A 72089-nucleotide genomic window follows, 5' to 3' on the forward strand; every position below is an offset into this window, starting at 1 on the left:
CAATTATCAAATCAGGTGTTTGTGATTTAGTCCACTTCCTTGCAGATGGAAGGTTTTATCTAGAACTGGATGCTCCCCCACAATCCATGTTATCTTCATTTTCATTTTCTGATGTTCCCCCTGAAACTATGCTCTCTGAGTTGGATTCTTCAGAATTTAGATTGTCAGAACTATCAGAACTTGGCTTATCAGAACTTGACGGATCAGAACTTGAAGAGCCAAATGTATGTTCTGATGCTTCTTGAGATGTGATATGTTCTTAAGTATGCTCCCCCTGCATAGGTGCATCTTCCTTTGGCGTAGTCGCCACAGTTTCAATAACATCAGAGTTTAATCCATCAGAGTTTACAGTATCAGGACTTAGACTGTCAGGATTTTCAGTATCAGAATTTGAGTCTTCATTTTCAAATCTCAGCTGATCATGATCAATAAAATCTTCAAGACCAGTAATCTTCTTGTCATCAAAAGAGACATTGATAGATTCCATGACCACTCTTGTTCTCAAATTATAGACTCTGAAGGCTTTTATGGAAAGTGGATATCCAACAAAGATTCCTTCATCAGCTTTTAGATCAAACTTGGATAGCTGTTCAGGATAAGTCTTGAGAACAAAACACTTGAATCCAAATACATGAAAGTACTTCAGATTTGGCTTCTTTTTCTTCACCATATCATATGGTATTTTTCCTTGCTTGTTAATGAGTGTTGCATTTTGAGTAAAACAAGCAGTCTGCACAGCTTCAGCCCAGAAATAGGTTGGAAGCTTTGCTTCTTCAAGCATTGTACGTGCAGCTTCAATGAGAGTTCTATTCTTCCTTTCAACAACTCCATTTTGCTGTGGAGTTCCAGGAGCAGAAAATTCCTTCTTAATTTCATGGTTTTTGCAGAACTCTTCCATTATCAAATTCTTGAACTCAGTGCCATTATCACTCCTTATGGTTTTCACAGAATCTTTGATCAATTTATCCAGATGTTTGACATGATCAATCAAGATAGATGCAGTTTCAATTTTTGTGTGCAAGAAATACACCCATGTATATCTGGTGAACTCATCCACTATGACCAACGCATATTTCTTCTTTGCAATAGACATGACATTCACTGGACCAAATAGATCAACATGTAGTAGATGATAAGGCTCAAGAATTGATGATTCAGTCTTGCTCTTAAATGAAGATTTTCTTTGTTTGGCCTTCTGACAAGAATCACAAAGGCCATCAGGAGCAAATACTGACTTTGGCAGTCCTCTCACAAGATCTTTCTTAACTAGTTCATTTATATTGTTGAAATTTAAATGAGAGAGTTTCTTGTGTCAATTCCAGCTTTCTTCAATTGATGCTCTACTCATTAAACAGATTGCAGAACCATCAGTACTTGTTGAAAGCTTAGCTTCATAAATGTTACCACGCATGTATCCTTTCAGAACAATTTTGCCTTTAGATTTACTCACAACTTCACAGTGTTCTTCAAAGAAATCAACATGATAACCTCTGTCACAGATTTGACTAATACTCAGCAGATTGTGTTTAAGTCCTGAGACCAGAGCTACTTCTTTAATGATGATATTTCCAAGATTGATATTGCCATATCCCAATATTTTTCCAATGTTACCATATCCATAAGAAACACTTGGGCCAGCTTTCTCCATAAAGTCTGATAGCAGGGCCTTATTTCCAGTCATATGTCCTGAACATCCACTGTCCAGAACTAGAATATTTTTCCTGTTGCCCTGCAATCATAAAGACCACTAATGATTAGTTTTAAGGACCAAGACTTGCTTGGATCCTTTGGCCTTATCAAGTTTGTTAACATTTGCAGCGGATTTAGCATCAGAGTTTATGTTAACATTTTTCTTATCAGAACTTACACTATCAGACTTTGAATCAGAATTTACACTAGAAGGAACAATGAAAACTTTCTTCAAAGAAGGTTTTATTTGATAATAATCATAGTACAAACTATGATATTCCTTACAAGTATAAATGGAATGCCATAAACTACCACAATGAAAACAAGGATTTTGTGGTTTATATCTAACAGACTGACTCTTAACTCCTGATTTTGAAGGTAAGGAGTTTATGTTCTTATTCTTCCTGCAAAAAGAAGCCAGATGGTTAGAACTTCCACAGTTATGACACGTTTTCCTAGGAGCATCAGGAACAGGCTTATAATCATTGCTTTTATTCACACCTTCCTTTCCATTCCTATTTTTCCTAGGTGATTTTACCTTGTTTGCATTCTTAACATATTTCAACTTATGCTTAAGCTGCTTCTTAGTCATTAAGCCTATGTTTACTTTAGCTATCTTTTCCTGTTTTAGTTTGTCAGAAGTTAGTTCCTCTTTAACTTTTGATTTCTCATTATCAGACTTTATAGTTACAAACTTAACAGGTTTTAACTTTGGCTTTTGCTTAACAACAGGCTTAATTTCTACAGTTCTTTTATCATTCTTATCCTCTCCATAACCTAAGCCCTCTTTCCATTTTTCACTACTTAGCAAATTTTGAGTTGTTCTGCCAGAGTTAGTCCAAGTCCTGATAATCTCTCTTTCCTTTTCTAACTCAGTTTTTAGAGATTCATTCATTTTTAGCACTTCATCCCTAACATAAAAAGCATCATCTCTATCCTTTTGAGTTTGATGGAACATAACTAACTCTTTTTCTAAGAAATCATTTATTTTCTTAAAAGCAAGATTTTCAGAAGTTAATCTTTCACATGTTAAAGTTTGATCTCTATAACTAACAAACATGGTTTTAAGATATCTTCTCAACTCATTAATATCATCAGTATGAAAAGTATAAGTAGTCTGAGGTACCTTTGTTTTAGCAGCTTCAGAACTGCTCTCAGCACTTTCTTTATCAGCATTTGCCATTAAAGCATAGTTCTCCTCACTTTCAGAGTCTGAGGTGTCTGTCCAGCTTTTCTTCTTTGTGACAAGAGCCTTGCCTTTGTCACCCTTCACTTTCTTGCAATCAGGAGATATGTGGCCTTTCTCACCACAGTTATAGCATTTGACATTGGTATAATCTCCTCTATCAGACTTTCCTCCTCTGCCCTTAGATCTTCTGAAATTCTTCTTATCAGAACTTGTGCCTTTCCTGGAAAACTTCTTTCCCTTCTTGAACTTCCTGTGTGCAATCTTTGTGATCCCTTTCACCATAAGAGCACACAGCTTCATCATCTCCTCATCAACATCAGTCTCAGGCAAGCTTTCAGAATCTGAGTCATCATCACATTCAGAACTTGATGACTCAGTATCAGACTTTGTGAAAAGAGCTTTACCCTTGTCTTTCCTTGAGGTAGCTGCCTTGGGGGATTCTTCTTCAGCCTTAAGAGCAATTGTCCTTGACTTTCCTCCTTTCCTCTTGCTTCTTTGTTCCATCTCAAGTTCATGAGTCTTGAGCATTCCATAAATTTCATCAAGAGTTATTTCATCAAGATTGTAATTGTCTCTTATTGTTGTTGCCTTCAAATCCCAACATTCAGGAAGAGCTAACAGGAATTTAAGGTTTGAATCTTCCATAAACTTTTAGTGTTTGCTAAGAAGATAACTAACTAAAAATGAATTGCATTCATTCAGCTTCTTGTAGACTTTCAAATTCAATGGACAGGTGGCATGTTTGTGTCCACACATTCCATTAATCTTTGCTGCAAATAGATCAATGAATATAACTCTTCTATGGCGACTAGGGAAACCTTCTATGGCGACTGCATATCCCCTATGGCGACCAGGGGATCTTCTATGGCGACCAAAGAAATCTTTTGTGGCGACCAGTAGATTTACTTGTTCTGATATAACATGAAATCCTATGGCAACCAGGTAGACAGGCTTCTGTGGCGACTAGAGCCTATGGCGACCGCTGGTATCATAGAGAATCTTTATGGCGACCTGAGTGGTGCCGTAAAGATTTTCTCTATGGCGACCAGTTATGTGGTGACCAAGACTATGTACACTTATGTGGCGACCAAGTAGAAGATTGTTATGACTTGAAGTATTCTTGCTTTTGCCAAAACATTCTTCATTGTATCAACATTTTCTTCTATAATTGAATCAAAATCCCTTCTCGAATACTGATGTTTGGTGCACTGGTCTGGTTCACAAACAACTAGCATTGAGAGAATCTCAATTCAATTTAACTTGAGTTTCTGAGCTGTTACAGATTGATGTTTATCCATTGCTTCTTTCACTGAACCCTTGATCTGTAACACTTGGAATCAATTCATGTAACTGATGTTTAAAGTCCCTTGTTATCTTATTCTTTATGGCTGCTTAAACATTATAATGAGCTTCTTCTCATGATCTGTTAGAGGACTTAAAGTGTCAATTGCATCATTTGGTTCTTTGTGTTTATCCTGCCTTCATCTGTAGGGTTCCTATGCTTCACAGTTTAATATTGTTTATCTGTTTATGTTTTCATGTTGAGTTATAAATCCTCGATTATATGTTACATTACATTATGCTTTACAATCTCCCCCTATTTGATTGTTAGAGTTCGACAAGTAAATCCCTAAGGATAACTCAACTGATAATAAGAAAAAGTACAATCTCAAAACAGATAAAGATATTAAATACATTCTGGATTACATATTCAATTCCATATTTCTTAAGATACAATTTACAAAGAAGTGTTCCTCTAGCCTGAACATATATTCAATGTCTTCTTTGTTCTTGTTCTCTTCTGCTTCCTACTTCCTTCTCCTTCTTGAGGCTGATCAGATTTTCTCTTAGAGGCTTTCTTCTTGGGGTCTGAAGGTTTTGGAGGAGACTCTTTCAGCTTATTCAATCTAGCTTGCACATAATCACGAGCTTCTATCTCAAGTGTATTCACTGGAGGTGGATTATTCAGTTCATGAAGCATTATCTCAAGATATTTTGACTTTGGTGCACTTACGAACAAGATCAAACAATAGTGATGATTTTTTGGACATTACGAAGACTGTTATCCTTTTAGGATGTCCTCGTACTCTCTTGGTTCATTGATTGACTCTTCTTCCAATACCTCATCAAGTATCCTTATGATTGGGATCAATACAATTTTATCATCCTTACATGTGGAGAGCTTGACGTCCATTAAGGCTTGATAAATTGATTCTGATGAGCTTGTTCTGAAATCATTGATCTTGATCTTTGCTTGATTAATCTGAAAGACTAGTTCCCCTTCACTGTTAGTGCTGATGATAGGTTTACTATCTTTTAGAAGATTCATTTATTGTTCTCCATTGATTAACACTATCTCATGATAAGCTCTTCCAACTTTCTTCATATCCTTCTCCGTATCCCTGATCATTTTATCATTGATTCTGTAAGCATATAGAACTTCAGCAGCTTTAAGGTCTGCTTCTGATCTTTTAACTCCTGGTGCCTCCAGTTTTTCTCTTTTACTCCTGAGTTGAATTTCAAGAAAGGTGAGTTATAGATATCGAATGGATCTCAGATGTTGGTCAGACATAATGATATTTTGCATCCTGCCATCCGCAATTACTTTGATCACGAATGGATACAAAAAGGCTTAAGGGGATACATTCATCATCATTCTCCAAAGTTTATCTCTGAAATATTCATTCTCATTCGATTTCAACCATGGGATTTTTTAGGCTAGGACGAACAGTTCAACAATGTTCAACTTCTTCAACACACTGGTAGACACCTTCATCTGTAGACCATCTCTGTGATTGATAGTGATCTTCCATCCATTCTTCAGAATGTTCACAGTAGTTCCAGTGATTATTTTACTGAATTGATCATAGAACTCATGGATGTTTTCATACTCCTTTCTGTAATGTTCCACAGTTCTCAGCAGATTAGAGTTACCAGGGTCTGAATAGTGATATGTTTCTGTTTTGTCCATTTTCTTCTTTATATCTTCCCATTTGCTTCCTTTCTTGTTAGCTCGAAGATATGCTTCTCTCTCTTCTCTGTTCCTCCTTCTTTGAATAGCTTTTTGAATTCTTTCTTTTGATCTTTCCATTTCTTCTTGAATCTCTATATAAGAGCAATTTATTTTCTCTGGAAGTCCATAGAACAGACAGTCATCTGAGAAAGCATCTTCATCTTCAAACTCTTCATCCTCGGAGATGATCTTTCTTTCTTCTGTAGCCACTTCCTCGAATCTTGGCTCACACCCCATCGGAACATCACTTTCATCTATTTCACCTTTTTCTAGATCGTCTTCAGAGAATAAGGGTTTTGGAGCATATATCTGAGATGGCAGATTTCTCTGAGTTGTGATGATTTGGCTCAGATGTCCTGATTGCTCCCCCTGAGATGTTGCACTCTCCTTAGAAAATCTTTCCTTGAGGAGCACCCTTTCATCAATTCTCTCTTCTAGTTCTACCTCCATCTCATCTCCAAATTCATCATAAGTACCAGTAGTCTGAAAGGCATCTTGAAGTAGATTAATAGCATCGTCTACTTTTTCTTGTTCTACTACCCTTTTCTCCCCCTCAGTTGGGTTATCCTTCAGAGCTGGTTTTGATTGAGCATGTAAGGTTGAAACAGGGATCTCAAGAGAAACAGGCAGTTGCTTGCTGACTGAGTTCATTGGCCCAGTATTGGCAAGAGCGGCTTCAGATGAGACCGGGATAGGCGCTTGCTTGCTAACTGAGAGCTTTGGCTCAGTGTTCGCAATTGCTTTTCCTTTTCCTGTATGAGAGAGAGATCGATCAATGAATTTCCATAAGCTAGTGAATGCTGCTTGTTGATATTCAAGTTGATCGAAAAGACTGGCGATCTGATGATCCCTGAGAGATAGTTCTGTCTGAAAATGTTGATCTTTAAGAGCCAGCTGTTCTTTGAGATAGTTGTCTTTGGAAGCCAGCTGCTCTTCAAAATAGGATTTAGTGATATAGTTTGAGAGATCTATAGGTGTAGTTTGGATGGTAGGTGTCTCACAGGCTTCTCGCAGTGTATCACTCAGCACTCTATCACTCGATTTAGGGTCATGTGTGTCACTCGTTCTCACATGTTCACTCCGCTCAAAGCTCCGAGTTCCAAGTGTACCTGTAGAAGACACTGGAGCCATCCTTAAGGAGGTCAGCAGTGGTGCAATGGGAGTTCGTAATTCCCGATCCTTATCTGAGACAAGTTGTCTGTCATCATGAGATGACTCATTCAGAGTTAGAATCTCTGGGAGGAGCACTGGGGCCGTCATATTTGGCATATAATCCATAGCTTCCCCTTGTATCTGTGAAGATACATTCCCCTTAGGCTCACTAGTTAAATCTAGTTCATCGCCAATGGGTTGCTGATCCGCGCCTATATCGGATCCACAATCCGCAGATGCATCTAGGTTTATTAGTCCTGGGGAGGTAAGTGTTGTGCTAGGTTTGGCAGCAATTACAACACTCTCTCCTAACACCTGTGAAGGCAGTTGATCCATTGAAGGACCTTTAACAGGATATTCTAACCGTAAAATGGTTGAATTCCCTATTTCCATCAATAATTCCTCACTAAAGAGATCTCTTCTAATCGACTTATTTAATACTTCAAGAGCTTGGATATCGGATAGTGTGTTTGACTCATAATAGGATGCCTTGGCCGAGAGGCAAATGTCAATAGACCTACCCTGTTGAGAAGATAGATCTAGTAACTGTTTAGTTGCCTTTTTAGCCAGAGAATCCTTTTGAGAAGATACCTGGAGGTTTACAGTTGTCTCAGGAAATTTGCTTCTTTGCTTCAAAGGAGACAAAGTTATGGGTTCTCTCAAAGTACCTTCCTTATTTGCTGCATCTGGTGCAGTTTCTCCCTCTATATGCATGGGGTCCTTATACTCCAGGGTTTGGGCTAGGAGAGTTGAAGGTGTTTGATTGGGCTCTAGTGGGTGGTTATGAATTTGTGGTATGCCAAATTCACTCGCTCTCCTATCTACTTGTTCAATAAGTAGCTGTGTGTGATGTGGATCAAGATGTAATTGATCTATACTAATGAAATCAGAGCATGCTTCATATGTATTACTCATAGCAGATGTACCCATACTTGAGAAAGATGGTCTATAAACAGATGTATTGGAGTGAGTAGACTCAACAGCTTGAGGAGGTTGTCTAGCAGCTTCAGGTTGAGGTTGTGGAGAATTTTCAGGTTCAGCTTCTTGTTATGATTCAACTTCATCCTCTGTTTGATCACCATGTTCAGGATCAGGTTGATCTGCTTCTTCATTCACATTCTCTTCAGGTGCATGTGCAATGTTTTCCTGTTGTGCATTATCAGCTTGAGGTTCACCTTCATCTTCTTCATCTTCATATTGAGCATTGATAGTAGCAAAGACATCTGTCATATGCTCTATTAGGAAAGCAGCGTGTGCATTTGGATAGTTTCCTTTCTTGTGCAATTTAGTCACTATCAACGGGGACAAGATAGGAGAATCTTTCAAGATGTCACTGTGAGTTTATGCCTTTTGTGCTTCTGACAGTTTTCCATTAAGCACAATCTGAAGAAACCTTGTGTATAAGATAAAGTTTTGATATTGAGTTTGATTCTCCAAAATGTGCTTCATGAATAAACGCCCAAAGTTGATACGAAGATTATTTGCAACAGCAACCCCAACAACTTGATTGAAATTAGTCAGTCCATGGAATCCACCAGTCTTGGGAGCCAAGCAGTGAGATAATATGTTGATAAACAGATTCCATTCTTTTGGAAGATGACTCTTGTTGAAGTGTTTAGGAAAATCATCATTCCATGTCAATGTGCTTCCTATTCCTCTGAAGAAGCTGAGTAATTCCCAGTCTTCTAGTATGGCATCAAAATTATTACGAGGTAACTGAAGATGTTCATTTAAATCGTCTTCTGTGATTCTGATGGTATCATCACCAATAACAAAGGAAAAGGCCAGTTGTTCACCATCAGATGAGTTTTTTGATGTTCTATGCACATGCCTGAGAAGCTCAACATTCAATTTCACATTAGTAGATAATGTGAAGCACACAATGGAGTGTTCATTTAGAAAACGGATCCATGTCTCAAAATGTACCATTTTAACTGGATCACGTTCAATAATAGAAATAAAATTTGTTTTTGGAATCTGTATTATTCGCCATTTAATTAAAAATGAGAATAAAATTTGGATTTAAAACAAATAAATATGCCCTTCGAATTATAAGATAAATTAAATTGACCAAAATATTTGAACACACTAATTATAGAAGTATTAATTAAACAAGGCCTTAAGAAGAAATTAGATTAAAATCAATCCAATTAACAATTAGCCAAACAAAGCCTTAAACACAAAAACAAGGGCAATTCGATCTCTACAAACACTCGGTGGAATTTGTTGAAACTGGACTGAAAATGATCCTTGTTCTTTGGGCTTTCAAAATCTACAAAAATTAAAAAATTTGGCAGAGTTTTGTTACTGATTTGATCAAAAAGAAATTTCTTCCTCTCCTGCAATTCGTGTTGTGTGTATATAACTGAAAAAAATGATATGTGTGTATATATACTCGCAACACAATAAACAAAATTCACAAAGTGTTGTGTGGCGACATACTCTTGTGGTGACCACGGAGCACTGTAACCTCTCTGTGGCGACCACAGAGCACTGTAATCTCTCTGTGGCGACCACGGGAGGGACTTAAAGGTCTGAGGAGACTCTCTGTGGCGACACAGTTGAGTTATAATTAGAAAAAATCTAAGTCTGAATTCTCTGTGGCAACACAGTGGAGTTCTACTTAGAAAAATTCTAAGCAAGAATTCTCTGTGGCGACACAGTGATACTAGTTGAGTTGATTAACTTAGAAAGATTTTAAGGCTGAAACCTCTGTATTGCAACCAACATCCTTTATGCTTCTGTAATTTATTTTAAACATCTTTTTAATATTGATCATTAAAAAATGTTAAAAATAATAAATCACAATTATTTTTCACTACTTCTACAAATATTATCATTACATTGATAACACTATATTTTTGTGAGAAATGACTATGCTGCAACCTATGAAATTAATTTCAATGAACCCCTTTAAATATAAATTATTTAAAGTCCACTGAAATTGAATTAAATAGTTTTATCAATATGAATGTGCTAAAACATATATAAATTGTATGCAAGCACATCAATGATTGAATTACAAGAAATAATTAATGGCATGTAAATTCAGATGTCCTTAAAATAGAGAAATTAAATAAAAAATGAATTTAATCAAGATAAATTGCAATTTCTGACTTTCAAAATTAATTAGAAAGATTTAACATCCCAAGCTCACTAACCAACTTAGAGAAAGTGTTTTCATCAAGTGGTTTTGTGAAAATGTCTGCAATTTGATCCTCTATAGGTACAAAATATAACTCCATAGTGCCATTTGTGACATGCTCTCTGATAAAGTGATACTCGATATCAATGTGCTTTGTTCTTGAGTGCTGAACTGGGTTGTTTGAGATTTCTATTGCACTTATATTGTCACAAAATATTGGGATCTTTGATACCAACAGACCATAATCCCGGAGTTGATTCCTCATCCATAAGATTTGAGCATAACAGCTTCCAGCAGCTATGTATTCAGCTTCAGCAGTTGATGTGGATATTGAGTGCTGCTTTTTGCTATGCCAGGATACCAATCTTCCCCCAAGAAACTGACAGCTTCCTGATGTACTTTTTTTCGGTCAATCGTACAACCTGCAAAGTCTGACTCTGTATAGCCAACTAGGTTAAAACCTGTACCTTTGGGGTACCAAATTCCAAGATTTGGAGTTCCCTTAAGGTACCTAAATATTCTTTTAACAGCTATAAGATTAGACTCTTTTGGTTCAGATTGAAATCTAGCACATAAGCATGTTGCAAACATAATATCTGGTCTACTTATTGTGAGATAAATTAATGAGCCTATCATACCTCAATAGCTTGTGATGTCAACTTTCTTACCAGTTTTGTCCTGATTAAGCTTGGAGGCTGTTGGCATGGGAGTCTTTGCTGGAGTTGAATCTTCCAGATTATACTTCTTGAGAAGTTCTCTGATATACTTGGATTGACAAATGAATATGCCATCTTTCCTTTGACTCACTTGTAATCCAAGAAAGTAGTTCAACTCTCCCATCATGCTCATCTCGTATTTACTCTGCATTACCTTAGAGAATCTCTTGCAAAGATCATCATTAGTAGAACCAAATATAATATCGTCAACATATACTTGAACTAATATCATATCAGATTTATGCATTTTATGAAACAGAGTTTTATCTATGACACCTCTAGTAAATCCATTTTCAAGTAAAAACTCAGAGAGAGTGTCATACCATGTCCTTGGAGCTTGCTTAAGACCATAGAGAGCTTTGAATAGAAAGTATACAAAATCAGCCATATTTGGATCTTCAAAACCCGGAGGTTGTTCCACATACACTTCTTCTTCTAGCTCCCCATTCAGGAATGCACTCTTCACTTCCATTTGATAAACTTTCAATTATGAATGTGCTGTGAATGCCAGAAACATCCCGATTGCCTCAAGTCTAGCCACTGGTGCATAGGTTTCATCATAATCTATACCCTCTTCTTGAGAGTAACCTTTAGCTACCAGTCTGGATTTGTTTCTCGTTACAATGCCATCTTCATCTAGCTTGTTCCTGAATACCCATTAGTGCCTATCACTGACTTGTCCTTTGGTCGGGGTACCAGCTTCCATACCTTCTACCTCTCAAACTGATTGAGTTCTTCTTGCATAGCAATAACCCAATCTGGATCTTCCAGTGCCTCATCCACTTTCTTAGGTTCCATTACTGACAGAAACCCTGAAAAGTGACATTCATTATGAGTGGCATGTCTAGTTCTTACTCCTGTGTCAAGATCACCAATGATCAACTCAAAGGGATGGTCTCTATTCCAAACTCTTTGACGAGGCAAATATGATCTTGATGTTTCCCCTTGTTCAGTCTGATGTTGAGTGTAAACTGTAGATCCTCTTCCTGCTCCCCCTGAGTTGCTGCCACCTTGACTGGATGATTTTAATCTGTGTGTAGTGGTTCTTGACGGGGTTCCTGTATGATTATCATAATCATTATTTCCACCATTACCACCACTTGATCCTGAATCAGCATTTCCATGTACTGTAGATGTAGTTCTAGCAATCTCAAGTTTTATTATCTCCAAAGGATCATCTGATAGATTTTCAAATTCCAGAGATTCAGAATCCTTTTCTCTTTGCAGGTTTTCCAACTTGGTGTCGTCGAATGTTACATTAAGGCTTTCAATAACCTTCTGATCAGTAATCATATAAACCCTATAAGCTTTAGATTCCAGAGAATAGCCAAGAAATATGCCTTCTTCTGCCTTAGCATCAAACTTTCCTAGATGCTCATTTCCTTCCTTCATCACAAAATATTTAGCATCAAACACATGAAAGTATTTCAGTGTTGGTTTCTTGTCAGCCATTATCTCATAAGGAGTCTTGTCATGATCTTTATTAATCAGGGTATGATTTTGAGTGTAACACACTGTGTTGATAGCTTTAGCCCAGAAGTAAGTAGGAAGTCTTGATTCACTTAGCATAGTCCTTGCTGCTTCAACCAAGGTACGATTATTCCTTTCTACTACCCTGTTTTTTTTGTGGAGTTCTTGGAGCTGAATACTGTCTCGAAATACCTTTCTCTGTACAGAATTCATTTAGAAATGCAATCTTAAATTCTGTCCCATTATCTGATCTGATCTTCCTGACAGGTAATTTTGCTTCCATCTCAATTTTCTTTAAATGATCCACTATCAGCTGAGGTGCTTCATCCTTGGATTGTAAGAACAGCACCCATATGGAACCTTTTCTGAGATAAACATGTTTATCTCAGATGTACCACTATGTTTCTTACTGTTCAGCTTAGAATAGTCAAGTCCTATTGAAGTTTTAGATTTAAATCTTTTACTATCTATTATCTCCTTCAAAGTCAAAACTGCATTCTTAAACGCCTGTAACTTCTTTTCTAAGTCAGCAATTTGGGTTCTAAGAATGGCTTCTATATATGTTTTGCATTTGACCTTATTCTCTAAATATTCATTCTTTTGCTTAAGGTCTTCTAGTCCAACTACAAGCAATTCCAGTTCTTCATTCTTAGAGATTAAACTCTCAGATTTAATAACTAACTTATCATTTTCAAGTTTGTATGCAAGCATGCTTGTATGAACATTATACAATTCTAAAGTAAGTTCATGCACAGTAGATTTGTATTCAGACACAGTCATATCTATAGTGGTAAGTTCAGGAACCTGAGATGATTGTGATGATTCCTCTGCAGAGTATGCCATAAGAGCCAGATTCACGTACTCTTCCTCTTCATCCGAATCAGTATCATCCCAGCTTTTCCTTCAGCAATATATGCTCTTCCCTTTTCCTTCACCACATAAGCATTCTGCTTCTGTTTCATCTTCTCATTCTTCATTTTCAAATCTTTATAAGTTTCCTTCTTTTCATAGGAGTCATTTGATTTTGCTGCCTTGGGCTTTCTACAATCAGATGCAAAGTGCCCTAACTCATTGCAGTTGTAGCATCTAGTTTTGTCTCTCCAACTTGACTTGTAGCCCTGATGAGTAGCTTCCTTTCTGAAATCTTCCTGATGAACTCCTTGTTTTATAGTTGGGCTTTCTTCTGAATCTAACATGACTAAATTTTGCAGCCATGCATGCCATAGATTTGTCCTCCAACTGTTCAAGTTCTTCCTAAGTGTAAAACTCATTTTCATCCTCTGGCTCACCATGAGCAATTTTAGCTACGACAATTTCTTTAATTGTTGAGGAGGGTGCAACCTTACTTTCTTGAATTTCAGGTTCACGAACTACAAGTGCAGTAGTTTTTGAAAGTGTCGTATTCTTACTGTCAATAGAACCAGGTCCATAGATAATAGTTCTCTGCTCTTGCTCCAGCTCATGTGTTCTTAGCTTACCATAGATCACATCCAGGGACATAGTAATAAAATCTGCCCTTTCCCAAATTGAAGTGTTCTTTTGTTCTAGGTGAACTGGGAGCATCAGCATAAACTTTCTGTTAGACTCTCGTATAGGGTAAACTTTCCCTTGCAACTTTAATTCACTTAACAGTCTTATATATCTCTCAAAGAGTGAAGACAGTGCTTCTCCAGGTTGAAGTTTAAATGCCTCGTACTGAGTCATTAGAATATCCATCCTGTTTTCTTTGACTTCTTCTGTACCTTCCATTAAAAGCTCAATGGTATCCCACATATCTTTTGCACTGTTATATCCTAGAAGTTTATGACTCATATATTTATCGGTCGATTCCACAATTATGAGTTGAAGGCTTGTGTCCAGATTTATCAACTCCTTGTCAGTTTCTGTATATTTAGACAGATCCCTGGGAGTGGATGAGGAAGGAATTCTCACACCAGTTGTGGATGTTGATTCAGCAACTACTTCTATCGGAACATAAGGGCCATTCAGTAGTATCCCAATGTAAAGTGGATTCAAAGCTTTCATAAACAACATCATCTTTTTCTTCCATAAGTTGTAATTATCTCTATCGAATGGGGGAACCTTTATACTTCCAATTCTTTGGTTGTTCATCATCTTGGCGGAATTAAATTATTTAAAGTTCAAAAATTTCAAGAAATGAAAATTTTTGAAAATTAAAAAATTCAAGAAATTTTTCAAGAACTTGTTTCTTTCTCCGGATCTTGATTTGTATGTCAATCAACAAGCTCTGATACCAATTGTTAGTCCCAAAGTATCGTAGAAAGGGGGTTGAATACGATACCTATAATCTTTTTCGATTCATTTCAAGTTCTTCGTTAAAAGTATGAAATCAAAATAACACAAAACAATTCGAGGAATATATCATTTTATTAATATAAACCTTGAGGTTGCTACAATCTAATCAAGGTATTGATTAGCTACAATAAATTCAGCAGCATAACAGTATGTTTACAAGAGTAATAAATTTGAAGCTTTACTGAAGCCCCCGTAAACTTTCTGTGTTTGCTGAAGAAGATAACTAACTAAAAATGAATTACATTCATTTAGCTTCTTGTAGACTTCCAAATTTAATGGACAGTTGGCATGTTTGTGTCCACACATTCCATTAATCTTTGTTGCAAATAGATCAATGAATATATCTCTTCTGTGGAGACCAGGGAAACCTTCTATGGCGACTGCATATCCCCTATGGCGACCAGGGGATCTTCTATGGCGACCAAAGAAATCTTATGTGGCGACCAGTAGATTTACTTGTTCTGAGATAACTTGAAATCCTATGGCGACCAAGTAGACAGGCTTCTGTGGCGACTAGATCCTATGGCGACCACTGGTACCATAGAGAATCTCTATGGTGACATGGGTGGTGCCTTAGAGATTTTCTCTATGGCGACCAGTTCTGTGGCGACCAAGACTCTGTACACTTTTGTGGCGACCAAGTAGAATATTGTTATGACTTAAAGTATTCTTGCTTTTGCCAAAACATTCTTCATTGTATCAACATTTTCTTTTGTAAATGACTCAAAATCCCTTCTTGAATACTGATGTTTGGTGCACTGGTCTGGTTCACAAACAACTAGCATTGAGAGAATCTCAATTCAATTTAACTTGAGTTTCTGAGTTGATACAGATTGATGTTTATCCATTGCTTCTTTCACTGAACCCTTGATCTGTAACGCTTGAAATCAATTCATGAAACTGATGCTTAAAGTCCCTTGTTGTCTTATTCTTCATGGCTGCTTGAACATTACAATGAACTTCTTCTCATGATCTGTTAGAGGACTTAAAGAGTCAATTGCATCATTTGGTTCTTTGTGTTTATCCTGTCTTCATCTGTAGGATTCCCGTGCTTCATAGTTTAATATTGTTTATCTATTTCTGTTTTCATGTTGAGTTATAAATCCTCGATTACATGTTACATTACATTATGCTTTACACATCTTGTATGTCGGTTTCCCCAGATTATTCTTAATGGAAAGATGATAGAAGAGCATAAAGCCCTGGTTCACAGTGATAATTTGGAAGACTCTCAAGTTTTATCATAAAAAATGGTGGTTAAACTGCTCAGACAGACACATTACCCTAACAACAACCCCATTCATTTTACTACTGCTTTTGATGATTTAGTTTATATTGATTCATTACACCTTGGTGACTTTCACACACAACTTGCTCAAGAGAAAATAGATACAAGAGGAATTAAATTTATTTTCCCGTAAATTTATAACCACCTTCTAGAGCCAATAAACACAACTCCAACTCTCTTAGCCTAATCCCTGGAGTATAAGGACACTATGAGTGAAGAAGGAGAAATTGCACTCGATGCAGCAAACAAGAAAGGTACTATGAGTGAACCCACAGCTCTGTCTCCCACGAAGTAAAGCAGTATCCACATAGAGATATTTGTAATCCCCCATGTATCTTTCCAAAAGGATACCATGGCTAAAAAGGCACATAAACCGTTACTAGATCCATCTTCTCAACAAGGTGGGTCTGATGAAATTCACCTGTCGGCCACGATATCCTATATTGAGTCAAACACACTCTCCAACATTCAAGCTCTTGAAGCTTTAAATGTGTCAATTAGAATAGCATTATTTGGTGAGGATGAATTGATTGTAATGGGGCACTCAACCATATTACGGTTAGAATGTCCTGATCAAGGTCCTTCAATTGATGAACTGCCTTCACATGTGTTAGGAGAGAGTGTTGTAATTGATGCCACATATAGCACAACACTTACCTCCCAAGGACTAATAAACCTGGATGCATCTGTGGATAGGGTATCCGATGTAGGTGCAGATCGGAAACCCATTGGCGATGAACCAGATTCACATGGTGAGCCTGAAGGGAAAGTGTCTTTACCGACACTAGAGGAAGCTGAGGAACAGATGCCAGATATGATGGCCTCAGTGATCCTCCCAGAGATTCCAACTCTGGACCAGTCGTCTCATGATGACATGCAACTTGTCTTATACAAGGATCAGGAATCGTGAACTTTCATTGCACCATTGCTGACCTCCTTAAGGATGGCTCTAATATTTCTTGCAGGTACTTCTTCTGGATCTCGGAGGTATGAGCAGAGTGTATCTGTGAGGGTGAGCGAAATAACAATTCCAAAACCGAGTGATATAGTGTAGAGTAAAACACTGCGAGAAGCACGTGAGACACCTACCTCCCAAACATTACCTATAGACATGTCACAGTATGTAACAGAATCTTATCTTGAAGAAAAGTTGTCATTCAAAGACAGTTATCTCAAAGAACAAATGGCTCTAAAGGATCAATATCTCAAGAATAACTGTCTGTCATGGACCAACAGATTACACATCTTTCTGAGTAACTTGAACTTCAATAAGCATCATTTTCAAGCTTGCGGAATTTTATGGAGCAGTCTCTCTCACAAATAGGGAAGGGAAAGGAAGTTGCCAATATTGAGCCAAAGATCTCAGTTAGCAAGCATGCGCCAATCCATGTCTCCACTAAAATAGTTCTTGCCAGTACTGGGCCAAAGACCTCAGTCAGCAAGTGAGTGTCTATTTCAGAACCATCTATTCAAGAGATCCCTGACTTGATCTTGCTTGCTCAATAAACCCCAACTTTGAAGGATAACACACTGAGGGGAAGAAAAGGGTAGAGCAAGAAAAAGTAGCTGTTGTTGTGGATTTAATTCAAGATGATTTTCAAGCAGCTGGCTCTGGATATGATGAGTTTGGAGATGAACTTGAAGAAGAAAGTATTGATGAAAGGGTGTTAATCAGATCAAGAACTGCTGAGAAAAGTTCTACAACTCAGGGGGAGCAATCAACTTCTAAACAAGATCTTCTGAGCCAAGTCATTAAAGCTCAGAGGAGTCTTCTATCAAAGATATATGCTCCAAAGCCCATATTCTCAAAGTTTGGGCCGGAGGAAGGAGAGATAGATGAGAGTGAAGTTCCTAAGGGGCGTGAACCCAGATTTGAAAAGGTGGAGATGGAGGGGAGAAAGATTATCTCAGATGACTGTCTGTGCTATGGAATGTCTGAAACATTCAACCGATCTTATGAAGAAATTCAAGAAGAGGTAGAAAGATCAAGAGCAAGAGTACTTAGAGATGTCTAAAGAAAGGAAGCCAGAGAATCAAAGGAATCATATCTTCGGAAAAATAGGAGATGAAGTAAATGGGAAGAGATAAAAAGGAAAATGGACAAACCAGAAGTCTATCTTAAATCAGAGACTTTTAAAAGGAATATTTTAAACATTCTGAAAACTTCAGAAATCTTTATGACGACATTCATGAATTCTATGACAAGTTCAGTGAAGTCATCACTCGCGCTATTGTGAATGTTCTGAAGAATGGCTGGAGGATTACTATCAATCATAATGATGAAATTCAGATAAAGATATCCACTAGTGTTCTGAAAAAGCTAAACCTTGTTGAGTTATTTTTCCTTACATCAAAGCTTACATGGCTGACATCGAATGAGAATGAATACTACAGGGACAAGCTTTAGAAGATGATGATGGATGTGTCTCCTCAAGAATTCTTTAATCCATTCATGATCAAGATGTTTGTAGATGGAAGGATGCAGAACATCACCATATCTGATCAAAATCTACGGCTCATTCATTTTCTACAACTTACTTTCGTGGAAAGTCAACTGAGGAACAAAAGAGCAAAACTGGAAGCTCCGGGAGTCAAAAGATCAGAAGTGGACGTTAAAGCTGTTGAAGTTCTATATGCTTACAGGCTCAATGACAAGATGATCAGGGACTCAGAGAGGGACATGAAGAAGGTAATCAGAGCTTATCATGAGATGGTGTTTATAAATAGAGAGGTAAAAATTAATCTTTTAAAAGATAGTGAACCTATCATCAGCACAGATCATGAAAGGGATCTAGTCTTTGAGATTAATAAAAAGAAGATTAAGATCAAGGATTCCAGATCAAGCGAATCATAAGCAATACAACAAGCCTTGTTGGATGTCAGAATTTCCACATGCAAAGGAGACAAGGTTCCTCTGATTCATATCATAAAGATACTTGATGAGGTAATGGAAGAAGAATTGATCAATGACACTAAGAGAGTATGAGGACATCCTAAAAGGATAATGGTCTTCGTAATGGCAAGAAGATCTAATCTGTTATTTGAACTTATTCCTAAATGCTCAAAAATCATATGTCTCCAATTGATGTTTAATGAACTAAATAATCCACCTCCCATTAATACACTTTAAATAGAAGCTCGTGATTATGTCCAAGCTAGGCTAAATGACCTTCTGAGTAGAAGTAAAAGATCATCTCTTCCAGAATCAACAAGATCATCAGACCCCAAAAAGAAAGCTATCAAAAGAAAGTCAGTTCAGACTCAATCCAATCAGGAAGGGGAAGGTAGCCAAGGCAAGAAGCTGAAGAAGACAAAAACAAAGAAGACTTAGATTATTTGTTAAGGCTAGTGAAACACTTCTTTGTAATTTGTAAATTAAGAAATCTGGAAGTGTATATGTAATCTAAAATGTATTTAATATCATTATCTATTTTCATATTATAATTTTTCTTATTGTCAGTTGAGTTATCCTTAGGAACTTATTTGTCGAACTCTAACAATCTAATAGGGGAGATTGTAAAGCATAATGTAACATAATATGTAATTGAGGAATTATAACTCAACATGAAACATAAACAGATAAATAATATTAAACTATGAAGACAGAAACCCTGAAGATGAAGACTGGATAAATACAAAGAATCAAAAGATGGAATTAATGCTCCAAGTCCGCAGGTCATGGGAAGAAATTCATTAATATGTTCAAGCCTCCATGAAAAATAAAATGTCAAAGGAATTCCAGTGTCAGTGAAATGATTGATTTGAAGTATTACAGATCAGGGGTTTAGTGATTGAGGCAATGAATAATCAATCAAGATGTATCAGCTCAGAACTGCAGAAGAAATTGAATTAAATCAGTTCATGTTAGTTGTTTGTGAACCAGACCAAAGCACCAAGCATCAACATATAAGAAAGGAATTAATTCAGTTTTACAAAAGAAGTGTTATTGATATAGTTATTAAAGATGGGATAGAAAAATATACTAAGTCATTGTTCTTATGCTAGTGGTCGCAATTAAGGGATACACATTCTCTTGTTATTGATTGCAAGTTAGAAATGATTCTAAGGCAAAGGAAATTATACCCTGTGGGAGCAAGTTATAAGTTAGTGCAAGGAAATTGGTTAACCAATGTATCCTTGTGATCGTCAATAAAAAAAAACACTCCAAGGAAACTTTTAAACTCTGTGGTCACAAGTAACTCAAGGAAGAATAATCTATCTAATGGTCGCCAGTAACTTTAAAGAAGAAGTATTCCAAGGCAAAACTGCTACTTTGTGGTCGCAAGTAAGAAAGAGTAAAATAATTTCCTCTGGTCGCCGGTAATTCACTTGATTGTTTTTATTGAACAAACGAAAGCAATTGAATGGAATAGTGTGATATTATTATGCCACATGTCTAAAGCAATTGAAGTCTACAAAGCAGCAAAATGAATGTAAATTCATTTAGTTATCTTTCTCAGCAACAACTGTGTTTTTACGAGTGCTTCATTAAAGACTTCATTTATTAGGCTTGTAAACATACTGTTGTGTTGTCAAATTTATTGTAGCTAATCATTAAATTAATTAGATTGTAGCAACCTCAAGTTTTATATTAATAAAACAATATATTCCTCAAATTGTTTTGTGTCTATTTTGATTCCGTATATATAACGAAGAACTTAAACTTGAATCGAAAAAGATTGTAGGTATCGTATTCTACCCCCCCCCCTCTATGATACTTTAGGACTAACACATTTACATAAGAGAAATAGTGGGGCGACATGGAGTTCCAGTGTCCATTATCTCATACCGAGACCCCAGATTCAACTCCAGATTTTGGAGAAGCTTTCAAGAGTGTGCGGGGACCAATTTGAACATGAGTACCGCTTACCATCCTCCAAAAGACGGGAAAAGTGAAAGGACCATCCATACACCAGAAGATATGTTGAGAGTCTATGCAATAGAAATTAAAGTAAGTTGGGATGATCACTTACCATTGATCAATTTTTCGTACAATAATAGCTTTCATGCCAGTATTTGGATGCCGCCTTACGAGGCCCTTTATAAAAGAAGATGTTGATCTCCCTTGTATTGGGATGAAGTTGGAGAGTGCAAGATGATCGGGACCGAAGTGGTCCAAAGATTCAAGGATATAGTAGATCTAATCAGAGGAAGTCTGGTAGCAACCCAAGATCGACAGAAGAGGTATGCCAATTTGGCACGAAGAGACAAGGAGTATGAAGTAAGGGATTTAGTATTTCTAAAGGTATCCCCTTGGAAAGGATTGATGAGGTTTGGAAAGAGAACGCTAAGCCCTAGATACATTGGACCATTTGAGATTTTGAGACGTATTGGGAAGTTAGCTTAGGAGCTAGCCATACCCCCGAACCTGCAGCAAGTTCACAATGTGTTCCATGTGTCAATGTTAAGGAATTATAATTAGGATGCTAGACATATAGTGGAATACGAGCACGTAGACATGCAACCAGACTTAACCTCTATGGAAAAACTAGTGAGAATTATATATCAAAAGGAACAAGTGCTCCGGAACAAGGTTATCAAGCTAGTCATAGTTTTATAGCAGAACCATAATATGGAAGAATTGACTTGGGAACTAGAAAGCGCAATGCTAGAAAAGTATCCTCATTTATTCTCTACATGATTCCGAGACGGAATCCTTTTAAGGATGGGAGATTGTAATAACCCCAAATTTTGTAACTATTTGAAATCCCAATGAATAGTAAATTTTGCTGATTGGGAAATATTATCAGGTGACCATATATAGAAGTTCTTTTAAGAAAATTCTGAGTAAATATTAGTGTTCCGTAATGAATTTGAGTGTATGTAAAAGTCGTCAGAATTCGAAAATGAGCACTTTGATTTTTCCCAAAAATCCATCAAACAACGAAGAAATTAAGTATAAAGCGTTGAGATTGAAGGAATTGAATTCAAGGATTATAAAAGAGGATTAATGAAGAAATAAAATATATTAAGAAGGTTTTAGGGAAACCATAACAATAAGATCACAGATATGTTCCTTCAAATGATCAACAAGAATGAGAGTTAAAAGAGCCGTAAAATAATTAAACGATCAAGGAACAAGCTTATGCAAGTAGCAAGGGAAAGTAACCAAGCTAGTTCAAGACTTCACCAACCAATTAGCATCTAACCAAGTGGATTAGACTAGATGACATCATCACACCACAAGAAACCAACACTTGGCATGGAGATGAGGTAAACTTGATGACCTAATCACTTTATTAAAGTGGAGGTATATAGATATTATGTTAACCAAGCATTTTTAGCACAAATCCCAAAACCACCCAAGCAAATAAGTCCCCCCCCCCCATTTCTTCATGCTCTCGGCCTAAGTAAAAAAGGAAAAAGAAAAGAAAACTCAAATCCAAGCTTGACTCTGCCATAAATCCCAAGGTAATTTTCATAGATTCTTCATGTTATAACTTAGTTACCCTAGAAGTTTGAGCTTCAAAAACCATGCCTAGCTAGTCTAAATGAATCATCAAAGATGATGATGAATGGTGATCAACAAGAACTAATGTTGTTTTTCTTAGGTTTCCTTGAAGATTCAAGCTTAGTAAGGCTGTATAAGGGCTTTTTGAGGCTTCTAGTGACTACCCACACTCCAAGGAAGGTATAAACCGATCGAACTCTTAGTATTCAAGTTGAGTTGAATGAGTTTTAAGTATATGTTTTAAGGATTGTTAATGAATGAAAGTATAAAGCATGTTTAAGGTTATGATTATCTAAGTTGGTGTAATGATGGTTGTTGTTGGTTGATACATTATTTGTGCTAATTATAAGTTGGTATTCTTGAGAGGTCTCAACATATAATAGTTTTTGATGATGGTATCTTGAGTTGTTGGTTGGATTGAGGATGATTTGGTGTGGTTTAAAATTTGGAAATCGTTAGTTTATAATCGTTGTAATGCCCGATTTTATAATGCTTCTCCGTGTGTATAACTTTGGATTTGAAAGACCTCCTATTGAACATCACCACTTCCATGATGAGTTAGTTCATATTTTAAGCTTCGTTTTGATGTATAGATTGTGTTAAATGGATTTATGGTTTAGGATGAATGATTGTTTTTAGTAAACGATATTTCGCGAAACCACCCCTACTTTATATGTAATTTTGAAACTATTTTTGAGACCTGCAAAAGACTAGTTGGATCATGAAACTTTCACATAAAGTATTAAAGGTAGTTTGTAAGGCCCTCGCGAAGGTTTCATGTTAAAAATATTATTTTTCGATTTTATAAAAATGGTAGAGTCGAGGGTGTGCAAGTGAGAATGTAAATCAATGACTTGAAAATGAGCGCGAGCATATATGAGAGTTAAGGCTTAGTTTCATTAGTGATCAATGACTAATCACGAGCTATGTTATTGTTAATAGATTATCGGACCAACCCGAGACCCACTACCACCCCCGGACAATCGAAAGCTTTCAAACCCTTTTTAATATTGTTGTTGTGATTAAAAACTTTATTTCTTATAATGCGATACAAATACATGCATGTTTTGAAATCATGTCTTACGATAATTGAAGTATGATTTAAATGTTGAACTTGTATGCTATAATACCTATGACAACTATAAGCTAATTTTTACGAATGCCCTTAGTATAGGGCATAATGTTTGAACATTGTATTTTGAACCGGGAGACGATGTACCCGAGTATGTTACGTATGATTTTAGATAACTGATAATCGAATAAAATTTATTCGATAGTTTTAAATTCTAAAGTGAATATTATTTTGAATATTCAATTAAGATTTTATTTACGAAAAATTATTACTAAGTGAATATCATTTTGATAATTCAATTAAAGATTTTACTTACAAATATTTATATTATTTATTAAATGAATATTATTATTTTGAATATTCATTTAAGGATTTAACTCCAATTATTTTATTTTGAAATATATTCTCTAATCAATAATTATTTAAAGAATGATATTTAAATATTCCTAAAATATTTTTAAATGAGATTGGAAAATGATTAATATTATTTAAATCATCTTTGGCCTTCAATATTTTTGAAGAATATTTTTGAACTGTATCAGGATTATTTTAAAAGTAAAGAGAGGATCTCAAACCCCGTTTTCAAATTTAAATCTTTCTTTGTGAAGGAGATTTAAATATTCGTTCAAAATATAGGGGATCCTGCTCAACGATGAGTTTTATATTCGCAACTAAGTTGCTGAATAGATAAAGAAAGAGAGTTTTATTACTTACGGGAAACAAGTCATGGAACAAGTTAATCCATTAACAAGCATCTCTTTAGAAATATTGGTGAGCTTCCCATTTCCAAGCTTATAAGACTTCTTTGTGGAGTCCTATTAACAAGTTTCTACTTGGGGAAAAGGGAGGCGGACTTTACGTTTCAGAGTCATGGATTTTAATCGAATTAGGAGTTGGCGTAAGAGGCCAAGTGGTGCCAGTCCATCATTAATTATTAGGCCCAAATTCTGGAAAGGCAATTCATTTCCTAGGAGTCCAACGATTAGTGGACAAGTAAATCTGATTGTTCTCCCCTACATGTAGGCATTAAGTAGGGTTGTACGACTACGACTGATCATCGTAAGTTGCACAACTTGGCGCGGTGATACTCCAAAAATTAGTTCATCATCCATATTGGATATTTTTCCGCAACATTATCGAGAGCACCCCGATTGGAAAGTTAGGGTTGGGTGACCAGTGAGTGTTGGCAGGGTCAAGCATTCAAAATGATGTTTTAAAAATGAAATATCTCGTAATTTCATCTTTAATATGATATCCCGGGAATTGATTTTACTTGAGGGGACAAAGGTCCTCAAGAATTTTTATGAAAATGATTTATACAGAATCACCTTGTAACTTCATCTATATGATTTACATTTGAAACTTTGTTTATAAATTGCACAACAGATGTTTTCAGGGATTCTTACGAAATATATATATATATATCTTGAGAAGTCGGTGATTTTCAATTTCTTGAGAGATGCTCTTGATATTTTTTTAATCCGATTGGGATGAACAACCCTAATAATAAGAGGACACAAGGTATACATGTATGTGTGATAGGAGTTGGACGGGATGCCATTACTTGTGTGTTGGGCACACAACACCAAGTTCGTTTGATCATGTTGATCTCTCAGTCATTCTTTTATTCAAATGAAATCTATCCTGAGAACATCTTGTTCTATGACCAAAATTCTGAAAGGTTAATTCTGGGAGATGAACTCTCCATTCACAAAAGTTTTAAGATTCTCATTTCTTTAAAGTTGAAAGTATGCCATGGTTGATTAAAAGTGACTAACGATACGATATGATGATACGTGTAGTAGAATATTTGTATATATACGTCTTAATTCTCTTCGCTGATTTCGAGGTCGGAATCCTTATAAGGGGGTAGGATGTAATATCTCGTATTTTTAAATTTACGTGAGTCTATAAATCTTGTGATTAACCTTAAGCGAATATTAGTATGACAATGTGAAAAGTTGGTGTGTGCTTTCTATGTGAAGTAATATGGACTAACAGATATTTGCACCCTCTCTTTCTTTTTGTGATTCCGAGGACGGAATCCGTTTAAGGAGGGTAGATTATAATGACCCGGACTTTTTAAAATTCATTTATTATTATAAAGGTAATTTTCCTAAAAAAAAGAAATAAAATTTAATATCTTATTCAAGTTTGTATAATTTTCAAAATGTTATTCCGGGTTATTGTGTTATCAATGTGTAAATTTCTTTATAAACTAAAGTTCATATATTGTTTCTAAAATCCAGATTTATTATTTATGTGAGTATAGTTGTTATGTGATTAAGTGATACATGTGATTGTGATCGAATCAGTAGTAAAAAAAAATTATGAAAATTTTATGTAAAATTATATGTGAATAATTTTCTGTAATTATGATTTGTATGTGTCAAAATTGTGAAATTTGATTAATAATATTCTCAAAATGAGTCAAAAAAAATTATTTGGATATTTTTCAAGTGAATTATTGGGCATTGTATGTTTTTAGAAATGATTTTCGGAATTATTTGAAAATTTTTCTGATTAACTATAAATTATTTGTGATTATTCGGAAACCCGCAACTTCAACGGTGTGGGGAATCTACAAACAGAAATATCTCCGAAAATGATTTCTAGCCTAATTTGATTATTTCAAACACTTTCTGTGTTTTGAGTTTTTTGATCCGGAGTACGGTTTTATCTACAGAGATTCCGGTTCAGTTTTACGGGTATTAAAATATTATTTTATTGTCTTGATATACATGCAATCTTGATAGTATCGCTATCCAAGATATTTTGATAAAATTATTAGCTTTTATTAAAGTACGTGCATTTGGGGGCTCGGAACCCCAAACCTGTATTAAATTTCCTGGTTTTGATGTTTATCCTAAAACGGGGACCGTCTGGATCAGTTTTTAATTATTCTCAGCTATTAAACAATGGATTTTTATATCCGAAATGATCCAACGGGGTCCTAATTTCTCATAAATATAAATAGCTGAATCTGATTTTCTAATTTATAAAAAAATCATAATATTCAGATAATTATCCAAATTACCATATAAGGCTAGGTATTAGTTCAATTTAATCATCATCTTCAAGCTGTGATTTTAAGAATATTACGCAACCGTTTGTGGTGTTCTAATAACCGAATTAATGCCATCGTTGAGCTCTATCTGTTGGTATCAATTTCATCGTCCAAGGTTGATTCTTTGATAAAATCATTTTTTTTAGTTCTTGGGCCGAATTGGGGTTATGATTTCCGAGGGTTATAAGGTATTTTTGATGTTGTAATTAGTTTCTTCATGTTTCCTACAATCGATTCATATAATTTTTGTATGTGTAAGATTTCTAAAAGTTGTTAGTCGAGTTTTATTTTTTACTCTATTTTTATTTTTGAATTTCCCGACTGATTTTCTTATGAAATGATGTTATAGATTATTTTAATATGTTGTATATATGGTAAGCTTTGATTTGGTAGTTAAATCTCTGGTTTTGGTTAAGGAATGGTCGAATTCGAGTTTCGCCGAAATCCTTGTCGGATTTAATGGTGAAATTATTGAAATCGATGGTGTGGCCATGTTTTATTGTTGCTGTCGTGTTTATCGTGTTCATGGAGTTGTGTTGTGCAGGTTAAGAATGGGAAACACTAAGGAACGGGCCGTTTTGACAGGGTTTGGGGTCGCCGGAAAGTAATCGGAACGGTCACCGATTTCTAGGTTTCTCAAATTCCGGCGAGTCGTTCTTGGTCCAACCCGGCTCCGACCCGTTCAGTTCTAAGAATAACCTAGGTTTGATACCATCAAACCCTAACCCTAAATTCAATAATGTGTTTCCGCTGATTTATTTTATAAAATAAATCAAAATTCCTTTTAAATTCCAAAAAATTATTTTTAATTCGAAAATAATTTGGTTAATTAAATTTAAATAATTAATTGAATTATTTTAATTCCAGAAAACTATTTTCTTTATTATTTCAAAAATTCAAAGTTTGATTTAATTATTTATAATTTATTTTGATTAATTATTTATTGATTTAATTAATTAATTAAATCATTTAATCAATTAATTTTATCTATAAATGGTTAAATAAAATATAATTATTTATAATTAATTCAAATAATGATTTAAAAATCATTTTGAGCTTTTAAAAATTATATAAAGGAATTTAAAATTTAATTATTATTATTATTAATTGAATTATTCTTACTTTATTCGTAATAAATAGACCGTTCTTCCGTTTAATACGAAACAAACGCGTCTAGATTCAGAAAAAATATTCTGCTTCTATTAAAAATACATTCGAGACATAAAATCTTTCGTTTCGAAAGGTCGCTTGATTTTGTAAACATTTCTGAGACGCGTAACTATCAAAGAGTTGTATTTCGACTCAATTTCAATTTTAAATACACCGAGTAGAATGTTGTGATAAACTGAGCCATATGATATATAAATTATGTGATATGTGGAATATGTGTTTATATGTTATATGAATTACGTGTTGATAAGAATGTCAGAAAACTGATTTAATCGTATCTTCTGATCCGTAATTTGGATTCAGACGAAATGAAAAGTGATTAAAAGCTTATATTGTCTATTTTGATATTTTGTAATAAAATGATTGAGCTGGAAATGTGAATACATGGCATCGGATATGCATACTATGATTATATGTGATCCGATTAGGTATTAATTGACGATTATGTGAAGTATATTTTTATTGCTTGCGTTAAGAACGTGATAAGTGAATTAAGTAGCATAAGGTAGTATTTAAATTAATTTTGGAATTCAGTTTGATTGATTGGTTGTGGATTGAAATAAAATAACAGGGGGATAGTCTAATAAATAGACGTGATAATGTCAGATTTTCGATATAATCTGTACTCGTAATGATTTATAGAATATTGTGTTTAAAATGGTTTGACTGTAAGATAAAACTCAAAGCATGATTATATGTTAACTGATAACTGGTAAGTCAGAAAGGTTATATAGGTTGACTTGTGATTACGTGTTAAGTGTTTATTGAGATACGTGATATGTATATGCGAAGGGGGTATAGATAAGGGGTTTGATAATTAAGTCAAAGCTGATAGACTATCTAGTTATTATAGTATTGTGTTATTCTCGTAAAGGATCTGGACGAGACGTGCAATGTCGAAGACGTACAGAAGATCAAATAACGTTGCAAAGCGAATAAGGAATAAGGCATGAAAGCAACGATGCGCGGTGAATAAAAGTATGGTCAGAGGTTATCTGTGAGTTACGATATGTATAGATTGTGGAATATGAAGTATGAGATTGAGCTATAAGTTTGGAATCAGATTTAAGGCAAGTTTTAAATCCTTTCTTATATATGTTGCACAGATTTGATACTTCTTTCATGATAATGGTATTATGTTTTATGCGGTGAACCACACCTAATAAACCTTACTTTTGAAAATAAAACCCATGAATCCTTCCTACCTTCAAGATCTGAGCAACCAAATATTTATCTAATGATACTGTACCACTTCAATGTCACCAGATACCTTCCATTCATCGAATACACACCCTGGCGTACTTGATTCCTTTCAAGAATACTAAACCCTTATTTTTACAAAGTTAAAACTCTTTCATGCAGGATTTGATTATCAAATGCAATGTTGTTTTAGTAAAATGTTTTTTACAGTTGTTGATTATGATTTAGTTTATGAATATGAATGTTTTATTTGAATTAAATTATTAGAATTAGATTGCTTTTATAAAATATATGGACCAGATTCGTGGTCAATTGTAGGCCAAAGTGTGCCTTGGATCCAGTATAGAGAACACGACTGTGTGCCATATTCGAGGTTAGTGCGTGACTGATCAGCAGCCTAACCTTGGTTTTAGTTAAAATGAGATAAGTTCAGTTCTATATTTCTTTCGAATGATTGAATTTCCTAGTTTGCAATTGACTCAAAGGTTGATAAATATTTTTGTTTAATACCCTATGTTTATGAATTCTTGATAAATTATTTCAGATCGTTATTGCTATATTGGTACTTGCTGATCATTGTTGCTCTCCCTTGCTTTTCTTACAACCATTTCAGAAAGGCTTAAAGGTGGATTGCTCGAGTTCGATAGCATTTAAGGCTAAGGTTGTGCGAAGAGTATGAGTGGTTAAGTTATCCAGAGGTCAAAGAAGGTATTCAAAGAGTTTGACGAAGAAGGTTCGAGTTAGAGTTGTTTATTGAAATTCAGTTGTAAATCAGGTTTGAAAATAAAGTATTAGTGATTCTTCTTATCGAAGATGACTTAATGTTGTAAGAGATGTTGTTATTAATAATAGTGGTTGATTCTAATTTCAATGATGTAACCTGTATGCGATCCTGTTTTTAGGGGGTTAAACTATTTTCCTTTTTAGGGGGTTAAACTATTTTCCTTTTTAGGGGGTTAAATTCTTGGATTTTTATTATCTTTTAAAAAATTCAGGTTTTCAACGTATTTTAAAAAGGTTTTTTTGTGTGATGACGTCAAATCCAGACCCCCGAATTTGCGCGACGTCACAGTTGAGTTAGATGTAAAAGTTGAAAGTGCATCTTATTGGATGAATATGCAAACATGTTATTCATTCCTTGCATATTCCATGACATACTAAATGCATAATAATAAGGATTAGAATTTATTGGCATGTTATAACTGTTCTGACTAAACACATTAGGCATATTTGGCATAACACACATAGGTATAGAGGGAATAGCCATGAAGGGCATGGAAATAGTTTTACAACTAGTAGATAAATGATTAACACGACCACACGTGACACAAGTTTTCTTTGGAGCATATTTGTCAGGAGTGTAGTTGTTGTGTTTGTTAATTCCTACTTTGCCATTCCTGTTGTTCTTCCTCTTGTTCCCCATTTTGGGTTCCAACTAATCATTTAGTTTCTTGTTGCACGAGTGACCTACGTTGCTCTGCTCAACCCTCTTGGTTTTGCTGCTTTCTTTCTTCACAAAATTCTTACTCACTGGTTCATCATCTTCATTTAACTTGTCCAGGTTGCAAGTAACAATATTTTCTTTCAAAAAATAATCTTTATTCCTTGATTTTTCTTCATTCCAAGAATAATTATTATTTGTTGACGCATAGTTATCAATAGAATTATCTTGTTTAAGTTTATTTTTCTCCCTTTTCCAATCATCCCCACGGAAATATTCAACACCTTCAAGACCTGTGAATTTTCTTGCTACATTCCTAGATTCCTTCCATTTGGCGATTACTTTTTGTGCAAGATTTAATTGTCTTTTCAGATTTTTTTTTTCTCTTTAATATCCTCAGCAAATCATCTTTAGCAGTTAGACAATCTTTCTTAGCATTCTCATAATCAATCAACTGAGTCTCTAGTAAATTATTTCTCTCAAATAACAAGGAATTAGCATTTTCCTTTTTAAGAGATTTCAGAGTGACATGCAAGTTGTACAATTCAGAAGACATATCATTAATTAGTAGTTTCTTGACATTCACCCTTACTTAACTTAGAGAGATCAATTTTGATTAACTGACCGCTCCTGGAGGTTATTTCTGAATCATCATCTTTGGGCATAAGAGACAGGTGTAGAAATTCTTTGCTCAATTCTGGAATTGGGGTTTTTGCCTCCTGCTTTACCATGGTTGACTGGATCAGCTTCAAGTTCTTTAGACCTTCTGTTTGTTGAAGGTTTGCTCTGATACCAATTTTTATCCACTAGTAATCAACTTAGGTTAATTTATAGAGGGGGTTGAATGCAAATTAAATTTTCACAATAATTCATATTTGGGAAATAAAAACTAAACACGGATATTCAAAATTTTCAGGTAAATTGTTTTTCGACTTGCCACCGAGGTTAATATAGAAGAGATAATCTGTTATGATTACAAAGTAATCTCACAGCTGCAGGTTACTATGTCTCACTCAGAGGAGGATCTATCTCTTTGCTCTCAAGAATGTAATCTAATTTTTAAGTGAAACATCTGCTACTACATGGTTTATATATTACCAAGTTACAATATTTGCTAGACAATACATAACACAGTCTTCGAGATCCAGCAAGATTGCTTCTTCATTCTCTTTCCCGTGAGGCTTGACAAATGAGGCTAGATTTTATCTTGATATATTACTTTGAATATCCCTCCAATTTATCAAGCTTGGAAATGAAATATTTCTTCCTTTTTAGAATCCAAGATCACATGCAAAGTTTGTCTTGACTTTCATGTTTTTTACTGAGATTCCTATCAGCCCATATGATGTGTTAGACTCAGGACTTGACCAATTTCAAATCACTATCACCAGCTATGTGATTTCCATTAGTCGTTGGCAGTCACTAGATTAGCCATTGGTGGGTTGATATAGTTAACTGTTGATGATGTAGCTTCACTTAGCAGTTAGTTACTCACTTTCACTTAATCAGAATTACATGGCATCGAGTATTTACAATTACCCACCCTATTCTAGATTATCCATTAGGTCAACATGACTTCTGAATGAATAACAATATTGTAATTTATAACATAGAGTTTCACAAGAAAAGTGTTACAAAAACCTCATAAGTTGATGGGCAACTCCTTCAATGGTTATCCCTTAGGATGGCTAGCTGCTGAAGACTACAATTTTTCTTAACATAATTATGCAATAATGTAATTTGCTTATCATCAAAATTTATGCTTGATTTCTAACAATTATGATGGACATTTACAGATCTAAAGCGATTTTCATTTATTTTTTGACGAATATAAAAAGTGATTTTAGGGAAGGAGAAGGAATGGGAAGTGGGTGTGATGAGAGGGAAATGAGTTTGATAGGAGCGTACTTATTCTTTTTGGTTGTTCTATTTTTCAATTTAATTACAAAATTGCCACCGATTTCTCAGTTGTCATTATAAGATGTTCTCATTGGAGTAGTCATCTCCTTAATAAATCTAAAATACCAAATCTCATCTTCTTTGTGCCCGAGCCTTTGCTAATTTATAAATTATATTTTCTCCCTCTTTCGAGAGGCTCGTGCACATTACTTCATATGCCTTATCATTCGCTTCCACAACAATTTTTTGGCTATACCTTTTGCTTCCTTATAAAGTATTTTCTTTGTATTAATTTTCTCTTGTTCATGGCAACACACGAACTCTCTAAATTATTCTTGTTTAACTTTTACTTGCTCTTGCACATCCTTGTTTCATCACAATGTCTCCTTTTGATTATGAATTTTTCATTAAGTGACACCTAACACGTCCCTAAGTTTAAAAGCCAATTGTTTCCACATCTGATTTACATTATTTTTATAAAAATGTCTTTGTTCCAAATCAACTATCTTCTTTAAAGCCGTACTTCCTTTCCTTTTAAATTTTTTGTAAAATTTGCGGAACACATGTTAGTGCCATTGTTCTTATATAAATATTTATTACTAACATACGATGTTGTGTAGCATAGATATTATCCAGAAAATATTCTACAATTTTTACAATTATTATTTCCTCTTGTCATAAAAAAGTAATCTATTTACGTGTTTACAATCTCACTCTGAAAAGTAATCAAAGATAATCTCTCTTATTAAAATAAGAATTAACTATCATTAATTGGTTAATGCAAATTACAAAAAATTAAACCCACCTGCATTCTGCATACCATAGCCAAAACCTTCATGAGTATAATTATAGACATAAGAATCTTCCCCAGGATAACTGTTAAAATCACCTCCCGTTAAAATCACATCTGATATATACAATTTGATCATTAAGTATTGTATTAACTAAATTATTTAAACAATCCTGTATGATTTTTTCTCCGCAACTAAAATCGGCATGCGAAACATAAACAGTGACACTATTAACAACCTTAACATCCACAGCTATTTTAGAGGATCTACTTTCTTTCCAGGCTCTTCCGTGTGACAGTAAGTTCTTTATCTTTTAGATATTTCTTCATTAGTTTGATCTTGGTTCTTGTAAAGCTAAGTTCTTTAATTTCTGTCTTGTTCTCGGGTTTTAAGTATTAACGTTGTTGCTCAAGAATCTAATTTTATGGCCAATCTGGATTCCTCTTCTTCTAAAATCAATGCTTTTAGGAACCCTGAAAAACGCCCCTAGAAGAGGGCGATGAGGAATCAGTCATTAACTTAGATAATTTGGAGATTCCTAATCTATATTCTTGTAAATTATTCGACTTTATGAATGAAGAGGATCTCTTCACTGGTGTCGAGGTAGCGTCAAAGGTGTCTCCGTCAATAAGCCCTCGGACGTTAGCGTATAAAGAGAGTGTTCTTCGCGAGAGTCGGGAATTGAGTCGAGTTGAGTTTTCCCGTGGTAGTAGTCTGGATTACATAAGCCATTTCTCTAACCATTGGTTAAATATGGAGAAGCTAGAGTCATGGGTCAATTTAAAGGGTAGATATCGGTTACGGGTACCGACCCCTGAAGATCGTATGTGGGTGATGCCAGAATTCGGTATGCACGGGGTGCCGTTAATCATGTTTTAGTACGGGCTCCGACTTTCAATACACCCGTTCCACTTAGTAATGTACGAAGCTATAGGTTGTGGGATTGCACAGTTGTCGCCTAATTCAGTAGCCCAAATTAGCGGTTTCATAACTTTGTGTAACGAGAGAGATAGGATTCCATCTGTTAAGCTATTTTTCTCCATATATTGCATTCATTATCATAATGGACAGGTTTACTTTGATACCCAAAGTAAGCGTCCTAAAATTGTTAGTGTTAAATCCTCTAATTCGGGTTATCTTCCAAAGTGGGTTTATATTGGGGGAAAAGATTTAGAGTTCGTTAGACCGTGTTGTAAGGTGATGCAACTCGAATATCTGAATGGTCTTGATATATATGACGCAGAATATCTCGATAGGTTTCAAGGGTCGAGACCTGTCTATACGCATAATGATTTGAAGGATGTTAAGTTTCTTGAGGAACATAGTCGTAAGATTTTATTACTTATATCTTGTGGTGACTATATTATTCTTTTATTCTTTTTTTATGTTACTAACGTAACATTTTTGACCAATTTCTTCTATTACAGTTGCTGGAAATACCTTAAAGAGTTTGTTGGAGAGTGGGTTTTCGAAGGAGATGGACAAGGCCATGATGTTTTTGGTTAAAAATTCGAAGGCTGGGGCCGTTGACTTGCCGAGGGTTGAGGAGAATCCTTCTTCTTAGACGCTCTCAATTGAATTATTAGACGATCAAGGGAACAAGGTCCTCGGGGGTTCCGAGCGTGTCGTTTGTGAAGGGGTGGTGAATCCCTCTAGGAAGAGACCCCGAAGTGTTGCTGTTAAAGAGCCAGAAGTTGCAGGTAAGAAAATTCTCCCGGATGTTGCGGGGAGTGGTGTAAATAAAAACATCAACTATAATTGGTAATCGAGGGATTATGCTTCCAACAGTTGACCCTGAGGCAATTAAGAATATTATTCGGGTGGAAATCCGTCTGACTGAGAGGTGGGTTGGTGGATTGAGTGTCCCTCTTTGGGCCTTTCGTGTTTTTAATCTCCCACAGGATTCTAGTGCCTATGCGAAGAGATCGAGGGGCGAGCTTGTTGATCGTTGTTTAGGACGTGTCGGAAGGGTATTTATCCTAACCACTTTTTCTTTTAAATTATGTTTGTTTAAAAGAAGTTGTTGCTGCTATTTACTTTTGCTTTATTAATTATTCTGGAATTTGCCTCTTTTATTCTGTCAGTTCTTATCTGATGTCCTGCACATTCTTGAGGAGTACAAAGCTGATGATAGTAAGAGTCCAGGCTCGGAAATCGAGGAGGAGCGTGATCTTTTGAGGGGCGAGAATAAAAAACTTTCTGCCGATTTAGCGAAGGCTAAGGGTCGTATTATCGAGCTGTCCAAATCAAGCTCTAGCTACCGGACCAAGGCAAGCTAATTTACTTTATCGCTTTCTCTTTTATCGCTATGCACTTGTATGTTTGATTTTCATCGTGGATCTTTTGTTGCTTTGTTTTTAGATAAGTGACCTTGAAATTGACAACGACCGTCTTAAAAAAGACTTGGAGGGAATTGGGTCTCGAGTGAAGAACACGGAAGACTCACTTAGCCGTGAGACGAAGCGTCGTGAGGCCTTGGATGCGAGTTGTCCTCCCTCCATGGGAAGTATGAAGCCTTGGAGAAAGAGAATTATGAGCTGAAGTTGGAAGTAGAGAAGGGGGTGCAGGACATCGCCGAAGCCTTGGGAGATGGATATAGTCGCTGTTATAAGAGATTTGAGTCTGCGGGTTTCGATGTATCGGGACATTGTTTTGATGACTATTTGCAAGACTATGCTGTCGAGCATAAGGAAACTGAGGCCCCTGCTGATCCTGTCGACCCTTAAAGGCGAGGGAAGCCTCGTTTATGGTGTGACCATTGGATCTATTATTTTGTTTGAGTATTTCTCAGACTATCTATTTTCTCAGACGATGATTAAGTTTTTGTTACTTTGATGGTTATCCGTGTTTGAAAAGAGAATTTCCTTAACTTAACTATATCTCTGTTTTGGATTTTGTAGAAACTCTTGATATATTCAAATGTCATAAATGATTTCGTAAATCTTCAGATTTATATCAATCTGTTGATAAATTAGTTTTCTTCTTTCTGTAAGTGTTATGTTAAGCGTAACCAAGTTGCAGGGAATAGTTACGTATAATTACCAAGACTCAAAAATCAGTCGACGAGTAATTTTAACTTAGAATACTAAGTAGGAGAAGGGGATTTTCGATATATTCAAAGGGTAATTTTGGTTTTCCACCTTCAAAATACATGTGATTAACTTTGTGGAGCTGATTTTTATGTCGTAAATAGGAAATTATGGGGAATAGCAACATAGCTGCGGTAAAGGGAGTTGCTGTAGTGATGAGTAAAGTAAAGATGGACTTTATTTTGGTATTCAAGTTTTCATGACTTTTAAGATGCTTTCCTTGGAAATCAGAATTGATTGTGCAATAACGTTTGATTTTTGTAAATTTTCGAATTTAAAACCTTTTCATAAGTACTATTTTCCATAGATAAATTTAAAAGGGGGAATTTTGCATTCTAACGGGGATCTCATATCAACCCCTTTTCGTTAAAACTAATTTTTATAGTCTAACAGATGACTTTCTTGTGTTCCCTTGCACAATTCGAATAACAACTAATTTAATCTACTAATAAAAAAATTTCAAGTGAATAGCATTCCAAGCATTCTTGATAGGAGTACCGTCGAGCGTCGAAAGCTTATAGGTCCCTGGTACGATGACCCCTGACACTTGATACAGTCCTTCCTACGGGGCCTTGAACTTTCCTGTTATGGTGGGTTGGGAAGCTACCGACTCCTGAAGGACTAAGTCCCCAACCAAAAACTATTTAACTTTCACCTTCTTGTTAAAGTAAGCTGTTGTGCGCGCTTGTTGCTGAAGAACTCTTTTTAATGCCTCGTCTCCGACTTCTTCCATAAGAACATTGTGGAGCTGAATTTCTTCTCGCGACGCTTCAGCATCAAAATATTCGACCCTTGAAGAGTTGAGAGACACTTCGACGGGCGAGACAGCTTCCAAGCCAAAAGCCATTTTAAAAGGAGATATACCAGTTGAACTCCCAGGGGTCGTTCTATAAGACCATAGAACATTTGGCAATTCATCGACCCATGGTCTTGGTAACTCATCGACCCTTTTCTTGAGCCCTTGTAGGATTATCCGATTAGAAACTTCAACCTGTCTGTTGGCATGGGGATAAGCTACCGATGACTTGATGTGTTTTATCTTGAGTTGCGAAAGTGTTTATGTGAACTTCTCTCCCACAAATTGGGTTCCGTTGTCAGTTACGATGATTCTTGGTACCCCAAATCTGAACATAATATATTCCGTCAAAAATTCAATCATCTCCTTCTCGCGAATCTTCTCCAGAGGTCGAGCCTCAATCCATTTTGTTGCATAGTCGACAGCCACGACAATGTATTGGGCTTGGTTCTTAGATTTTGGGAAAGGGGCCACGGTGTCAATGCCCCACTGAAAGAAAGGGCATGGGTTGATGACCGGAATCATTTCCACTGAGGGTTGATGAGACACCGACCCATATAGCTGACATGACTTACATTCCGTACAAAATTTTCACAATCACTTCGTATTGTAGGCCAAAACAGACCTTGCCTCACTATCTTAAGGGCTAAGTTTTTGCCCCCTAAATGATCCCCACATATTCCAGTATGGACTTCAATCATCGATATGTTAGACTCTTCTACCCTAAGCATCGAAGCAGTGGCTCTACGAGACCTCATCAATATAACTTGTTTTCTAGCACACAATAGTTTTTTGCCTTGTCTGATATGGATCTAGCTTCACCCTTATCTTGTGGCAACTTATTATGTAAGATGTACTCCAAAATAGGTTGACGCCAATCTTTAATAGAAGAGATTTTATTGACTTTCAGCATGTCGGAGGGCGAAGGGTCCATATCAATAGAGGGGACACTTCTTTCCTTGACATAAATTGCCTCTGTTGTTGTCACGACAAATGATGCTAATTTGGACAGGGCGTCGGCCCATTGATTGTCTTCCCTGTAAATGTTCTTAATCGTCCACGACGAAACTTTCTCCAGCAAGGACATGGCCAGTTTCAAATATGTCGACATTCGAGCATCGTATGCCTTAAACTCACCTTGCAACAGTTTTACAACAAGCTGCGAATCGCCAAATATTTCTAAAATCTTCACCTCCAACTCAATCGCAAGACGCAGCCCTGCTAACAAAGCTTCATACTCGGCTACATTGTTTGTTACTGGAAATGAGAATTTCAAAGCCTGTTGTATTTTGAAGCCCTCTGGATTGATTAAAATGACACCTGCGTCCCCTGATGATGACGTTGAGGATCCGTCGACATAAAGATTCCAAGCCTTTTGTGGAAACGATGTTTCTTCAATTATAAGATTGTTAAATTTGCATTCTATGACAAAATCTGATAAGATTTGAGGTTTCACTGCATTCTGAGGTAGATATTCAATGTGAAATTGGTTGAGTTCCACCGTCCAAGCGGCGAGGCGCCCTGTCATATCCAGTTTGTGCAAGATACACTTCAGGGGTTGATCAGTCATGACTTTTATCAGACGGCCTTGGAAATAGTGACGGAGTTTTCTGCTTGCTACAACGAGAGCATAAACTAGTTTTTCCACATGTGGATAACAAGTTTCGGCGTCTTTTAGAGTATGGCTGACGTAGTAAACTAGGGCTTCCCGTCCGTCAACATCTTTGACTAAAACAGAGGCTACCGACCCATCGAAGGCTGATATGTATGCTTTCAGAGTTTCACGGGGTAATGCTCTTGCTAAAACTGGTGGGCTTGTTAAAAAAGTTTTCAGCACTTCAAAGCTTTCTTTACATTGATCATCCCATATTAACTTCTTGTTCTTTAAAGCTTCTTTGATGACCTTGAAAAAGGGACTACACTTTTTAGAGGCCTGTGGTATGAAGCGCTGAAGGGCCGCTATGCAACCAGTGACACGTTGAACCTCATTAATGGTCGATGGGTCTTTCATTTCAGATATGGCTTTAATCTGTGAGGGATCAGCCTCGATCCCCCATTGGGAGACGAGAAATCCTAAAAATTTTCTAGATGTTAAGCCAAAAGAGCATTTTAACGGGTTCAATCACATGTTATTACGACGAACGTTCTCAAATGTCTCTCAAAGGTCGACGGCATGACAGCTTGAAAATTTTGATTTTCTTATCATGTCGTCGACATACACCTCAAGGTTCCGACCCAACAGATTTTTAAACATTTCATCCATCATGCACTGATATGTTGCACCAGAGTTGATCAACCCAAAAGGCATGTTTTGATATGCAAAGATACCTCGGTGTGTGATTAACGCTGTTTGTTCCTAATCTTGATCATCCATCCTGATTTGATTGTAGCCTAAAAACGCGTCCATGAAAGATAACAGTTCATGACCAGCTGTTGCGTTGATAAGTTGATCTATGTCTGGCAAAGGATAATAATCCTTAGGGCATGCTCTGTTGAGGTCGGAGTATTCAACACACATCCTCTATTTTTCATTACTTTTCTTAACCAGGACAACATTAGCAATCCATGTCGGAAATTTTACCGGTTCGATAAAGCGAGCCACTAAGAGTCGATCAAGTTCTTCTTCGATAGCTCGACGCTTTTCTTTTGAGAATGTGCGCCTCTTTTGCTTGACAGGATTCTTTTGGCAGTCGACGTGTAGGGAGTGTCTCGCTACATCGGTTGGAATTCCCGGCATGTCGGATGGTGACCATGCAAATATGTCCGAGAACTCCCAGAGCAACCTTGTTAATTCATCTTTTATCTGAGGACTTAGATATTTTCCCATTTTAACCATTTTTTCCGGGGAATGTTCATCTATCACAACATCGACCGTTTCTCCGACAGGTGAAAACGAAGGATCCTTGGGGATGTCGATGAAGCTACTGGGGTCTATCTGAATGACTTTATTGACTGTTTGAGAATCACTATCTTGTTTCTTGGGCACGACGGTAGTAAAATAGCATTGTCTTGATACCGCCTGGTCGCCACACATCTCCCCTACTCCAAACTCGGTCGGGAATTTCATCTTCAGATGGGGAATCAACGTAATGGCTTCCAATGCCGAGATTGTCGTTCAGCCTAGAATGGCATTATGGCTTGAGTTTGCACTAATTACGTGGAACTTGACTATTTTCCATACTTGGCAAGGCATCGTGCCAAAAAGCACTGGCAAGTCAATTGTTCCAACCACTTTTACCTCATTACCCGTGATGCCATAAAGAGGCGAGTGGGTGTTTTCTAGCTTTCTGTCTCCTATGTCCATTTGCGCGAAGGCGTGATGATAGAGGACGTCGACTAAGCTACCATTATCGACAAAAATCTTTTTTACTGTATTAGTGCCGATTTTGGCGGTGATAACCAATGCATCTTGATGGCCTCTAATGATATTTGGGGCATAATCTTCATCTGAAAAGGATATGATTAGAGAGGGAGATGGTTTGTGTCTCTTAGGACATTGAGGATTAATGTTGCACACTTCTCGAGCGTACGACTTACGAGAGTTGTTTGACATGCCTCCAGCGGCGTAACCCCCGAAGATTACATCGACTACTCTGTCGTCTTGTCTTTGATGAGTCTGGCCATGTCCTTCAATATAATGGACGAAATGGCCTTTTCTGATTTTTGATTCAATGAGATTGCTTAGCTGGTAGCATTGCTCTGTAATGTGTCCCATATCCTCATGATAATCACAATATCGAGAGCTCGGGGGCGACCCGGCTTCATCGGCCTTGGTGGTCGAAAGTCACGTTTTGTTTTTTGAATTGCCAAGATTGTTGCTTTATCGACTGTGAGTTTGGTAAACTCTTTATCTTTTCTGTCACGGGCTGCCATTTTCTATCTGAAATAGATCGTCGCTGATACTCTTGAACTCTAGGGCTTCGACGCTCTTCCTTTCCCATATCTCTTCTCGGCGGTGAACGTCGAGGGGATTTGGAGTTATATCTTCGCGGTCTCGGGGACCGGGGGCTATGAGTTCTTGTCATGTCATACTTGTAGTTAGAGCGTCGGGGAGATCTTATGCTTCCCACTGCTTCTTGGAGTGTCATTCGATGTTCAACAATCTGAAAGGCTGCATGAAGATGTTGGGGATGTTTTTCTATTAGCTCTTCTAGCAGAATGCCATGTCGGCTTCCATCAATGCCTGCTGCTAAATAGTTTACTGCCAAAGTGTAATAACCCCAATTTTTGGAATTTTTGAAACCCTTATGAATAGTGATTTTGCTGATTATACTGAATAAGAAAAATTTTCATACCACACTATGTAGGGGCTCTTTTATTGATCTTCTGGGATATTATTAGTACTCTATATGATAAATAAGTGTATGTAAAGATCGTCAGAATCCAAATTCGAACACTTTGATTTTTCCCGAAAATCTACCAGATACAGAAAGAATTGAGTATAAGGTAACAGAATAAAAAGGATTTAAATTCAAGGATTATAAGAGAGGATCATGAAAGAAATATAATGTATTGAGAAAGGTTAAAGAAACCTAAGTAATAAGATCCCGGGTATGATCCCTCAAATGATAAACGAAAATGAGAGTTAAGCGAACCGTATAATAGATCAGCCGTCATTAGGAAAGCAATTAGGAGTTAATCAAGGAGGTTAGAGATGATGATGTCATCAAACCAACAAGGTGTGAACAAGTGGAAGCATTATGACATGTGCAAGATGACATAAGCATGACAAGGGGTTTTGTTTTGTTGGTTGATTTTGGGCCATGTAAAATTTACCATGGTAAAAAGCTAAAACATTTTCCAAGGCAAAAAGGAGAAGCAACCAAGCAAATATCATAAAACACAAAAATTAGAAGTTGACTTTTGCTTCCAAGAGCAAAAGCTCTCGGCCAAAACAAACCCAGCAACTTTAAACTGCCATATCTCCTTCAATACTCACTCAAATGTTGTGTTCTATAGCTCGTTGGAAAGGTATTGAGATGGTCTACAACTCTTGTTCACAAGTCTCGTCCAAATAAGCATGGTAAGACCCTCATTTTTACAGTTCTTTAAATCGGACTTTTAGAAACTTTAAAGCCTAACTTTGTGTTCTTGATTTCTTTGGAAAGATCAAGCTTGTAGGAGGCTCCATAAGGCTTCCTAGTAACTTTCCACCCTTCAAGAAAGGTATAAATCTTCACACCCTTTAGTAATAAGTTTGAATGTTGAAGTTTGGAGATGGTTTGGATGGATGAGTAGTAATTTGAATGATAAGCATGATTCGAGATTAATTGTTAAGTAGTTTAGTTGAATTTGGAGATGTTATAATATATGATTGGATTGAGATCCTTGAGCTTATTATGACTGAAATCAGTAGCATTGATTTGTATTTTGAATTGTTGTTGATTAGTAGTTGGATTGATATGATTTGGAATGGTAAAAATTTGGGAAATCGCGTAAACATAGCCGTCGTAATGTCCGATTTACTTTAGACTGTTTTTACTCTTAACATCAGGACCTGAGAACTCCCTGTTAGGTTTTGACTATTGCCATTATTAGATAGTTCATGTTACGAGCTTCATTTTGATATGTGGTTCGTTTGAAGCCGATGTACGGTTTAGGAGAAACGACCGTTTTAAGTAACGGCGTTTCGCGACCGAACCATTACCCCTCGCCTTACTTTGAAACCTTGGTTAAGGACTTTAAATGACTATTTGGGGTATGAAACATTTATGTAAAGTGGATTAGGAAGTTGGTAAGGTACTCGCGAAAGAATCGCTTTAAAATTCTTAATGGTTAATTTATTAAAAATGGTAGAGCCGAGGGTACTCGAGCGACTTAAGTAAATCATTAAGCGCGAAAGCGAACGTTAGGACTCTAAATGGTTAAAGTCTAGTTTCTTAAGCGACCGGAGTTTAATTCCGACTTATATTGTTGTTCATAGGTTATCGGACCCACTCTAAGCTTAAGTCCATCCGGGAGCACTCAGGCAAGTTTTCTACCCGTATAACTGTTGTTGTGATGTATATGTGTATATGCATGATCTTGCGATAAATGCATATTTGTTATTAACAAATTCTTGCGATATATTGTAGCATGTGATAGGGTATATATGCATGCCTGTTTCATATTCTTGATTATATATCTGTTGTTTAATGCTTATAGTTGCATAATACCTATGCTAGAAATAAGCAGTATTTGAGTTTACCCTTAGTATAGGGGATCAAAAGGTGAACATATTTCTAAACCGGGAGTCGATGTTCCCGAGTATATATATATATATATATGGATACAGTTTTCAAAACTATGAATCGAATAAGGTTTATTCGATAACTTTATTTTATTAATGAATATTATCTTGAATATTCATTCGAGGGCTTATGACTCCGTTTATTTTATTAATGAATATTATTTTGAATATTCATTCGAGGGTTAATGACTCCGTTTATTTTATTAATGAATACTATTTTGAATATTCATTCGAGGGTTAATGACTCCGTTTATTTTATTAATGAATATTATTTTTGAATATTCATTCGAGGGCTTATGACTCCGTTTATTTTATTAATGAATATTATTTTGAATATTCATTCGAGGACTTATGACTCCGATTATTTACTAAATAATATTCTTTATTTTATTATAGAATAATGTGTCAATAATCAAACTTACTTTTGATTATTCAAATAAGATATTACTTTCGTATAAGTACATCTTTGATTATTTAAGATTCATTTCAAGTATAAGTTTTACAACTTCTACTTCAATTATTTTTATAAAGATTATTCTTTACGGGAATATTATTTAAATAATAATATTCAGATATTTTCTAATATATTGGGACTGATTTATTTTATTAAATCAGCATTACTCCAAACATTCTTAAAAATGTTTTGCGAGTCTTCGAAATGATTTTAAAAGTTAGAGCGGATCCCAAAACTCATTTTTATATATAAGATCCTCCTTTCGAAGGGGATTTAAATACTCGCTCAAAACCTGAGGGATCCGGCTCTGTGGTGTATTTTATATTCGCAACAAGGTTGCTGTCTTGATAAAAGAGTTTTTTATTACTTACCTAATACTCGGGAAGTAAAATTCTTGGAACAAGTTAATCCATTAACAGGCATTGCCTGGGAAATATCGGTGAGTTTTCCTTTCCAACTAGATACGACTTCTTGGTGGAGCCGTATCAACAAGTTTCTACTTGGGGAAAGTGGGGACGAGCTTTACGTTTCAGAGTCATGGATTTCATCTGAACTAGGAGTGCCGTAAGTGGTCGAGTGGCGCTGGCCCAGCCTTATTATATTGGCCCAAAATGGCCTGGAAGTTCCGCTAAGGCGGTCCATTCCTTAGGAGTTCAGTGTTCGGTTGACAAGTAAATCTGACAGGTTCTCCTCTACATGTAGAAAATGGTGGGGTTGTACTACTACGACTGATCATCGTAAGTGGTCTTCCTGGCGCGGCAAACTCCCGTAATGAGTTTATCATCCAATTGGATATTTCTGCAACACTACCCAGAGCACTTCGATAGAAAGGCTACGGTTGGGCGATTGTTGAGTGTTGGCAGGGTCAAGTTTTCAAAATGATGTGTGCATCAAATGAAGTATCTCATAACTTCATTTTATTTTGATGATATTTTAAAGATTGATTCTATACAAGTTTTGTCTTATAGCTTAATCTATGGGATGAACTATATATACATTGAACGGTGGTAGTTCAAGTAGTATTCGGAAAAGATATAAGTATATTGGAGTATCTTGTAACTTCATCTTTTAAACTTATATCTAGTAAATGATTATCTTGTACATGTCAAAGATTTTCAGAAAAACGTTGAGACAAGGTTAGATATATGAGATCACCTTGCAACGATATTTTTATACAGTTATAAACTGGAACTCTATGTATATTATACATGGCAGAGGATTTCAAAGATTTTGAAAAGTATATAAGTATATATATTGAATATTTTGCGACTTCGTCGCATTAAGAGGTCAAATTTGGTTCATTTCTTTTGACCAAGACTTTCATGAGTACTATAAGAAGGCTCATATATTGTTAATCATTATACATATTATTTTGGTGGGCTTCCTGCTCACCCTTGCTTTCTTCTTTCATCACACAACAACAGATAGAAAAGATGAACAGGACCAAGCTCCCGATTCGCAAGCGATTAGGGAACGTTCCGCAGTTTCCTATAGGCGTTGATGTCGCTGTAGCTAAGGTAGGAACTACCAATAGGCTAGGCTTTCAACTTTTGATGTACCAGACTTATGTATCTTTATCAATTGTAATAATGGCAAAGAAATGTAAATTTATTCAGAAACCTGTTTAAGGTGTATTGGCATATAATTGTGGAATAAAACGACTTGTGATTATTTTTGGATATTCATCTCTGAGACTATAACTTGTGGTGTGTGTGTTTATTGTGGGGTCACAGTATAGAGTAGTTGATTATTTATTAAGATTGGGTGTTATTAAGGGAAATGGAACTCGTGACAACCCGGATCCCCGACCCCGGATTTGGGGGTGTTACAGAAATGGTATCAGAGCTAAGCGTTATAAACCTCAGAGATGAAGTGACGTTAAGATAATAAGTTCACTAAGATAAATAAGAACTCTTGCCAAGTTCATAGTCGGACTACCTAACGTAGTACTGACAGTTAAAACCATTATGGGAACCCTTATAAATATCGTGATAGAAGCGTAGTTCGTTATCGTATATGGTAGCGGGACTCCGAACCCTGAGGTTGAGGAGCAGCAACGCGATGATGTTTTATTAATTATTGGAGATCAGATTGTGGACCCGATAGAGCGTCCTAACGCAGGACCGGATGATGTTCATATTGAGGATGTAGCGGTTGAGGATGTTGTCCTAGAAGGGATTGTGGCTGAGGAGGATTCCGTGGAGGATCCTGACAAGAATGAATAAAGGACCACTGAGGAATTGATGACCATGGTTAGGGAAACTACCAGAGGTAGGATTGGCCGGTCACTACCGGAGGTTCGTTCAAGTTTGGACGCGGCTTACTCGTAAGACTAAGAAGTTTGAATGGACAGAGAAATACGAGAAAAGATTTTAACAACTGAAGCAAAGGTTGGTGGCGGCCCATATGTTGGCATTGCCGGATGAAAAAGGAGATTTTGTGAATTGTAATGACGCTTCGTATAAGGAATTAGGGTGCTTCTTATACAGCACAGCAAGGTAATCGTGTACGCGTCAAGATAATTAAGGGAATATAAAATTCGATATCCCCACCTATGAGCTTGGGCTCATGGCAATAGTTTTGCTCTAAAGATTGGAGGCACTACTTGTATGGAGAGAAGTGCGAGAATTACCTAAGCCATAAGTGCTCTAGTACATTTTCACGCAGAAAAGAGCTCAACATGCGCCAAATGAGGTGGTTAGAGCTAATCAAGGATTACGATTATGAGATTCTTTATCATTCGGGGAAAGCCAATGTGGTGGCTGATGCCCTTAGTAAAAAGGAGAGACTCAAGATGATAATGTCATTGAGAGAGTTTATAAGAGATTTTGAGAAAATGGAAATAGAAGTGAAGGTAACCGGAGCCGGTACCGAAAAGCTGTTTGAGATTGCAATACAGACCGAATTATTGGAAAAGAGCATATTGTGCCAGAAAAAGGTGATGAATGAAGGCAGAGAGCCAACAAATAAATATGAGATTAATACCGAGAAAGATGATAAGGGAATAATGAGGTATTCCTATAGAATTTGGGTTCCGAATGTTCAAGAGCTTAAAGATGAAATCTTAGATGAAAGCTAGTTTGAGGAATAAGATTTAGAGCAAACCCTGAACGTGATAGTCAGGGAGGTCGCCATCAAGATAGAAGGAACCCATAACATAATGAAGTGGAAAATGAGGATTTTAACGTATAAGATAACCCCAAGTATGGGAGAAGGATGAAACATTTCATACTAAGGAAACAGAAAGTCGAGTAAGGAAATGAGACCCGAGACGGTACTCCTATATGGCAATTCATGGACCTGTCTAAAAAGGACTTAGACTATTATCCCCAACCACCACCCTGAGGAAACAATGCGGTGAGAAATTCTTTCAGGACCTTTAAGTCGCTAAGCCCTTAGAGTTCCAAGGAACAAGCTGACCCAGTCGAGGCAGGAGCCTGACTAAAGGAAATATAGGAATCATTTAAAATTCTAAATGATTGACGAATCACAAAAGACTGTTTTTGTCACTTACCCTCCTAAGAGAGAGGCCACCCGCTGGTGAAAGGCCAAGGAAGGCACGGAGCAAGAGATTATAATAAACTGATTTAAGTTCAGTCAATTGTTTTCATGAAAGTACTTCCCAAGGTTATGGAGATAGTGTAAAAGCTTTGGAGCCAGAACAAAGACGGACGAGTATGATGAATTATGAATCTAAGTTATAAAAGTTGTCAAGATTCGTTCTGATGACAAAAATCCCAGAACGATGTGATGCTTGAAGTCAATGATTAGTGGGTTCATGAAATAATGATAAGAGAAAGGAAAATAAAAAGAAACTGAAGTGGAAAGGAATATAAAGGCAATAGAGTTTGAGGAATGATAAGGGAGTTGGGTATGAGGAAACCCTAAAGACTCGTAGCAATAGAAATAGAAAAGTATGTAATCGTCAGGATGAGGGTGATTCACCATGAGTTAAAGTTGATGATTGAAGGCATAAGAGATACATATATTTTATCCCCTGTAAGTTGGGAGGATTCGAGGAAACCTTGAGATAATTCGAAGGATAAATAATGAGACGCGGATAGACTGAGGAGACAAGGAAGTAAGAAATTAGGAAAATTGGATGAAGGAAGTGACCTTCAAGAATGTGAAGTGTAAGACCGGTGGCTTGATACCCAGAAAGGGAGACGCCAGGTATGAAAGATATCCCAACATTGAGATGACTGTTGAAATAAACAACAAAAGTAAATAAGGAATTATTAAGAAGAAGATCCCGTTGAACACGACCAATATCTTCCAGAACATCCTTGTTATTGTTACCAAATTAGGCAAGAAAAGCGGATGACCATTGTTATCTTTTGGAGGCCATATGGATTGACCTCAATTTGAATAAGGATGCTATTATGAAATTAGGTATAGACTATCGAGGTGGGAATGATGAATAAGATAATCTATCAAGGATATATGACTTGATTTATCCATGGAAGGATGCAAGTACCTTTTTAAAGGTGGGATTAAGGATATAACTTCGATAACTTGAGATGAACCATAGGGGAATGCATGAAGGTTGGCATTTCACCCTTAATAGGGATAGTATGAGTTTTGACAGTATGAATTGGAAAGATTAAGGTAATGATGACCTTTAAGTATCAGTGGAGAAAATTTTTCAGAAATATATAGATAATGGTTCTAGTATTAGTAAAGGGTATTTTGATATGCCCTGTATCTAGGTAATACAGGAGGAACGAATCAAGGATAACCTTACAAGGAGAAAGGTAATATTCAAAATTCTCAAGAATAGAAATGTTGATAAAGGAGATATGACGTAATTATAATGATGCCAAGTGGGGCACGTGTTAAACCACGAGAAAGTATGGATCGAACCAGTAAAGGTCGAAACTGTTCAGGGAAATTAGGACCTAAGATAAAAGATGTTCTAAGTATGATTGAGAGTCATTCGTGCCAGTGATTAACCTCTAAAGACTGAGGCAATAACTTATGAAAAAATGGTGATATTTTTTTTTACTCATCAGATTTTAAGGAAAACATCTTCACATAAGCAGTGATTGAAATGAGGTAGAAAATTTATTTGGAAGTGGTTAAAATGACATTGACTGTAGGGAACTGTTACTATCAGGAAAGGCCAAAGAGGTGGCCGACACTTTAAAGGTAAGAGGATAATTATAGGCGCTTGTGCCAAAGGAATACAGTGATGATGGTTAAAGCTGTGAAGGTTGTATTATGGTTTGGAAGATTGACATTCCTTCTGATGACTGTGCAATACCCAACCGTAATAGTAGTTGGTAAAGGTTTAATTCGTGTAATCGCCATGAGCGGGCTATCTATCTCAGAAGATACTATCTTAAGCCAGGACCATGTTTCAAAAAGGACTAGACGAACCTTTGAGTTAAGTCTTCTATTTAAGGCATATGATTAAGAATGGTATTAACCTGCTATCGTTGCTTTGATTGAAAGTCTTCTGCAATTTTATCTGCTTCATGTCATGAATATACGCCAGGATCTGGAGTGTTCTTCATGAATCATGAATGGTGATTATGTTAACTCCTTAGAAGGATTCTATACGACATGTATAGACTCCGTATGGTTAGATATTAAGATTTCATGGAAATTAAATGACGACAGTAGATCAGTGGTGGTATTCGGAATGGAAACACATTCGTGATACTAAGGTTGACGAGGTTATTAAAAGGTTATAGAATGCTAACGAGCAAAAGTATAACCAGTATAATATTAGGAACGGAAGGTAGTAGCGATTACGAACTGGAAAAGAATGGGTATTGAGAAGCAAAAGCTCTAATGCTAAAAGCTATAATGAGAGTCTGTGCAATAGACTTGAAAGAAATTGGAATGATCACTTAACACGGATTGAGTTTTCTTACGACAATAGATCATATGTCATTATCGAGTTGTCGCCCTATGAGATCCTTGAGTGAAGACAATGTCGATCTCCCTTATGTTAGGATGAAGTTGTAGAGCGCAAGATGCTCGGACCTGCAGTAGTCCAAAGGACCAAGGATATAATAGATCTAATCAGAGGACGGCTGGTAGTAACCCAAGATGGACATAAGAAGTATGTTAATTTGACACGAAAGGACAAGGAATAGGAAGTAGGGGACCTAGTGCTGTTATAGGTATTCCCTTGGAAAAGATGGATGAGGTTCGGAAAGAAAGGAAAGCTAGGCCCACGAATTGTTGGACCCTTGAATATATTAAGACGTATTGGGAAGTTAGCATATGAGCTAGCCCTACCCCCGAACATGTAGCAAGTTCATAACGTGTTCCACGTATCAATGTTAAGGAAGTGTAATTCGGATGCCAGATAAATAAGGGCATATGAGCGCATAGACATGCAACCCGATGTAACCTATATGGAGCAACCAGGAAGGGTTATAGAGTAAAAAGGAACAAGTGCTTAGGAGAAGGGTTATCAAACTAGGTAGAGTTTGGTGGTAGGACCACAATGTGGGAAAATTTACTCGAGAGTTAGAAAGTGTAATGCTAAGAAAGTATCCCTATTCATTTTCTATCTGATTCCGGGACGGAATCCTTTTAAGAAGGGGAGATTGTAATAACCCGAATTTTTGGAATTTTTGAAACCCTTATGAATAGTGATTTTGCTGATTATGCTGAATAAGAAAAATTTTCATACCACACTATGTAGGGGCTCTTTTATTGATCTTCTGGGATATTATTAGTACTCTATATGATAAATAAGTGTATGTAAAGATCGTCAGAATCCAAATTCGAACACTTTGATTTTTCCCGAAAATCTACCAGATACAGAAAGAATTGAGTATAAGGTAACAGAATAAAAAGGATTTAAATTCAAGGATTATAAGAGAGGATCATGAAAGGAATATAATGTATTGAGAAAGGTTAAAGAAACCTAAGTAATAAGATCCCGGGTATGATCCCTCAAACGATAAACGAAAATGAGAGTTAAGCGAACCGTATAACAGATCAGCGGTCATTAGGAAAGCAATTAGGAGTTAATCAAGGAGGTTAAGGATGATGATGTTATCAAACCAACAAGGTGTGAACAAGTGGAAGCATTATGACATGTGCAAGATGACATAAGCATGACAAGGGGTTTTGTTTTGTTGGTTGATTTTGGGCCATGTAAAATTTACCATGGTAAAAAGCTAAAACATTTTCCAAGGCAAAAAGGAGAAGCAACCAAGCAAATATCATAAAACACAAAAATTAGAAGTTGACTTTTGCTTCCAAGAGCAAAAGCTCTCGGCCAAAACAAACCCAACAACTTTAAACTGCCATATCTCCTTCAATACTCACTCAAATGTTGTGTTCTATAGCTCGTTGGAAAGGTATTGAGATGGTCTACAACTCTTGTTCACAAGTCTCGTCCAAATAAGCATGTTAAGACCCTCATTTTTATAGTTCTTTCAATCGGACTTTTAGAAACTTTAAAGCCTAACTTTGTGTTCTTGATTTCTTTGGAAAGATCAAGCTTGTAGGAGGCTCCATAAGGCTTCCTAGTAACTTTCCACCCTCCAAGAAAGGTATAAATATTCACACCCTTTAGTAATAAGTTTGAATGTTGAAGTTTGGAGATGGTTTGGATGGATGAGTAGTAATTTGAATGATAAGCATGATTCGAGATTAATTGTTAAATAGTTTAGTTGAATTTGGAGATATTATAATATATGATTGGATTGAGATCCTTGAGCTTATTATGACTGAAATCAGTAGCATTGATGTGTATCTTGAGTTGTTGTTGATTAGTAGTTGGATTGATATGATTTGGAATGGTAAAATTTTGGGAAATCGCGTAAACATAGCCGTCGTAATGTCCGATTTACTTTAGACTGTTTTTTCTCTTAACATCAGGGCCAGAGAACTCCCTGTTAGGTTTTGACTATCATGTTACGAGCTTCGTTTTGATATGTGGTTCGTTTGAAGCCGATGTACGGTTTAGGAGAAACGACCGTTTTAAGTAACGGCGTTTCGCGACCGAACCATTACCCCTCGCCTTACTTTGAAACCTTGGTTAAGGACTTTAAATGACTATTTGGGGTATGAAACATTTATGTAAAGTGGATTAGGCAGTTGGTAAGATACTCGCGAAAGAATCGCTTTAAAATTCTTAATGGTTAATTTATTAAAAATGGTGGAGCTGAGGGTACTCGAGCGACTTAAGTAAATCGTTAAGCGCGAAAGCGAACGTTAGGACTCTAAATGGTTAAAGTCTAGTTTCTTAAGCGACCGGGGTTTAATTCCGACTTATGTTGTTGTTCATAGGTTATCGGACCCACTCTAAGTTTAAGTCTATCCGGGAGCACTCAGGCAAGTTTTCTACCCGTATAACTGTTGTTGTGATGTATATGTGTATATGCATGATCTTGCGATAAATGCATATTTGTTATTAACAAATTCTTGCGATATATCGTAGCATGTGATAGGGTATATATGCATGCCTGTTTCATATTCTTGATTATATATCTGTTGGTTCAATGCTTATAGTTGCATAATACCTATGCTAGAAATAAGCTGTATTTGAGTTTACCCTTAGTATAGGGGATCAAAAGGTGAACATATTTCTAAACCGGGAGTCGATGTTCCCGAGTATATATATATATATATATATATATATGGATACAGTTTTCAAAACTATGAATCGAATAAGGTTTATTCGATAACTTTATTTTATTAATGAATATTATCTTGAATATTCATTCGAGGGCTTATGACTCCGTTTATTTTATTAATGAATATTATTTTGAATATTCATTCGAGGGTTAATGACTCCGTTTATTTTATTAATGAATACTATTTTGAATATTCATTCGAGGGTTAATGACTCTGTTTATTTTATTAATAAATATTATTTTTGAATATTCATTCGAGGGCTTATGACTCCGTTTATTTTATTAATGAATATTATTTTGAATATTCATTCGAGGACTTATGACTCCGATTATTTACTAAATAATATTCTTTATTTTATTATAGAATAATGTGTCAATAATCAAACTTACTTTTGATTATTCAAATAAGATATTACTTTCGTATAAGTACATCTTTGATTATTTAAGATTCATTTCAAGTATAAGTTTTACAACTTCTACTTCAATTATTTTTATAAAGATTATTCTTTACGGGAATATTATTTAAATAATAATATTCAGATATTTTCTAATATATTGGGACTGATTTATTTTATTAAATCAGCATTACTCCAAACATTCTTAAAATATTTTGCGAGTCTTCGAAATGATTTTAAAAGTTAGAGCGGATCCCAAAACTCATTTTTATATTTAAGATCCTCCTTTCGAAGGGGATTTAAATACTCGCTCAAAACCTGAGGGATCCGGCTCTGTGGTGTGTTTTATATTCGCAACAAGGTTGTTGTCTTGATAAAAGAGTTTTTGATTACTTACCCAATACTCGGGAAGTAAAATTCTTGGAACAAGTTAATCCATTAACAGGCATCGCCTGGGAAATATCGGTGAGTTTTCCTTTCCAACTAGATACGACTTCTTGGTGGAGCCGTATCAACAAGTTTCTACTTTGGGAAAGTGGGGACGAGATTTACGTTTCAGAGTCATGAATTTCATCTGAACTAGGAGTGGCGTAAGTGGTCGAGTGGCGCCGGCCCAGCCTTATTATATTGGCCCAAAATGGCCTGGAAGTTCCGCTAAGGCGGTCCATTCCTTAGGAGTTCAGTGTTCGGTTGACAAGTAAATCCGACAGGTTCTCCTCTACATGTAGAAAATGGTGGGGTTGTACTACTACGACTGATCATCGTAAGTGGTCTTCCTGGCGCGGTAAACTCCCGTAATGAGTTCATCATCCAATTGGATATTTCTGCAACACTACCCAGAGCACTTCGATAGAAAGGCTACGGTTGGGCGATTGTTGAGTGTTGGCAGGGTCAAGTTTTCAAAATGATGTGTGCATCAAATGAAGTATCTCATAACTTCATTTTATTTTGATGATATTTTAAAGATTGATTCTATACAAGTTTTGTCTTATAGCTTAATCTATGGGATGAACTATTTATACATTGAACGGTGGTAGTTTAAGTAGTATTCGGAAAAGATATAAGTATATTGGAGTATCTTGTAACTTCATCTTTTAAACTTATATCTAGTAAATGATTATCTTGTGCATGTCAAAAATTTTCAGAAAAACGTTGAGACAAGGTTAGATATATGAGATCACCTTGCAACGATATTTTTATACAGTTATAAACTGGAACTCTATGTATATTATACATGACAGAGGATTTCAAAGATTTTGAAAAGTATATAAGTATATATACTGAATATTTTGCGACTTTATCGCATTAAGAGGTCAAACTTGGTTCATTTCTTTTGACCAAGACTTTCATGAGTACTATAAGAAGGCTCATATATTGTTAATCATTATACATATTATTTTGGTGGGCTTACTGCTCACCCTTGCTTTCTTCTTTCATCACACAACAACAGATAGAAAAGATGAACAGGACCAAGCTCCCGATTCGCAAGCGATTAGGGAACGTTCCGCAGTTTCCTATAGGCGTTGATGTCGCTGTAGCTAAGGTAGGAACTACCAATAGGTTAGACTTTCAACTTTTGATGTACCAGACTTATGTATCTTTATGAATTGTAATAATGGCAAAGAAATGTAAATTTATTCAGAAACATGTTTAAGGTGTATTGGCATATAATTGTGGAATAAAACGACTTGTGATTATTTTTGGATATTCATCTCTGAGACTATAACTTGTGGTGCGTGTGTTTATTGTGGGGTCACAGTACAGAGTAGTTGATTATTTATTAAGATTGGGTGTTATTAAGGGAAATGGAACTCGTGACAACCCGGATCCCCGACCCCGGATTTGGGGGTGTTACACAAAGGCTCCTCTAGGTCTGTTATTTCAGATATAGCCTGACGAAAGCGACCTAAATAGCTTCTCAAGGATTCGCTAGGCCTTTGACGCATCGTAATCAAAGATGCCGTGATATTGCCCCCTTTGTAGTTGCTTGAAAATCTTGTCTGAAATTTAGTGTTCAATGTAGTCCAGGAGTCGATTGACCTAGATGGGAGATTGTTATACCAACGTAGGGTTGTGCCCTGTAAACATGTAGAGAAGAATTGGCAACGGGCGACTTCTGAGTGTCCGTAAAATGCCATTCGACCATCAAAGGTGTTAAGGAATCCCGATGGGTCAGTAGATCCATCAAATTGATCGAGCGTCGGAGTTTTAAAAGTCCTGTCTATCTTAGCTTTTTCAATGCTTCGAGATAGAGGGCTTTCCACCGGGGCTTCAAATCTCGATTGCGTTTTAACTAAGTCGCGCAACTGAGCCATATCTTCCTGCATTTTGAGGAACTCCTCCTGTGATATCGAGTCTGTTGACATCGACCCTTGCAGGGTACCCCCTGAAGAAACTATCCTGGGGCGTCGAGGTCTGGAATATATAGACTTGGTAGATACCTCCTCCTCATCATAATAGTAATCTTCATCATCGTCCGACAGCTCCACATATCCAGGCTCTTCATCACCAGCTTCCTTAATCGACGCATGTTTTAACTCCTGCTGCAAACGCTGAATTTCTCTTATTTTTTCTAGTTTTGCTTCCATTCTTTTGATTTCAGCCTCTAACATCTCAAGTTCTTCATCTGAACCTTCCGTACCTTCTATCTCCTGCTCCTGTAGAAGCTTCTTCTGCTTCAACTTTTGCAAATGCAACCTAGCATTACTGGAGAGCACATGCTTTCCTTTTTCCGTTAGAACACGAGAACGAATATCTTTAGTAATTCTCCTTTTACGTTTGACAGGTGGTCTCTGCACCTGAGAGCCCTCAGGTGGGGTTATCCTCCACCAGAAACAGTCGTCTTGGCTTGAGGGTCGATGGTGATTTCTCTTTTTCTGGTGGATTAACATGTTCTGATTTTTGGACAGTTTGGATCTTAGCGGTGCTTCCACATTTCTCTGAATCTTCTTCTTCAATAATCATGTTGGAATATCAAATTTAAGACTTCCTTCTAGCGCCAAATGATGACCCTAAATGTAAGCCATATTTATGTGAGGAACAATACTCTTTATTGATACTTATTTTTCCAACACCTTCTAAGCAAGGCAATTAGTCTTTATTTTTAGGGAACCCTTAATGGGCTTTTTCCCTTTACAATTGACCTCTATTGGACTTTTTATTACAAGATTATATACTAAAACTCCTATCTATGGTCCTTCCTTTTTATTCTTTATTCTCGGGCCCAGCAATTACTGTATTGCAAAAGATTCTGTTGATGCAGTCCTTGCGGAAATGTAATCAGTTTCATATAATATAAAAACCTGAACTTCCCTGGCTTGACTTTATGCGAGGCCACCCACGGGATTTTAAACTTTATATCAGGCTTTGATAATCACCGTTCAACCATTCACATTGATAACCATGTGCCCTGCTTTTGAATAGGCCATCAGCGAACTGACTTGTAACCACAAAAAAGTGGTATATGATAATGATCTTTCCACAAGCAAGAATATATTTAATTATACATATATGACCTAGCTAAATATCCGATATCAGAGTGACCCCCAATCATGGTCATAACCTAGGACTTCCTTCAAGATGTAAGATGTCAAGTGCCAGTGCAACACTAGCTCTTGCTAATGTCAGGTTTCGGGCATAGTGAATGAGAAACGGTGCCGGAGATTTCTTAAGTTTCACAAGACACATAAAACAAAAGTAACGACCATTGGGACGGGACCCCCACAAAACCACCATGGAAACAGAAAGTGCAGGTGCATACAAAAGCCATAAAGTATTTCTAGCTTGCTGGTCCATCAGGACACAAAAATCATACTTCCTTTGCATCTTTTCACTTTCTGGCTAACTTTTTATGGTTCTTTATGCGATATTCAACATCATGTGATACCTAATCCTTCATCATGGCAACATGTACCAGAAAAGCACAAAATCAGTTTCCCACTAGCCACATCTTCACATCATGTTTATACATCAGTGAAATACAACCACATTTTTTCCCATTGCAGTGGGATTGGGGAATCGGCAACTGACTATTAGATTTTGAATTTTGCTAAGAAAATTGAACATCTTGGATCTACATCAGGAATTTGGAATTGAATAAGCTTACTTGTATGTAACGCCTTTTGTACAAAAACTACTTTTCAACCCTCAAACCGATGTACGTGGATAATTTAAATATTTTACCTATTTGTGTTGTTTCCATTGTTTACGGGGCGTGTCAATATTGATAGTATTTCTGAGAAATGAGGACGTTTGGAAGGACAACTGTTCCAACATTTCAACATCAGGGATCTCAGGATTTGTGAGCAGTCTTTTGGGATGTCAGGTCTAAGTCCACAAGCAGCTATCTCAACTGCAGCCTGCACGGGAGAATATGCAGAATAAGCAACCTCACCAGTCACCATCTCCCAGACTGTCATCCCATAGCTATATACATTACTCATCCATGTTTCAGTTACACTTTCTGGATCACCAGCAATGATCTGTTAAGGGTCAGAAAACAGCAATTATGTCAGTTCCACATATATATGGGAAAAAATTTCAATTTTAAGAATAATGATATAGAATATATACAGGATGAGTACATACTTTTAGTTTTGGGGAATCATCTTCATACAACTTGTTAAGAATTAAAAATTAATAATAATTTGAATTGGCAACAAACTAACAAAGAATACTTCTCATTCGGATATTCACTACTAATATGAGGCCCACCATATGGGATGATTATAGAAGTGGTCCAGGACATTGAATGTTGCAATTAAATTATCGTAGAACCTTCTTCTATCTTTTCATTTTTAACAATAAAACCATCTCCGTAATCAACTTGTCTTAATCTGACCAATTTTGAATGGACAGTATTGAATTAAGCGATTTTATAAAACTGGCAGTGTTACTAAATATCGAATTTCTCATTTACTTTAGTATAACTATCATTATCCTATTGATTAGTAACTGTAGAAGTCCACAGCGAGAATTTTAAAATATGTGATTTAAAACTGATGATGGTAAGTAAACCATGCTCAGAAATGGTGATAAAATAAGTGACATAAAGCTCTCCTTTTTTTCTCTTTTCTTTTTTTTTTCCAAATGACATAAAGGTCTCTTTAACTATAATGACCAAAGAAAGACTTATTACATTCATCAATTCCTACTGAAACTATTAATTATACTCAATATTTCTTACTTGTAAAAATATTCCTTACCAAAGTTATGGAGGCAAGGGCTATAGTAGATCATGATGAGGTACTACTACATTCAGAATCAGATAAGACCTTATGCACATTAAACAGGTACCACTACATGCAGAGCAATGGTAACTCGCAATGTTCACGTGGAATAGATTTAACCTTGAGGTTATTAATTTTGTAAATCATCCTAAAATATAACTGTCAAGCTAAATTATGAAAGTTATAGTGCAAAATACACCAATCTATAGTAAGTCTCTACATTAACCAAATTTAAAGTTGAAATCAAAATAATCAACTATACAACTACCTATCACTTGATACATATATAAAGTTAACAGACATTCTGTAGTAGATCAATCTCAAATTTTAAGTTATTTCAGACAAACAGAATCTTCGCCCTACTCCAAATTGTTTTAATTTTTTATTTCTGGAGTGGCTAGCTGTCTGACAGAAGTATGAAAAACTTTAAGGCAGAAATTAGATTGCTAAAAGCCTAAACATACAGAAAAACCTAGTTTGTGTGCAGCTACACTTAATACCTTTGGGAAGGAAATAGTAGACGACTTAAGAATATTTAGCAAGCCATTAAATTATACTGAAGTCAATTTAAAGCAAATAGCATATTTACCATTATGGTCCTACACATTCACACTCAGCAATGTTAGGTTGATAATGGCACCATGAGAATTTATTTTAATGATCATACAAATTTATAGTGTGTACACACATAAAAACATTCCAAAATATATTGGAGTTCAAGTGACATACCTCAGGGGCTAGCCACCTGTAACCATCAGTTTCATACTCCATAGCTTCAGCAACACTCTTGCAAGCTGCCACTACTCCCATATCTCCCAAGCAAGCATTCCCATGTCGATCCAACAGGATCCTATGTGTATTAAGATCTCTGTATGCAACACCATGATCGTTCATGAACTTGATCCCTTCTGCTACATCAGCAGCAATCCTAATAATTTCTTTACTATGAAGTTTTTTATTTCTAAGCATAAGATCATGAACTGATCCCCCCTCCATCAACTTCGTCACAACACATAACCCATGATTGTCATCAATGCATACTCCGTAAAACTGCAAAATATTCTTATGCCCGCATGTCATTAACTCTAAAAGATCCTTTCTAAGTTCAAAGTCATAAGAATTTCCCTTATCGCATCCTTTAAGCTTCTCAATTCCAACCTTTTTACCCTTATAAACTCCCTTATATGTGTTGGATCCAATCTGATCAATAAACTCCAGATTATCAGGGTTCAACAACCATCTTCCAATCTCATCCCCTCCGGATTCCACAGTTTGCCACTCATCAACTGAAACCACAAAAGCCAAAGTAGACAAAGGCAACTGAAGCTGCACCCTTGAATTCGAATTCTCACTCCCATTTCTACCTTCCCCAGAATTTTCTTCAACTTCTCCCAGATCTCTTCCCCTGGCACTCTCTTCTTGACACCCACATAAACCAAACGGAAGCTTCATACCACTATTCTTCGGCTTCTTCAAACCCAATTTTAACGCACTATCAATCCGATTCTTAAACAATTTCTCCTGACCCGACTGAACCAACACAAGAACAATCCCTAAAGTAAAACCCTTCTTCTCAAAGATCTGTATCTTCTTACAACAAATGGAAGCATTATCCAAAGCACCGGACATAGCCGGCCACGAAAGCGAAGAAGTACAAGCAAACACAAACTTAAACACAGACCCTTGAACTTCATCATCAGACACCTCTTGTATCAATATCGCAGGATGATCTTGGCCCGACGCCTGCTCTATCAACTTCATATGTAAAAACACATCTTTCATTTCAAATCCAGCTTGTGCATAACTGTCATTTCCAATAAAAACCACAACATTTTAAGCAAATCTACAAAAACAATTCATAGAAATTCGACTTAATGTAACAATTTGTATTCAAATCACGAATACAACAATTGTATTTACGAAAGCAGAAACTCGAACTAAAAAACAAAACTGAGGCATTACATAAATAAGTCAGTATAAGCAAATAAGCAATGTAGTTAGTTACCTGAGAGGCAAAGAGTCGTAATGCTTTCGAATATTAGAAACGAGCTTTTCGGGGAGCTGACTACCAGGATAAAGCTGAGTCAAATTCCTAACAACACCAGCCCAAACATTCTTCCTACAATTCTCGACCCGACCCGACGGAGCCGGCGAATCCAAATTCAACGAGTTCTTCAACGACGCAATCGCTTCCGACACGTTGCGACTCAGTCTCTGAATCCGCTTCTGCATCGCCGACGTCTCCTTTAATGGAGAAATGGAAGACGACAGAACGGCGTCGTTTAGAGACTCGGATCTGTGTTGAGTTCGCATGAGGACTTGTTCCACCATGTCTTCGTCGGTGCTGGCACGACTTGACCAGCACTCCAGGGCGGCGGACATGGCGATGGTTGTTGAGATGTGTGTGAGTGTGTGTGGGGGAGAGAGCGTCAGTATAATTGTTTTAGTTTTGTGACATGGAGAGAGAAATAAGAGGGAGGGGGAATGGGATGATGTGTGTGGGCTTTTAAATTAGTGATTATTATTACTAGCTTAAAACGTTCGGGTCTTTACTAATATTTTATATTTTATTTGTATTAAAATAGTATATAGTTGATTGGTTTTAAATTAATGTTTAATTTTGACTCTAAATGGTGATATTCGAACCTAATTTTTTTGACTTTTTATATGATTATTTGATTAAAAAGATCTAATATTTTGATGAATAGAGATATTAAAAAGAGAGTATAATTAAACCAAGAGGTTGAACAAAGTTATCAGTTATTATAGTTTAGTTTAGGTAGTATATATAATTATATAAATAATATAAATGTTTGTTGTTGGTGAAATTTGAACATGATAACTTTAATAGTTCATAATTAATATAAAAATATTTGTTGTTAATGAGATTTGAACCATGAATAGTGTATTCTTTTAATATTTCGATCGAATGATCATGATCATTTAATTAAAAAGATCTGACGGTCATAATTGAAAGGATAATCAAACCAACTAAAATAAGGGTATACCAAATTATATCTCATTTCAATTATTATAATATAAGTATAGATTTGACTTGATAGTGATGGACCGTGACATAACACCATGCTAGTAATTATTTACTCCTGCTTTTGGTGCAGGGATGCGATAATAGCTGATAATGTTTTTGTTTTTGTTTTTTCATGCTTTTTGTTTACTTCCTTCCTTTGTTGGTTTTTAATTCGACCATCCGTGAATAATTAAGAACAATTCTACAGGTAAAAAATTAATATTGTAAATAAGAAAAAAAATGTCCCTGATATATATTTAGGGTCTTATTTGAGTACATAGTGTACTTTCAATGATATAGTTATAAATTTTTAAATAATTTCTAGAATTACGATATTACCCTTCATGCATTCATATTAAAATATTTTTTATACTCACCTATGTTACGTAAATACGTCGTTATGAGTTAAACTCTTAAAATAATTCTCAAATATCACATATTTACAATTGAATACAATTGTCTCATGCATTTACATCAATTTCCACAATAACATTCTCCTTGTCATTAATATCACATTATTATTTGTGATCAAATTTCGGTATCCAATATGATATCTACAGGAAGTTGGTCCACTAGGCCAGCCACTTAACAAAATTTTAATTTTTTTTCTAAAAATTATTTTATTAATTACTTTTTAGTGATTTAAAGTGCAGAAGTATTGAACGCGATAAGATATCTCAAGGGATGAAGACCCTGTCTCTTTCAATTGCAAGGCATATAAGCCTATTTCGTTACAAATCTTTATTCCTAACTACTCAATACATAATTTACTTACTCGCGGCTTTTAAAAATTGTAGAGTCAACCGAGTTTTCATTCTGAATATTTATTTTTAATCTCTCGTCCAATTCAAGTTCCGAGTAATTGGATTCAAACACAATTTTATAAAACAATTGTCAAAACTCGGGTTGGCTCCGAGTACTTTAGGTCAAAACGAGTTTGACTTTCTCAATTTTTTATTATTTTATTTTTAAACTATTTCCGATAAAATAACAAACATAAAATATATATATTTCAGGTTTTTTTCTAAATTATTGATATTTAGTAGGATTGATACGTGATTTATTATTAATATTTATATTTGATCATTCTGTCAAAAATTATCAAACAAGTACTATATGTTTGAACTTTATTATTTCGAATATTTTACTAATACATTAGTATTACTAAATAAATTTTTTATTAGTATATTAACTATATGAGAGAAAAAAATACCTGATTAGTTATCCGAGTACTAATTCGGAGTACTCTCGCGTTTCGAGTACTCATTTTTCCAAAACCAAACTGATTCGAACCGATTTCCCATTTTTACAAACTTGGTTAGTACTCATTAAATAGTAGGTGTTATTATTAAATGCAATTTTGAATTATTCATCATTTTTTATAATTAATTTCAATGTTACGAGTATGTACATGTTGCGTTCCGAAGACATAAAACGCAGCGGATAAACGTAAATAAATAAAAAAATTCGAAACTCAAAAACAGGATCCATGTATAATTATGGGCAGATTATGGAGATAACGAATCATACCTTTCAAGAGCTTAACTTTCGCTAACTCAACGGAGATCCTAGCTATCACGCTTTGTGTCTACCTCTCGGAGAAACACCTCTATGGTATCCACACGACCACCTTCAAGAACGTCTCACGAACTTGACTACGGAATGGATGTACTAGCCTCCTTCTTGACGATCCGAATTGCCTCTGCCTCTCTTTGCTGCTAGGGTTTTCTCAAAAAAACGTACAAGCCTCTTTAACCTATCATTATGTATTTATAATGGCTGATTAAAAAGGCCCATAACAGCAAAGCCCAACCCTAGTAGGTATTGGATTAAATAATAAAAACGAATTTCTATTATTTAATTAATAACTAAGTCAGACTTAATTATTATGGGCAAAAACATTCCTTTTAATTTGAATTTATATTATCTCAATTAAGTCTTACTTAATTATAATAAAATTCGAATAATCATCAAATAATTTAAATCCATAATTTAAATTAACTATTCCATTAAGTGTTCTATTTGTGCGACCCTATAGGCTATTATTTAATTGGCAATAATTTTATTCTCTAATAAAATTATAAACAATGAGCGGTATCTAATAATACATCATTGTTACCCAATTAAACAATAATTAAATCGTGATTAGATAAAACCTTTCGTGATTAATGTTTTTCGTGTAATATAATCCCTTTAACCATACATATTATAGATTAAACTCGAGGCATGTATTTAGTCATCCTCTTCAACATTTAATCCGGGTTTACTTGATCCATGAGTAGATTATCAAGACAAATCATTATTTGAGCATGACCATGCTTTTATAATCTCACTCAATCAAGAGGCCAATAATATCTCTCATAATTATAGGAGAATTAAATCCTTTATCTACCATTCATATTTCTCATACGACTCATGATATACCCGATGTCCACTTTTATCATCACCCGATCAAAAGTAACTTTTAATGTAGTCAAAGTATATTAATCCTCGTATAGAAATATAATGATTTCAAGTCAAAGGATCGTTACACCATTATCACTGTGAGTCTTTCTTATGACTTTATTAAACATGAAGAATCTCACTGTGGGTCTGTCCAGTACCATGTGTAGGAAAAGAAGAGAGCAAACCGAAAAGAACTTGAGAGAATGAAGGAGTCGTGGCGTGAATTAACACTGCCCTAAAGTTGAATTTGCCCCGCTACGTACACACGGCCTCTTGGCAATCAACCTCCAAGGTTACACGACTTCTATTTCTTTGGTGTAGTACAAAGAAATAGATAGAAAACACTCTTGATCATTGCCCAAAAATATACTTATATCTATATGAGAGGAAAATTGTTTTTTTTTGTGTGTGCAAACATGAGGGGGAGACCTCCTTTTATAAGAGCTCAAACTTGTAACTCCAAGAATGGCCAAAAGACACCATTAATACAAGGAGGTAAAAAGGCTCCAAAGTGAAAAGTCACAAACTGAAAAGTCTTGAAGATTTTTCTAGATTTTTCTTTTAAAGCAAACTATAGAAATAATATTTATATTAATATTAATTCTAACATTCCCCCACATGCTGCAAAAGAAAAATAATTTAAGTAATTTAATGGGCAATGGATAGTCGGTTTCTTAAGCACCAATGTCTTGTGGACTTGAATTGATACCGGTGCATACAAACATGCCTCAAAACCATGTGAGGTAGAAAAATCCTTGAACCTCTCACGGAAGTTAGTGAAAACATATTTGCGCACTTTAACCTTTCTCAAATCAAGAAGTGATTTCGCAAATTATATTTTTATATAAGTGCCCCCACATTGTACCTGGATTTTCGTGAACGCTCTAGAGGTCCTTCGCCAAAGGACTCTCATAAGGGGTTGGGCAATAGCCCCACATTCACATATGTAAGTTCATCAAGTTTGTATTGTCGCAAACCACCTCTTACGAGACTATGAACTTATTAAGAGCATTAGCTCATCCTAACACATGTGACAATAATAAAAATACTACATCACTTTATTAATAGGAATGGTAGTAGTATATAAACATGAGTTCTTTTATGATTTCGTTTGACCCATTGAACTTAAACAAGTTTAAGATGGGTGTCCATCACAATTCACTCCACAATAGGCTTTAAACCCATTCCTTGTGCTGACTCCAACACTAATTTTCTACAAAGGCCTTTGGTGAGAGGATCTGCAATATTCCTCTCTGATTTTACATACTCGAGTGATATCACATTATTTCTGATCAGATTTCGAATTATAGCATGCCTCAAGCGAATATGTCTTTTCTTCCCATTATAGAGTTGATTATTCGCTAGTCCCATTGCAGCTTGTGAGTCACAATGCATTGAAACTGATGGAGCTGGCTTCCCCCACAAAGGAATATCAGCAAGTAAACATCTTAGCCATTCAGCTTCTTGACCAGCCAACTCCAACGCAATAAACTCAGATTCTTGTGTGGATTTAGCATGACAAGTTTATTTTGAAGATTTCCAAGATATAGCAGCTCCAGCAAGAGTGAATACATAACCACTAGTAGATTGAATCTCATCATTATCCGACACCCAATTTGCATCACAATATCCTTCCAAAACATGAGGACTTCTTTGATAATGCAAACCCCAATTTATAGTACCCTTTAAATACTTCAACAATCTAATCAAAGCACCCCAATGATCACGATTAGGATTGTGAGTGTATTTACTCAGTCTACTAACAGCATATGCTATATCAGGCCTGGTATGATTCATCAAAAACATTACACTTCCAATTATCTTGGCATACTCTTCTTGGGAAACACTATGACCTTTATTCTTTTTTAAATGAATACTAGGATCATATGGTGTCTTCACCGGGGTACAATCAAATTGATTAAATTTCTTTAAAATTTTCTCAACATAATGAGACTGGTTTAACGACAACCCATATGAATTCCTAGTAATTTTTATGCCAAGAATCACATCTGCCTCTCCTAAATCCTTCATATCAAAACAGGAACTTAGGAAGGCCTTGCTAGTATTTACCACATCAATATTGGTACCAAAAATTAACATATCATCAACATATAGACATATGATCACACAACCAAATTGATCAAATTTAGAATAAACACATGCATCAGAATCATTTACTTGGAAGCCATCAGAGATGATAGTTTGATGAAATTTTTCATACCAGTCTTTCGGAGCTTGTCTGAGGCCATACAATGATCTTATAAGCCGACATACCTTGTCTTCATATCCCGGGACAACACATCCTTCTGGTTGCTTCATGTATATCTCCTCATTTAAATCTCCATTTAAAAAGGCAGTCTTCACGTCCATTTGATGCACAATGAGATTATGAATAGATGCAAGAGCTATTAAGGCTCTAATGGTGGAAATATTTGCTACGGGAGAGTAAGTATCAAAGAAATCAACACCTTTCTTTTGTCGATGTCCACCAACCACTAACCTGGCTTTGTATTTTTCAATTGATCCATCAGATTTATATTTCTTTTTAAAAATCCACCTGCTTCCCAGTGCTTTACAACCTCGAGGAAGATCACATAAAACCCAAGTATTATTATTCATAATGGACTCAATTTCACTATTAATAGCCTCTCGCCAAAAATTAGAATCAATTGATCTCATAGCCTCCTCATAGGTTTTAGGGTCTTCTTCAAGAATGAAAACATTTATCTCCTGCTCACCTACAAACTCTTTTTCAGTCAAAAAAGTAGTTAGAAAATCAGGTCCAAAGCTAGTCTCGACTCTAGTTCTATAGTTTGCTTTAAAAGAAAAATCTAGAAAAATCTTCAAGACTTTTCAGTTTGTGACTTTTCACTTTGGAGCCTTTTTACCTCCTTGTATTAATGGTGTCTTTTGGCCATTCTTGGAGTTACAAGTTTGAGCTCTTATAAAAGGAGGTATCCCCCTCATGTTTGCACACACAAAAAAAAACAATTTTCCTCTCATATAGATATAAGTATATTTTTGGGCAATGATCAAGAGTGTTTTCTATCTATTTCTTTGTACTACACCAAAGAAATAGAAGTCGTGTAACCTTGGAGGTTGATTGCCAAGAGGCCGTGTGTACGTAGCGGGGCAAATTCAACTTTAGGGCAGTGTTAATTCACGCCACGACTCCTTCATTCTCTCAAGTTCTTTTCGGTTTGCTCTCTTCTTTTCCTACATTTTCTAGATTTTTCTTTTAAAGCAAACTATAGAAATAATATTTATATTAATATTAATTCTAACACCATGTACTCTCACATGTACCTATGTATTGACTTTAGTATCACCATACTTATAACCAATGAGATGTGGTTATCTTGTCAAACAACATACTAGTCTATCTATGTATTATTATTGTCCTATATAATAATACTCGACTAGGAACCTTTAAGAATATGATATATTATATAATCTCAAGTTCAAGTCATGTACTTAAACTATACAATGTGTATCATGATTCTAAGGACATTTATTATGCTAACAAAATATCGCAGTAATTAAGATCATAATAAATATATTTATTGAATGATCAACTGACATAAAGATTTAAAAGAATAATGTATTGCCTCTAGGGCACCTACACTAACAGTACACACATATGTATTGTCTTTAATTATATTATAAAGTTTATTAAATATGTGATTTCAGTATTAGAAAAATTTTATTAGTAGCGCATTGTTAAAAATATTAAAATTATAACATTGTTATCATATTAGATTATTAATCTTTTCTACGTTATAATATGTGAAATTGTTAGAAATTGCATGTATTTTAATGATGAACAAAATATATAGTATAATATTTCTTTAAGTAGGAGAACCTATCAACGGCTAAATTATCAATGTCTGATAGCCGTTGGTAGACTAGTTTATTTATGATAAGAATTTGTAGCATTTTTATGTAGATATCAATTGGCAGTCATTATTGTAAGTGTTCATTCCATAGTCATCATTGACTCAATGGATAAATAGAATAGGATGGCTAATTATAAATACTCGATACCATGTAATTCTAATTAAATGAAGTGAGTCGTCAATGGCTAAGGAGAACAAACTTTCAATGGCTAATGAATTAGCCTATCAACGGCTACGAAGATTACACTGTCAATGGCTAAATGTAGCAAGTAACAATTAACAGTGACTTGACGGAGCACATATATCAAATCTGACAGACCATATGGGCTGATAGAAGATCTTAGTTTGAAAAATGGAAGCCAAGACAAAACGTGCATGTGATCTTGGATAATGAAGAAGAAGAAATATTCCATTTCCATGCATAACAAATCAGAGGGATATTCAAAACAATATTTCAAGATTCAATATAGCCTCATTTGTCAAGTATCACGAGAAATAGAATGAAGAAGCAATCTTGCTAGAGCTCAAATATTGTGTTATGTATTGTCTAGAAAACAATATAACTTGGTGATTTATAAACCAAGTAGCAACAGTGTATTTTTTAAGAAATAAGAATATAGAGTTTTCAATAGAGTTTAGTCGAGATCATTATCTCTTAGAAAAACATAGTAAAATGCAACTGTGAAACTTTTGTAATTTCCACACATTATTTTTTTAAAAATATAACTCATGTGGCAAGTCAAAAATAAACCACCTGAAATTTTTAATGTCTTGTGTTCTTATTTGAGTTTAGCAGATGTTCAAGTTTAAAAAGTTAAAAATCATAATTTGTATTTAACCCCCCACCATCCTTCTACAAATTACTCTAGTATTGATTGTTAGTACATATTAATTGGTATCAGAGTAAGCCCTCAACATACAGAGGTTTTAAACATCTTGAAGCTATAAATCAAACATGGGTAAGAAGGATGAAGAAATTGAGAAGGGTCAAAGGAAAGAAAGATCTATAGCCCTTATTGTATCAAATGAGAAGCAAGTGAAATCCAAGATGGAATATGCAATAAATGAAGCTGAAGAATCAAGACCAAAATCATTAAAAGGAAAAGCCAAAGTTGTTGAGACTGAAAGTGACTCCTCCTCAACTGATGAGCTTTAAGAGCTAGATGAACATATGACCTTTTTGTCAAAAAGATTTTCAAACTTGAAATTCAAAAGAAAATCTTTATGCAAGCCACTAAACAAAGAGTTCAGTACTAACATAAATTTGGTTTAGAAATCCAAATTTAAATTCTATAAATATGGAATAAGTGGACACTTTACAAATGAGTACAGAAAGTGAAAGAATCCCAGAATTAATGAAGTTGTTGATTACAAGAAGAAATATTTTGATCTTTTAAGACAAAAGGAGAAAGCTTTCATTACCACAGAAAAGGTTTAGGATGATGGAGATGACTCAGATGAAGAAGCTGAATTTGTGAATCTAGCACTGGTGGTAAATGATGATGGTCTTGAAGTTATCCCATCAATCAATCAAGTAATCACTACTAATCTATCTAACCTAAGTAAGAGTGAATTCAAAGAAACTATAAATGACATGACTTCTGAACTGTATATTTTGTATGTTACTCTTAAATCTCTCAAGAAAGAAAATGCAAGAGTTAAAGAATCTAATTCTTTACTTGTTGAGAAAAATACTCTGTTGGAAAATCAGTTGCATGAACTTGTGAATTAAAAAGAGATTACTTGGTAGTTAAAGATGACTTGCTTGATGTCTTTAAAAGGGAAAAATCTCTGAAAAATTAACTTGAACTTGAAAAAAATGTTATCGCTAAATGGAAAGAATCTAGAAATGTAGCCAACAAGATCATAAAAATTCAAGGCATTGAACTATTCTGTGACATTACTGGAAACATTGATAAAATTAAATTTGAACTTGTGAGTGAAGCTTGTGAGTCAACAAATAGTGTTTATCATTTGAAAGATAAAGTATCAACGGATAAAGTTTATCCATTGAAGAAACCAATCAGTTCTTCCAAACTGGAAAAACTCAATGAGAAGTATGGTCCAGTTAGCAAGAACTTTTTGATTGGTGAGTGTATCAAAACCAAGCAGGATAAGCAACAGAACATATACCACTTATCTAACAAGTATTTGAAGGATAAGATTGAGTCCAGATCAGTCAGGAGTTGACATCACTAAACACGACAAGCATAAATATAAACAACAAGAATATTATTATTATATACAACACGACCCCAATACCATGATCCGATCCAGGTTCAAGTATGATTCAAGTTACACATTATTACAAACCATTTATTCAAAATTTCAACACACTAACTTATTCAGCAACTCATCAGACCACACATGGGCTGATACTAACTACCTTTGAGGAGTCGGGTCCTGAAGGGGCTGAGACATGATTCTGCCAAGGTTTGACTGGTCTTCTAGGCATCTGCGAGATATATATATAACAGGTTGCAAGGGTAAGCATTATCGCTCACCAGTACAAACATAAGAATATCAAGATAAAAATTGTAATGTAAACAGTTATAGGAACAAAACTATCAATCAATATGGAATCCATAATTTGTAAATCATTTTGAGCATCAGTTAATAAAGAAACTGGATATCACTGACTAGCATGCTTTTAACAAAACAAACGTAGTTGTGTGATGTGTAAGTACCAGAGTCCAATTTTAGCATACTATTCATATTTATTAATCAACTGTATCAATCACTTATTCCCTTACGGGAATCACAAAGCCAAATCAGATACCTAACAGATATGTGTAGACAACTGATCAGGCTATCAATACCAGACGGCTCCAACTGCCATCCCATAAACCTGTTTCGGAACTCAGAGACTAGCTAGGTCTCTGACCTGCTGGACTAATCGGTTATGAATTACGTGCAACCGAATTTGCCTCTTACGCCACCTCAATAAGCCTACTCTGGCCCCTATGTATCACATATCTGATTATTTTATCCAGTTTTCAAAAAATTTGTGCCTATCTCATTTCAAAACCATTCATTTTAATAGCACACGTAAAACTGGTTCACAAATCATTTTCATTCGAGATAGGTACCTTTTGAAGTTACTTTTCCCCAATACAGGTTTAAAACAGTGATTTATAACTACAGGGGATACATAACTTAAAACATTTTTGTTCCTTTACGAGAATAAAACAACAGTCTATATATATGTACTGAACCATAAAATAATGGTCAGAGTACTCGCCTTGCAACTCTTTACAAAACCCTAAGTAGCTTTCACGCTGACTTTAGTCCTTGCGAAACTCGACCGGGATCTACAGTAACAGAATACCCTAATTAGTTATACCGACATGCTTGATATCCTCGAATCCTATTAACCCAATTCGATAACCCGACACGTATAACAATTATACACATAATCACGTAATCCGTATTCACATAAGGGTAAAACATTTTGTATTGTAAAGTACGTTTCTCGTATTTAAAATAGATTTTCAGAAAAAATTTGACAGCGACTCCTCTATTTATAAGCCTGCCCGTCGAAACATAATCGACGTTAATCCCAATAAATCACAATCCAATTTCCACAATTCCACAATCATTCATGTATGAAATTAATTATATGACTCATTTTTTATTTATTTTATAAAATTAGGACTCAGAATCAATTCATCACCGTCCATCAGCCGCTCATAAAAATTCATCGCGAACGGAGGCAAAATATATTGGTGCCCGAAAATATTCGGGTATCCGAATAAATTCTTCCAATTAACCAAAAATATTTCCCGCACGAATTAACAATAATATCACGAATATTATTCAATAATTCCTGCATATAAGGACATAAAATTTTAGGATTATAACAATAAACCCACTGCACAACTCGACCCAACAAGGCCCAACAAAAAAAACCTGTACAAGCCCAACAACAAACATCAACAGAGAACAGGGGAGCACACATGCGGCCACGCGCCGCCCCAAACCCACACACCCGATCGACACACACTCACCAACACGAACACACACACACACAATCACAACACACACACAAGCATATATATATATAGATAGATAGATAGATATACACATACATATAAGCAACAGGAACCACCCAGCTCACCGGAAAAAAACGTGGCGGCGGCGAGATCGGAGTAACAGGGGAGAGAAATGAACAATCTGAAGGAAAGAAAAAGAAATAAACGAGAGAGATTGGGAGAGAACGGAGATAATCGAGAGAGAGACAAGTACAGGGCTCGATGAGAACAAAGGAGGAGGAGTAAATTAATCACACATATATAATAGAGAACAAAACACAGCTGTCAAAACATATATATATATTTTATTTAATTAATTATTCAATAATTACACTTTTAAAATAATACAAAAAAATACGTGTCGTTATATCCTTCCCCCCTTAAAAAGATTCTGTCCCCAGAATCTGACTTAACTAAACAAATGAGGATATTTATCAAGCATGTCTGACTCTAACTCCCAAGTAGACTCCTCTACTTTATGATTTCTCCAAAGTACTTTCACTATGGGGATCGACTTATTTCTAAGGACTCGCTCTTTACGATCTAAGATTTGGATTGGTTGTTCCACATAGGACAAATCTGGCTAAAGCTCAATCAGTTCGTATTCTATGAATTGATTCAAATCAGGAATATAGGGCTTCAACATGGATACGTGGAACACATTATGGATGTGCTGCAACTGCGGTGGCAACGCTATCTCGTAGGCAACTTTCCCTATTTTCTTCAAAACTTCAAATGGTCCTATAAATCTGGGGCTGAGCTTACCTTATTAGGTAACACAATACTGTAGAAGGGGGTTGAAGACAGTGTTTATACAATCAAA

At 35.8% G+C, this 72089-nt stretch overlaps 3 protein-coding genes across 3 annotated transcripts; all 3 read right to left on the reverse strand.

Annotated features, from left to right (window-relative positions):
* Window positions 1-36798: 36798 nt before the first annotated feature.
* LOC141665582 (uncharacterized) lies at window positions 36799-37712 on the reverse strand. Its single transcript, XM_074471571.1, has 3 exons — window positions 37530-37712; window positions 37261-37443; window positions 36799-37149 (listed from the first exon to the last, which is right to left on the reverse strand). The coding sequence occupies exons 1-3, from the start codon at window positions 37710-37712 to the stop codon at window positions 36799-36801; spliced, it is 717 nt and encodes a 238-aa protein (XP_074327672.1).
* Window positions 37712-40669, reverse strand: LOC141665583 (uncharacterized). The gene is made up of 3 exons (XM_074471572.1): window positions 40136-40669; window positions 39490-40021; window positions 37712-39027 (listed from the first exon to the last, which is right to left on the reverse strand). The coding sequence occupies exons 1-3, from the start codon at window positions 40667-40669 to the stop codon at window positions 37712-37714; spliced, it is 2382 nt and encodes a 793-aa protein (XP_074327673.1).
* A 15429-nt stretch (window positions 40670-56098) lies between these two features.
* Window positions 56099-60375, reverse strand: LOC141666755 (uncharacterized). Its single transcript, XM_074472930.1, has 3 exons — window positions 59872-60375; window positions 58596-59670; window positions 56099-57119 (listed from the first exon to the last, which is right to left on the reverse strand). Exons 1-3 carry the CDS (start codon window positions 60246-60248, stop codon window positions 56817-56819), a joined length of 1755 nt encoding a protein of 584 aa, XP_074329031.1. The 5' UTR covers window positions 60249-60375; the 3' UTR covers window positions 56099-56816.
* Between the last annotated feature and the right edge of the window lie 11714 nt (window positions 60376-72089).

Source organism: Apium graveolens, chromosome 6 (genome assembly GCF_009905375.1).
Source record: "Apium graveolens cultivar Ventura chromosome 6, ASM990537v1, whole genome shotgun sequence".
NCBI classification, from domain to species: domain Eukaryota; kingdom Viridiplantae; phylum Streptophyta; class Magnoliopsida; order Apiales; family Apiaceae; genus Apium; species Apium graveolens.

Bases quoted from the DNA above. Each gene is read 5' to 3' on its own strand.
- LOC141665583 (XM_074471572.1), bottom strand. From the start codon at position 40,669: ATGGGACACATTACAGAGCAATGCTACCAGCTAAGCAATCTCATTGAA. The intron at 40,022-40,135 runs GTATGGAAAATA...CCCCATCTGAAG, and splicing joins TTGGCACGATGCCTTGCCAA to ATGAAATTCCCGACCGAGTT. The intron at 39,028-39,489 runs GTAATGAAAAAT...GAAAATTTTTAG, and splicing joins TGTTGTCCTGGTTAAGAAAA to GATTTCTCGTCTCCCAATGG.
- LOC141665582 (XM_074471571.1), bottom strand. From the start codon at position 37,712: ATGAGGTCTCGTAGAGCCACTGCTTCGATGCTTAGGGTAGAAGAGTCT. The intron at 37,444-37,529 runs GTAAGTCATGTC...CCTTTCTTTCAG, and splicing joins GTGAAAATTTTGTACGGAAT to TGGGGCATTGACACCGTGGC. The intron at 37,150-37,260 runs GTAACTGACAAC...GCCAACAGACAG, and splicing joins TTGGGGTACCAAGAATCATC to GTTGAAGTTTCTAATCGGAT.
- LOC141666755 (XM_074472930.1), bottom strand. From the start codon at position 60,248: ATGTCCGCCGCCCTGGAGTGCTGGTCAAGTCGTGCCAGCACCGACGAA. The intron at 59,671-59,871 runs GTAACTAACTAC...TGGAAATGACAG, and splicing joins TACGACTCTTTGCCTCTCAG to TTATGCACAAGCTGGATTTG. The intron at 57,120-58,595 runs GTATGTCACTTG...GACCCTTAACAG, and splicing joins ACAGGTGGCTAGCCCCTGAG to ATCATTGCTGGTGATCCAGA.